A 72,089-nucleotide genomic window follows, 5' to 3' on the forward strand; every position below is an offset into this window, starting at 1 on the left:
TGTTTGGATAATATGGAACCGTATTGCCCAGTATACACACAAACATCTATGGTGCACACACACAGACACACATATTTACACACACATTTTTGGCATAACTTCATCTCCTGTCACAGGTCTCCTGGGATGCCAAACACTTTCATACGACCGTCTCACAGCTGAGCCCCTGTTCCAAACACATCCTCCGTCCCGTCACAACACGCCTTCTTCAATCAGCTCACATTTACCTCCCTCCTCTGCTCCTCAATGGGCCTTTATGGACCATTTTCACCACACAAAACCCACCTTTGTCCACCACCAGCCCCTTTCTTGAGGAGTCCACATACTTTTTTTTTTTTTTTGCAAACAAAGTGCTTGATGTGTGGATGTTTCCACTGGAATCAACTTAGTTCAGGGAAGCCAAACAACTCTTCATACGAACGGGGTCACAGGTCCTCCGCTGTTTTGTATATTATGTAATTCCGCCTGTCAGCTGGGGAAAATAGATGGGAGCAAAATCTTCAATAATAAATCAAAAGAAAAGTGAGGCGACATATGTTTATTCCCACCACTGGCACTTCCTTTTGGTCGAAGTTAAAATAGTCACACAGCTGGTCACAAGGTTCTTCTGATCTTTCACAACACCAGTTTTACTTCATGCATCGAGCAAATGACAAGAAAATTAAGGACTAGCCAAACATGGCTTTGAAGTTGCTTTTAATCAGCACCATTACCCACTGAATGTATGAACTGAAACAGCTTACCTCTGCTGTGGGACCCACCACAGTGAACAAGGGTAATCTTATATGTAAGAGAGTGTGGGGAGAGGCTCACTCAGGCTGCAGGGCTGGAGGTGAAGATGCCCAGAGGACACTCTCCGAGATAAAACTGTCTCACAAAGACACTGACTTCCACGACCTGGGCCATCAATCTTTACATACTTAGGCTATGGACAGCATGTACGTTGCCTTGGAAGGACAGGGCGTTAAAGTTTATGGTTACTTTACTGGGCCATGATTGATTCAGCATCTTTTTATAACTGGCTTGCAGGTAAAGCATTTCTCAGCTTTCATGCATGGACAGGAAGAAGACCTTCAATTTTGACAGAAAACAGCAGGATTGAGTTACTGTGGAGGTTAAAGCTGCACCTAAAGAATACAAAAGAAGCTCGTTGAAACACCACCCTGATTTGTCAAATCCTTACCAAGTTAAGTTAGCGAACGGTTGCCCATTTACACACGTAGACAATCAGCAACACCGGCATCCCATTAGAGCAGTTTTTATTCTCAGGATGATCAGACAAGACTTGTTTAATTTGGCTCCGTGCTGCTCAGGTATCAAACAGCCAGCTTTAGTGAACATGACTACATACTGTGAACTGACTAATTTAATTAGATACAAGCACCTAAAAGCTTCCTGTGAGCATTCTTTAGTTGAAAAGACGTTTGAAATACAGCTCCAGTCAACAGCCATACAAGTTCAAAACTGGTTCAAAAGTAAACGTTTTCTCACCGTCTATTTGAAGACATCGATTAAACGTTCACATTTAGGCCATATTTTATCAGGATTTGCAATTCTGGCATTATACTGAGAAATGTGGATGTTTTTCTTAGCCAGGTTCTGAAATGGCAACATATTTGCACATCGTGGAGAATAAAAGGTGTCTTTATAGAAAATCCTGCAATATCAAACTCACTAAATTCCTTACAAATTGTTTGGACTTTTGTCCGATTTTCAATATGATTTGAAGAGAAGTGGCACCAACATTTGCATCCAGTACATTTTAGCTGCCAGAATGTTGAGTAACCATTGAACTCTCAAAACATCTCCAGAGTCCTTAAAAATGTTTGTATCATTTGGCTGAAAAAAGGGGAAAGAAAGTTATATGAAGGCATCTAGTGTGCGTGCATGTTTGCTGTAAATCAGGTGGTCGAACAAATGAAGATAACCACAACAAAATGAGTGGCAAGTAAAGAAAAGTGAAAACCTCAAAGGAGATTTATTTCATCCTTTGTCTTTCATCTATACTGTAGATGACCCTTCATGTGCCATACTGTACATTTGAGACAGTGACAGATAGAGGGAGGCAGAGGAACTGAGATAAAGACAGACTGTACAAGTTAATTAAAAAGTCCATTCCAGGCATAACTGGATTTGGTGAATGGGCAGTGTCAGTGGCTAGTCTTATGTAAGATAGCACCTGGGGTCCCTGAAGCATGTGAGAAATGCAGCATGTGATCAGGTGCAGTGAGGGAACCGCCTCAGTCAAGTTACTGTTAAACACGGAGCCTGTATGACAAAGCAGGTTTAATTTAGTCAGGCTCTTTCGGGGTTATCTGGTTTCACTAAACTTAACACTGGTGATTCTGGTTACCTGGTGTCTGCAGGAGGCGATTTGTTCATTTTTAAACTTGGGACCTGTTTCACCCAACAAGGGGCTTTAGCAGACTGGGTTGTTTGCATGCAGCATGCTCACCTCTGCCTTTGGGTTGAGTTGCCAGGTATTACGACAAACATCCCACCCAGAAACTAAGAAACACCCATGTGATTTGTGTCACTTGGGGAGATTAGCATGAGATACTTACCACTCGGGAATGCAGTGGGAGAAAGGGTTGAAAATAGGGAGACTCCCACGAAAATATTGGCAGGCAAGTCCTATGTGAAGGTAAACTGGGAACTACTGTATTTTACAGGTTAAGAATATTGTTTCACTGCATTTTCTGACATTTTTGCGTTTATTAAAACATACTAAAAATACATTGTTCTTTGGTTGTGTGTGCATTTCCTTTATTTCTAGATCCCTTTTGGCTTTTATTATCCTGCATGACTGCTATTCCTCTCTTAGTCACCTCCTAGAGCTTCATATTATGTTCGAGAGAGAAGCTGTTTCTCGTTTGTTGCCTTTGACGTGGTGATGAGCCTCGCAGATAACTTACCCACAATAAATCAGGGAAAATGTTGGGAATTCTCTGTAAACATGTAAGAGAATCCCCCTGCCAACAAATGTTTGAATGGTTACATTTTCTCTTTGATTCTGCTCAAAATGTAATGGCCTCACCAGACTGAATCCGTGGACCACACCATGATGTCACTAAACAACAATTAGACAACAAATATTTGTCTTCTGTCAGGCTCTTCTGTAAACTGTAGGGGCTCCTGTGGCGAGCTAATTCGCCATAATAACAGAGAAAGAAATGGCTGAGCGACCACAGAAGAACATGGATACACACATTGTCCATCTGCAGCGCCCTTCTTCCCCTTTTTCTGTCATTCGTTGCAGAAATATGGACGTCTGCTACAGTCTCATCGATTCCAGCTTCAAGTTCTAAGATTACAGCTGAAGTACCACAGACCTCCAGGGCGGACAAAATATAACGTTTGGCTTGAAAGGTCTCGCCAGCTGTGAAAAATATGATGGCTCTGAGACAATAAACTTGCAGGCCAAATAATTATGTGTGTGGGGATTTTGAGCAAACAAAACTCTTCTATTTCTCTGTTCTTGCTTATGATTTTATCTTGAATCTGGATTACAGGAGAACAATGTCCCTTTTTTGTCCGTTTAAAAGGATAAAGCTGTGTTCTTTGTGTAACTCGGTGGACATCAAGCATAAAAGCTGCTCCCTTATAATCTCCCTATCAAAGCCCCTGGACGACAGAGGAGCCAGTCGACCTGCAGAGTGAGAGGTGTCGAGGGATTCTGAATGAGTGTGCGGGTGGCTGGGTATCGGTGTTGGTTTTGTTAATTGATAACTTGACCCCCCACAAAGACTCTAATTCTTTTCACACTCACGGTTACGCAACAGTGCCTCCGCTGCCACAACATTTTGTGATAAAGTTCACTTGCCTGTCAAGGTTGTTTTTAAACCCACGCAGTGATCCGAAGAAAACACTCGGCAGGCAGACAGAGTGGATGGTGGTGTGATAACTTGCCCCCTGGATTTCCTTTTACAGTCAGGTGAACTCTAAAATGTATTTTTGACCATTTATATATATAACATTGACACAAAAACTATTTCATGTCATCAATAGATAAAATGACTGTATGCAAGAAAAAAAGCTTCGCTTACATTAGTGTTAAGCTCTGCAGCTGCCTGAAGCTTTTTAGCCTCATTTAGCTTCTTGTTTTGGTTGCAAATTCAAACCTGACCAGCCCTGTTTCCAGTAGCAACAGGCAGTAACATATGCAAAGAAGCCCCAAAGCCTGACTTTATTCAACCTGTCCAGCCAACACAATCTCACTCCAAACTGTAGCTCTCAAGCTAATCATTAATACGTCAGCTAGCTGGGGCAGTACCTGTACCAGTCAGTCAATATCTCTTTGAGCTGAGCTGCTCCCTTATTAGCTTGCTAACTGCCAGATAGCATCCTCTGGTTTTGAACTTTCCATTCCCTCAAAGGTCAGAGCTGTCAGTTTACTTTTCCCAAATAGATTTGAAACAACTTTATTTAAACCCCTTAAATGTAGTCAAACTCACATACCCACTCAGATGGGGTGCGTGCTAATGCTTTTAGCCAGCAGCTACAGTGGAGATTTTGGCTTGAAATGGGTGTAAATAGGATCTTTACAAATCAATTTGGGCTCTGAAGGACTTGGATTATACCAGATGATTTTGTGTATCCTTTTTAGGGTTTTTTAGTTTTTTTTCCACATTTTATAACAACTCCCTGCATGCTTAAGTAGTAAAGGAGAATTCTGCAACGCTGTTGTCCTGTAACGCTTCAGAAATGTTTTCTGGACAACAAAACTTCACCCGATTTTCCATCGGCATGGTACAGAGCCCCTGAAAACGAGAAATATCTCATACTTGACATTAAAATTATACATGGCTTCACTTCACCACCAGAAATTTATCTGCTACAAATGGCTATTCCATTAAAACACAAAGACGTTGCAGCGAAATGTTGCCATTTTTGAATAGTGGTGTGAGCCGAATCTCCTGAAACATGACTCCAAATGAATCCCAACACAAATGTTCAGTATTGTGTAATGTATTACTCTTCAGAGGTATCCATCTGCACTTCATGCAAAGAAAGGCTGTAAAGGAAGTTTTGCAAAGACTCCTCTCAGCAGTATAATGTATGGAGGCAGGTGGTCATCTTGGCATCACCACAATAGAAATTAGTTAATCATGTGGGTGGTCAGAGGAATTAGCTGCTCCATGGCCTGATCCCATTATGATAATATTAGACCGAGGCATTTCATCATGCAGTCTGTAATGAAGTGACCTTTGTATGTTTTGTTACTTGTGAGCTTTCTCCTACTTCTCTCCCCGTCCTTCTGCTTTGTAGTGGCTGACAGGACCTCGCGGCCTCTTTAGAAGAATCCTAAAAAGGTTTAAAAGTGTTGAAAGAAAGAGGAAGTTGCCCTTTATCTCCCCTCCTCTCCGACATCGACTCTGTTTCTTCCTCGGCTCTGAAAAGTGATGGAGCCGCTGCCGTCGTCTCTAAGCACAACCTGTCATTGTGGTCCACATTTTCCCAAGGATTACTGTCACTGGCCTCTTCCTTTTGGACAATCATGGCATCACTCACACTGTCCGTGATTACAGTGGCTGGCAGGTCAACGTAGAGGTAATCGCTATTCACCCTCTAATCCCTATTCTCATATTTGAGAGAAAGACAGCTCAGTGGATCTTCTCACCACCAATCACTCCTCTCACTTCTCCTCACTTTCTTTTATTTCTGTCTGTTCTCTCTCCCATGCCGGTCAGCTGCACAACAGGACCATTCTCCTCCCTGTCCCTCTCCCAGTTAAGTGCTTGGATAGGCCATTAAGTGCTTTAATGACGCACGGAGGCGTGAATGATTTCAAAGAGAAGAAATGTCACCTTTGAGACCCGTGAATGTGTTTAATCACAGATTTAAAGTATTAAAATCCCTCTGATGATAATATTAAAGTTGAATCAAAGGTAAACTGTATTCTTACATAAAACTCTTAGCTGGATCAAAAGCGTGTGGCCGTGGGAGTAAAAATAAATGTATTATCAAGGCTCTGATCTCATTCCAGGGCTTCTGTTTCTGTGACTAAAACCGCATGAGACATGGAAAACAAACATATTAAGGAATTTAGTAAAGCGTGACCAGCAGGAAGAGAACATGAGTTACATGATGACGAGGACACAGGAACAAGAGTGAGTCAGAAGTAGCTGTGTGCAAATTACACTAACAAGTTACCACTTTGTGAAGTGCAACTGAGCAGTGACATGCAGTTCAACCCAACAGATCAGAAATCAACATTCAGTTAACATTAAGTTTCACTTAATAATTTTGCTTTTAGTAGGACCATTTAGTAGGTGCTCTAGAGCTTTTAATCACAACGCAGGATCTCCATGAGCACTGTCATGTCGCATTGAAACCCTTAAGCCACAACAGACTAGAAATCCTTTGCAATCAAGTGTTGAAAGAAAAAAGAAAAAAATCAATCAATTTCTCGATCTGCTGGCGAAGACTACGTCATTCAGTCTAAACCTCAAAAGATCAGTGAATGATTACTGTCACAGACGTACTGTGCAAGCAAAAATAATTCCTGAGCTTTTGGTGCACTTGTAAGTTCACCAACTGAATTGTGTCTGTACAACAAAGTAATGATTCACATCCAATGGGTGAGAGAGTAACTTGAATATAGACAGAAAGCGAGAGAGTGAGACTACGTCACCCCCGCGTCTTGTTCAAGTCACAGTGAGTCAGGGCAATGGTGAGCCGGAAGCGGTCGCATATGTGGTTACACTTTTCAGAACTCAACACAGACAACACTCAATGCAACTTCTGTAATGATAAATGCAAAGCTGAGCGGGGCAGCACATCTAACCTGAGGAAACAGGACACTGCACCATGTTTGATAGCCTGAAAGCCAAGGCCACCACAGCTAACGTTAGCACAGGCATCAGCCACCACTCAGCCACTGGCTGCATCCAAAAAGTTTAGAAATAAAGAAGTACAGTTCAGATGTGAACGGGACCAAATCCTAATATTTAAGAATGGATTCTTATATTTAGCCTTTATTTATCAAAATTCTTGTTAATAGTTGACCAGAAATTTTCCAGAGACGATTTATCAGATTCAACTATCCCATTTGGTTAATATGAGAGAGGTCTTAAGGATCTGTTCAGTCTCTGCTGATAGAAACAGCATGTTGCAGAGTGGGAACAATGTCATGTCTGCTTCTTTCAGTGGAGGACACACACACACACACACACATACATTACACAGACACTTGTAAAATAACTAATTTTAGGTCCGTGCTGCACCTCTGCTGTCTTACAGTTGACATAATGGAATTTTTGGATTATCTACACTACAAACATCTACACACACAGAGCTATCAGCGGAGACTCTCTACCATCAAGAGGTCAGGAAGTAAAGAGGCAGTGATTGGCCTGTCAGCTCCCCTCTTCTCTTCAAGGACCGACACATGAAGTGCACCCTAGAGACAAACCCCAGCCTGAGACAGATGAGACCGGTCCCTCTCCACACACAGACGCTGTAATGTCAAGTACTCAGCCTGTAGCACATGTTAAGCCTGTGGCACCTGTTAATAGCTTCCTCCAGTAGCTTCTAATAACCCTCCACTCAGCTGGAAAACACACACACACAAACACACGTGCTACACAGGCACACATAAGTGCATTCAGGCAAGCATGGAAAAAGCTGGCGGTTCAAAGACTGTTTATAATATATAAACAGTTCAGACTTGCATATAGACATTGTCGATCTAGTTTTTTTCTGGGTTATTATTGTGAAAATACGCAGGAGCAGATTAGTTTACACCAACTTTCACACAGATTTTATGGTTCTGCCAAACAGCTGTTTTGTTTCCTGGTGCAGGAAGACACCAATGTTTTATAGCAAACAAGGGAAAATGTTTAAGGGGTGTAGGAAATGAGGAGAAAATTTGTTAAAAAGCTGCTGATTACCCACGAGAGTACCTTTAAGTGAGTAAAAGAAAGCAGAAAGCAGCAAAAACTACAGTGTTTGCGATGCACGTGGTATTTTTCACAGGGGCAATATATCAGAATTTTAGTTCAAAATGTTCAAAAATGGATTTAAATTATCATCTACTGCAGTTATCTCCCATTCCGGACCTCTAGCTGCACTGCTAACTAAACTAACTAGATAACTGCAGTTAGCGGTTACTCTAGTGATAAGCTGCCCCCTATTTGTTTGGAGTATGGGTTTGTCAGGTAGTCAGTACTTACATATTACACATTTAAAATCAAAATGTCACAAAGATTTTTAATCAGATTTTCACACAGTTTTTAATTAACAACAGCGATATACACCGATCAGCCACAACATTAAAACCACTGACAGGTGACGTGAATAACATTGATCATCTCATCACAATGCGATGTTCTGCTGGGAAACCTTGGGTGCTGGCATTCATGTGAGTGCCATTTGACACGCACCACCCATCCAAACACTGTTGTGGACCAAGTACACCCCCTCATCACAACAACACTACCCGATGGCAGTGGCCCCCCAGCAGGACAATGTGCCCTGACACACCACAAACACTGCTCAGGAACAGCTCGAGGAACACAATAAAGGGCCCAAGGTGTTGACAGGGCCTCCAAATTCCCCAGATCCCAATCTGATCGAGCATCTGTAAGATGCGCTGAAGCAGGTCTGATCCATGGAGGCCCCACCCCCCAACATACGGGACCCAGAGGATCCACTATAAAACGCCCTGGTGCCAGACACCACAGGAAACCCTCGGAGGTCTTAAGTCCATGTCTTGACAGGTCAGAGCTGTTTTGGCTGCACAAGGGGAACCTTCACAATATTAGGCAGGTGGTCATAATGTTATGCCTGATCGGTGTATTCCAGTTCTATTTTTGGAAATTATTTAAAAAAAAATGGCACCTGATGAAACTGGCACCCCCAAAACATATTAACTGATAACCCAGATATCAAATCAGATCAACTGAATAGAATTAAGGAAAATAAATCCCAGTACCTGATGTTAACAGTTTAGTAATGTCCACAATCAGCCCCACATGTCCTTTGTTAGTCAGCTTCCTGTTTGACACGTCGGCCCTGTTCGCAGACACAAAGGCTTCACACTCTCTTTCAGCTCACTCACTCTTTGTGGTCTCTCTGTAGTGAATCGTCTCCCCGACTCTGCATGACAGCACAGGACGCCCGTCCTTAATGAGCTGCTTATCCTGCATTGTGTAATCAGCGTATAAAGACTTTAATGTGAGAAAAAGTGTAAACACTCTCATAATGGAGAGCAGACGTGGCAAAGACAACAAACCTTGAGGATTAAGCGGATGTTTGTGTGTGGGTAAATTTGGACCAGCAATAGTCAGAAAGGCCTCAGGTTGTGTTCATGGTTCTGTTTGAGAGTGTGTCTGAGTGTTATTGTTGTATTTGACTGTGATTCTGTTAACATGAAATCAATCGGAAAACAGCTTACAGCTAGTAGCATCTGTCTGCCTTCCAGATGTAATCCTCTGCTGCTCCTATTCAAAGTCTCTGTTTCCCACTGAAAACACATGTAGCTTTAACACCTTGCTGACATCAGATATATATTGACACATATTCTGCAACAAGGTTGATTGAGCCAAGAAGTTAGGAAGTTGAGTTTGATTTTTTGGTTGCACCTTATAGGTACAATAGTAAGATGTATAATAGTAAATATATATAATATGGTATAATATTAAAAACCATTAGTGCACTTAGGGGGTAACAATTTGTCTTTACTGTCAAATAAAGAACATATTCTTATTTTTTATCCAATTTTATAGAAAGTTCAGCTCGTTACATCTCATAAGTGTACATAGGGTACAACTGTGCTTGTTAACTGTCTAATTAATGCCTTATTACTTCTATTTTTTGCCTAATTTGATACTAGCTATGGCGTATATTGCATGCCGATTTGTTTCAGTGCTGTAATATTCAGAAGTTTTTTTACTTTGACCGTGAGCAAGACCTCTGTTAAATGCTTGCTGGGACCTCATGTAGTCCAGTCAGTCAGTTTCTGCTCTTCATTTTAATGGAAAACTTTCGGCAACTGATAAAATAGACAGTTACCGTTATGGAGCGTCATTGTCATTAATAAGGCTAGAAAAGAACATCACCATCATGATGGAAAAAAAAAACAATGTTAATTATTGGTAAGACACAAACTGTCAAACATATCGGAGCCACACCTTTTTTACACCCATCCATCTACTTTGACTTCCTCCAAAGAACAACAACAAGCAATCTTCTCTCATTGCCACTGAAAAGAGTCAGTAATTTGCATGATTAGAAGAGCGCCATTCTCAAGGAACATAAACAAAGAACATTTTAAAATTTTGACCAAACATCTAATGCTGTTGTGTTTCTGGTGAGCAGTACATCAGGAATTAATTTTGTGCAAGAAGTTAAGCCTTTTGTTGGGGTTACCAGAAGGAAATCTGTATTGCTCCTGCTGAATTTTAGGGTTAACAATGAGACTACATCTTTTTACTACCCTCACAGAGAGGCATTATATGCTCTTGTTGTCTCCTTTATTAAAATGGGTACCACCAACCCTTTTTGCTAATCCAAGAGGATATTTCCCCAAAAAAAACATTCAACAGGCATACAGTCAACAGAATTAAAAGTAGGGTTGGGGTTTAGTAGCATTTTAGGGAAAATCTGAATCATTTCAAAAGCCTTCAGACCTAATTAGTCATAGCTTTGAGCATCTGTCTGTCATGTAAGGCAAAATTTCATTCAGACTGTCACAGGCTAAATAAATCATCTGATGATGCCCCTATAGCCCTCAGTACTGGCATGTTAAACATTTCTTTACTTGTACCACTGAAAACAATAAAAACATTCATAATTGTCACCAGTCTTTATTTTCTCTGCACTAAATTACAGCTCGCTCTTTATGTTAGCTCGCGGTTAGCTGAAATTTGTTTGCGGGCCACAGTAACATTTCTTCAACGTTTGCAGAAGTACATGTAGCAATGTAGTTTTCCTTTACAGGCAGGGTGACAGTGTTGTTTAAAAAAGTTACAGCAGTTCCTCTGGTGTCCCCCTCAGGCGTTGTTCTTGAGAAAATCATTTCATGTAGTTGTCCCCTCCAAAGTTGATCTTAGACTTTCGCCCCTGCATCAGATTAAATCTGCCATCAGCGTCATTCGTCATTTCAAGCTATGAAAGTGACTGTCAGGGCTACTGAAAAATAAGAATAAAAACAAACAAACAAGGGAAGATAAATAGGTTAGTTTTCACTTACAATTAGGTATTTTGCGCACCGGGAACAAGTTCCAAAATGTAACTGGCCCAGCCCTAATCATCAGCCTGTGTTATATCAGGATTAATGTCATCCATCCTCAGCGTGGATGAGTGACCTCTGGTGCTTTTATCTTCTCAAATATTTCCTGTGTGGAGGATATGTCTGTCAAATTTCATCAAAGTTCTTGTTCCACATTCCGGCAATATCTGCAGATGAACTCGGTGTTTGCCTCCGCTTGTTAAGAACACCATATTCTGCTCTTTCTCCTCTTGTCCACAACCTGTGAGGCCATTCAAAATACAGCTTTCACTTCACTTTCATGGAAGTACAGCAGCTTCCAGTACGACTGCCCAGCCAAGACTCCCTCATTCCAACTAGGTTCAGAAGGTCTCTTTCTTCAGCATGGCAGTGGCTTGCCTCACAGCTGGAGCCCACCATCATGTTCTTGGGTCGCCGCCATGACAAGCAGTGACCACCCTCTGGCCGCAGATCCCTGCAGCTGTTTTCATGACAGTTTTGAGCGGGATCCACTCTGATGTCATGTCCCCAAGCTCGCTCTAAAACACGTTTGCTCAGAGGTGAAAACAGAGGCCTAAGTTGAAGAGATTAACACATTTGGGTCGACTGAGTCTGACAACATCCGACCCACCATCAGTCGGTGATCACTCATCAGCTCCACGGCTCTTTTCATTCGATTGTCTAGAACGTAAATTTTAGGCCCAGGGTTGCTATTGCAATCCCTCACAGGGGTCAGTGAGTCTATTTCTGTGAGCCAGTTATTGAGCTTTTTCATACACTTGTGCTGGCTCAGTTTGATAGAGTCCGTTTGACTCAGCACATCAGTGTAGGGGGCAGGGATTTGCATGTCCACGGCTTCCTGCTTGAAGGTGTGTCTTTAACTGATGATGCACTTGTCTTGTGTATTGGTCAAAGGAGGAGGGGACCATCACGGTTGACTCGAGATGTCCATCCTGTGCAAGGCTCAGTTCAACTCTACAGTCCATTCATTCATGAGTGGTGGACCACCACATTAAAGAACATAAAATGGAAAAATGTAGATTAAAATATAGATAACGAAACAAAATACAAACAAAACCAACACTGAATGTGTAGAAGTAGCCCTTTAATCATGATCGAGTATAAAATAAGAACGATATTCGTGCTGCAACCATTCATGGCACTAGAGCGCAAACTAAGATCAACAGTGATGGATGTGGAACAAATACCACTGCTAGAGAACAACTACAGAGGAAACATTTATGAGCATGACATTACAATTTCACCAAAACAAGATATACCTACACAATCTAATATAAAGATTATGAAACCCTGGGAATTATTTTAACACCAGCATCAACATCACCCTTCGAAGACCCATACGAATGGATCCCTCATGTATACAAATGTGTAAAATGCTTGTTTTTCAGAGATAAACTGTCTCACATGGTATCCATCATTGCATCCTGTACTGACTTGCCCTTCACTGGTCAAACCCTGTCCTTGGATCCATAAGCAGAGTGGAAGGCCCCATTTATGAAGTGGTATTAGGGTTTATTAAACCAGCACTGTGGTCTGGAAGCCCCCTCTGATATAAGATCAAGATTCAACATTCCAGCCTTTGATCTCGCCGCTAGTTTACCCCGAGAATACTATATGGGGAAAACAAGCCCGACGCAATTATGGGAGAACTCATTTCTCCTGGCTTCCTGTTATTGAGAACAAGCTGCAAATAGGCTGACGGCACGGTATCAGCGACATTAACAATGTTTCCTCTGACTGGGTGACTACGGCTTTGATCCGCTGAGAGAAGGTCACACACACTGCCAGTTCAGCACGGATTAAAGATAGAGAGGGATGTGTACAGAGTCAGAGAGAGGAAAATAACGGAGAGACGAAAAATGAGAGGAAGATGCAGAGACGAAAAACACTTGCATTGGACCTGAGAAGAGTCTAATGACACTGAAACTTTGCTGTTGACAGACTTTATTATCTTTAAATACAATGTGTACAGAACTCACAGTATATAAGAGCAACAGGCCGTGCCTTGTCCTCCAGCAAGGACATTTCTAAAATGCTGTGAAATTGGTCTTATTGTTCCCGTCTTAAATGAAGAGGTAGTGGTTGAAGAAGAAGACATGTCACTTGCTTTTGCTACTAGTGTGCTGCAATTGTCCTTCACAACCCCCCTCCTAAGTAAAACATGGTGACAACTAGCAACTAGCTGGATAATCATAACGCCAGAGCATCTGAAAAGTTGAATGTAACATGTATAAGGATTTACTACCACAGAGAGAATGGAAAAAAAATCATTGCTGTCAGTTTTTCAAACTATGTCTGCAAGCTAGTTCAGGCAGCTAACTCAAGCTGCACTGAGAGGTAGACGCTGACAACTGATTTGTGTGTTCAGCCATCTAGTGTGGCTGCAATTACTGCATTGTTATGGATCCCACTCATCTTTTGCAAGACACACCTTACTCAACCTCTGATTGGTTGGTTACTGTTAACTCATACAATAATTTTACCTTCTGGTTATTTCTGATGAGTGACCCTGACAGGAGCAGCAGAAGACCGGGAGAGAGGCCAAAGAGGTTGGTTTGTTTACCTGCAAAACTATAGCTTATAAACCAAGGGAAAAAAACAGAGGTCGGAGCCTAGACACCAAACTCTCTGAACTACGTTCTGTGGCTTTGGAGTTGTCAGACTTAACTTTTCATAACTATGCCTCTTTAATGGAGCAGTTTACACAGGAAAACCAAAGAAAGAGTTCGATGTCTTGGGTAATATGCTTCTCTTTTTTCTTGCTGAGAACTAGATAAATATGAAGCATGAATTCTTATGAAGCAACAACTTGTTAGTTTACAGTTATGTTAGCATAAAGACTGGATGCAGGAGTAAACAGCTAGGCTGGCTCATTCAAAGGTTTGCAACTCTAAAGCTCAGAGGTCAACAAAATTCTGTAACCTCCAGCTCTTTTTTATATTATGCAAAGTCACTTAATGCGTATAATGATCCTAAGCATGCATGAGCTTTAAATTCCCTACAATTATTAAACTAGAATTGTATGGGGGTTATTTTCTTGTGCTTGGTCACAGAGTAATGCGAATGAAATCTCTTGTTAATGGAAACAACTGTGCCATGGAGCAGCACTGAACTCCAGACAATGCAGCCAAAATGAGCTTATAGACTCAAACATTGACTGCAGCTGGTAATCTTTGGCTGACATCTTAAATGGAAAATGATAGATCCCACACGTGAATTAAGTGAAAATAAAAGGAAAAGGCGTATTCAAATATTTATATTTAATCCCAAATTGATATGTTTGTGTATAACATTTCCTCAGAACCTGTGGTTTCCCACTGCTCCCTGGAGCGAGTTAGAAATGATGATCCAATACTGTAGCGGCACGCAAGCTGTAATTTAAATGCAAACACAATTATAAAAGTGGGATCCTCCACTATGATTAGTGGTGAGGGCAGCAGCGGGTGCCGCACTGTACGTAGTTGACTTTACATTTCCCCAGAATGAGTTGTAGTGGGAGAGCTGGAGACTGTTTGGGGCTGCTAGGGTTTCAATAAGTCAATCATCCCCAACGTCCTGGAAGTCAAAGAAAGAATGAGCAAGAAAAATTTAAGAAAAAATGCAAGTCAAATTTGAAACCCTTATCCAGCCAAATTAAATAAGGCCTCACTAGCAAACCGAGTTCAAGAAAACACGGTGTAATGGTGCAGTTCAGCTTCTGACCATCTGGTAGATTTGTTCAGTTTATATCTTTGATTTGTGGCATCGTCAGGCATAACACACATTGTTATCATTTTTATGTCCTGGAAACAGAAAACAAACAAGGATGCCAGTAATCCAGAACTCATTAGAGGCTGCATGTTACTGGCAGGTACACAAACCTGCCAGGACTCACATTTGTAATTACATGAATAAAATGCTGAATTATTTATACCTGACAGAAAGTAAAAGTATCTGGGTGGTCTGGCAAACATGGAGGTCTGCTCAGTTTTTCAATTTACAGGATTTTTACAGACAAATATGATTCTTGATTTTTAATTACTTTTTAGCATGCAAGTTACCTAGTGCAACTTTAAATCTATGTGGCATGTTCTTCGTCCATCAGATTTATTTTTTCTGTATGGAGCGATTTTACATTGAAAGTCCCCATCCACTTCAGGTCAGAACGTGCCACACTGTTTTGCAGTGAAGCTCCAAAAATGTTTTGTGGACTGCAAAACTTCATCCGACAGAACATACCTTACACATGCAGAAAAAAGACAGTATAACATATTTGATAGAATGGATAACAACTATAGCATGTTTTTCTGTAATGCATACTCTGTAATTTAAAGTCCCCCTCCTCTTTACTTTATCAGTTTGGAAATCTTCAGAATTCCCCCGGAAACGAGCAAGAGGGTCATCTTCAGCAGGTAATATCGGGACTGAAGCTCTGGTCTTAGGATGGCCACTGATCTTTGATCCTGTCTGCCAGGCTATATTCACAGTAGTTACGCATACCACAAACAGGAGTCATCAACAGTGAGCCTCACTTCACTCCCTTCACATTTCCCCTCTTTTGCTCTCTCTTATCTCTCGTCTTCCAACTAAAGAGCTGTTGTCAGCAGAGTAATTTGCATAGCAACTGTGAGGGCATCTCCGGCCCAACTTTCTCAGGGATTCAATGCAATTCCAAATATATGACAAGCCTGAGAACCAACATCATTCAAATGAAGTGGGCGCAAAGCTGTTTGCATTCCAACTCCTGCTAAATTGACTGTACGCTTCAAAATAAGCTGCAAAACGCTTAGTCACAAGGCCGGCAACGTGACGGCCGTGCTTGTATGGGCAGGGTGCACTTAAAAGTAATGTTAGAGATCTCACCCAGTTAAAACAAGGTGAGTATTTAAATGGCATCTGCATTTAGAATGTGTCTGTTTTCATCAGAAATAAGAGAGTTAAATGATAAGTGCTGCTTGGCTCAAAAATAAATTTCCCGTTAACAATCCAAGTAAATAAACTCATTTTCTAAGTTTAGCTGTTCTAGAGAAATGTGACTCAAAGCCATAAACAAATGCTCTGAAAGGCCTCTGCTCAAAACAGTTAGTTCATTGATCCCACAAGTATGAGAAACAAAAACTTCTCACTCTTTTATCCTCTTTCTGCCATCGTTTTGGTCAAACAGTGTGTCCAGCACGGTGACGTCTTCTTTCTTGGATTGTTTTAGTTTATGAAGTGTGAGTTTTTGTTGGTGGGGCCCTTTGCTTTTTTCAGCCACTGTGGCTACCCCTGCTCATGTTAATTGTAGTTCTGGTCCTGTATATTTCAAACCACTGCTACTGTGGCTGGAAACATAAAATGCATCACTTTGTGCATGACAGAGCCCCCCTGTTTAGAGCCACAAATATGAAAGCTTTCAAGTAAAAAGAGAAAGGCCGACAATTATTGCCATGAAAATGCTTCAAATTATTGTTTAAATTGGCTGACGTAAAATACTTTACACTTCATTGTACTCAGAGAACTATGGGAAAAGCTGAGCCAAGCCAGACTTCAAACATTTAGACACTGGTTTAAGTTTGAGGTTCTGCTCACATCAGCATCTCTGTGCTGATTCACTGTTCCAAACATAACTGTGACTGTTTTCGTGGCATCGTTTAATTCGAACCACGCATGCCAGTTGCTAAACTATGAAAATATATGAATGAGGCCAACTTTATTTTGGAAAGCAAGATCTGCAGAGACTTGGCAAGTGTCACTGGTGCCATTATATTCTCCCTGCACCCTTTATGACTCTCAACAAATGGGGGTCAGTCTATGTTTAGGTTCAATGAGGTCATCTTTATATGAGCTTCATTTAACAGCTTGAGAGACGACCAATCCAGTGTGAAAGGGTGGAGTCTCACCACAGCCTTTACAGTGAAAATGTCACACTACTGGTTTTTGCACTTTTTGATACTGAGTGGCGACTAAATTTTAACCATCTCAACACCTTTTGCACTATTTGTCAGGATATGTCTTCGCCAGATTATGGAGAAGCCTTGAAACAAGTTTTCACACATAGAGGACTGAAAACTGGACACTTTGCAAGAGGTCAGATGCAAAATAAGGGTCTAAGGGCGGCAACTAGCAGTTTCGACTGTTCATTTACTGTCATTAATGACAAAGAAAAACAGCCAATCCTTTCATTAAAGCTGGAACTTGAAAATGTTTGAAAAGTTTGCTTGAAAAATGACTGAACGATTAGCTGATTATCCAAATAATTTTTTCTCGAGTGACTTATTGTTGCAGCTCTACAGTCTAGCTCTACAACTACTTTATTTAAAGTTTTTATCAACAAAACTCCTTGGTTAGGTTTAGGCAACAAAACTCATTGATTAGTTTTCACCAACAAAACTACTTGGTTAGGTTTAGGCAACAAAACTGTGTATGTTAGCATGTTAGCTTGCTAATATTAGCACAAAACACAAAGTACAGTTGAGACAAATGGGAATGTCATTAGTTTTGGGTGCGTTTTAAAGTAACTAAAGGATTCATCCTTTGGCCACCATGGATGCAGTGAGGTGCACCTCAGCTCCAAATGTATGGTGTTAAGCCTGTCTGTGTGGGACTTCTTGATTCCCATGCATTGTGTATTTTATTTCATTTAATCTGTAAAATGATATAGAAAGATGGGGATTCCCAGTATCCATCCCATGAAATGAAGACAGTTTCAAATGTTGCCTGGGACACATTTTATGAGCACCTTTCATTCAGGGACAAACTCAGACAGCAGACATTCTTTGCATTCCTGCTGCCTTCCAGTAAACACCAGTTGGGTGTTCAAAGTGGCATTTGATTTCTGCTCTGACTTTCTCTGACAGCAGCCTCACGCATCTAATGATTCATCCATCCATGGTTTGTCTGAGCTGCCGCATCTTTCATGTGCTGGAGCTGGGAGACACATGTGAGCCACATGCCCTCTGAATTTCATTCTACGCTCCATCTTCCTCTTTTTTTCCGCCTGTTTTCTGACCACAGTTTCTCAATTGGCTTCACATTTTATTTCTTCAGTGAAAAGCCACAGGAGTTTCCCAGATATTTGCTTTTCACAGTGTAGAGAGTTGATTCTTGTACTGCTCCATACACTTGCAGCACCTACTTGTGGTAAGCCATACCCTGCATTATTCAGAAGTCGGACCACATGTAAGTCATTCAACATCGGCACATTCCCCAGAATTGAGTCTTTACATGCTCCATCACTGTGACAAATGTCTTGCATACCTGTGGGGCTTATCCAGCTGGGGTGTAAACGGCAGGTTGGAGAGAAATAGGCTTACCTGCACTTGCAATAACGGCGCTGAAGGCATTGTAGTAAATCACTGGGGTTCAGTGGCTTAGCACAACCTCCCTGGTTACAGCAGCATACAAACCCCACTGACACAAAGCTCCTACTGTTGAGGGCAGGTCTTCATGTTTATTAGTAATACCCAAAACTCTGAATTTTATATTGCATTCCTCTGTGTCAAATGTCTCTTGTCTCTGTGACAATGAAAAAAATCATTAACATTTTAGAAAATTCCTCTCAAACATACAGCATGTCAGTAAATTTCTACCACATAGACTTTTGAATAATGGAAAAAGGCACATTGAAAGTGTCAAATAAGGTAAGTATTGCCTAGAAGCAGAAAGTGGTGTCAATATTTATTAGTAACAGGGTTTCTTTGAGTTGGGTTATTGTTAAATCTGACTGGCACAAAGATGTTTCTCACTTCAAGAACAACTTTCCTGCCAATTCTGTCATCTAAAACATCCAGCCCTTGGAATTTCAACCCTAGCCAAGTGTCTATTGCCAATATGTCTAAAATTCTCACTTTCTACAGTACAACCGCAGTAGGGATGTCCTGAGCTAATCCCTAGATCAATATCGGGGCCGATCTGGGTATATTCAAATAGCTTGCTTTTGGCTAAAGTAAAGCTGAAATCTGAAAATCTGATCCTGTCTTTATTGAACTCTACTGTGTTTTGTCCATCTCACCCTGCTAGTGTTGCTGCACTGCTCTCTTCAATGACAGCAGGGCTCCATAGCGAGCAGTCCACATGTGAGCAAAAATGAGTGTACAAAAGTTAGAAATCATTTGGTTGCACTGGTGATTGACTGTTCTGACACCGATGTTGGCAAAATACTCAAATTCACAAAGCTAATGTGCCAACAAAAGTGTTATCTCTTATTACCAAAGACCAGTGGACAAAGCACTCATTTTTATATGCATTTAGCTCATTTTTTTCTGAAAACCACTGATTTGTTCGCATTTGCACATGAAATCAGCCTATATACCATATTAACTTATCTACAATATGTGTGATATCGTGTTCACATGACATGTTTCAACCTGACTGTTACATCCAGAGGTGGAGGGGATGGTTGTGAAGATATGGACGAGAAGGCTGCCAAGCCAGTGGCTGCAGTTCCAGACTGTGTGTCATCACTGGAAAAGTTCTTCTCAAGTGTCACAGGAGGAAAAAGCACCAGAGTAAATAATCAAATTTAAGATAACTGGATTCCATTTAGCAACTGGGACACTTAATACACTGGAGCCATCGTTATTCATTGTTAAGGACCTTCACTTACACTGTTTTATTTATTTTTATTAATCTGTATTTAAACAGGAACTCCCTTGATATAAAAATGTCCTTTTCAAGGGAGACCTGGCCAAGACAGCACACCATAACTATGCCAAGTCAAAATATCTGCTAATAAAAAGGTCTTTTCTGGAGGTAGAGTTGCCTCTGCTCACCCATAAAGGCTGATAAGGGTCATTGATCCTGAAATGCCCCTTTGATTGTTGTCACGCCAACAGTCCCAATCAAAGATTTTCCTGGCCCTCAGTGTTATGTCCCTGCTTGGTCTTACACTTCAAAAACAGCCATAAAAGTTGCTCACAGGCTGAGAGGATCCTGGTAATACCTCATGTGCAGCAGCTCAGGATTGCTGCGGGAATTACTTGTGTCTTTGAGCGGATTCTTTTTTTGATGCTACTTGATGCTGAACAGATTCAAAGGCTTTATGACTCTTTGAACTGCGCTGATCACATCCTGGGTTAGTTAATTTGAACTCGGTTTATTGCACAATGCACCAATCTTTGCAAATTTTATTACTTACTTCGTGTTGATTTTTAAGGTGGTAAATTCTCGGTCAAAAATGAAGCACAATCCACAGCAAATTACTATAACCTGCCTGTAATCTGTTCTCATTAGTAATGGAATAAACATACTGAATTACAGGCCTTTCGGTATCCTCAGGTGCTTCGATAAAAAACATCAGTGGTGACTGATGACAAGGTACAAAAGGGGGAGGCCAGAGGAAATCGTATCTCTATTTAAAAACAAGCTGAACAGCTGGGCCACATGTGTGTTGGTTATGCAATACGGCATCTATCAGTAAAGGTATTGCTAGTGTGTGCGCTTCAAAGCCAAGTAGTGCAAAAGAGATGCTGATTCAAGATGTTGGACTTGGACCGAGGACAGTATTGAAGCCAAATGGCCCCGAACCTGTGACTGAGGACATGACCTGGCAGTTAGGACAAGGAGCAAGGTTTTCTTTAGATAGTCCAATAAAGAACATTGAACCCATATTGTGTTGTTGCCTCGTAGCAGCTCATAACAAAAGTACAGAGAAGAGAAAGTGAAACAAGTGAGAGGGAGATGAAATAAATGAGTAACCAAACCCCATTTGGTTGATCTTAATATAAAACACTGGAAGAAAATGTTTGGTTTGCTGCTGCAGTTACTTAAAGCAGCAATGTGAGAACAATGTGGCAAAAGCTGTAAAAACCTACTGTACACTACCTGCTCAGCACTAAACTGCAGGAAAACACAGTTAGCAACTAGCTGGTGAACATATTGGAGTGCTAGGCAGATAAAAGCCAAATATTTCCCTTTAGGACTTGGAGGAGACCAAAATCGGAGCTAAAAGTAGAGTGAATGTTGGATTTCTGTAACTGCTGGATATGTGGAAGTTCATCATGTCAACTTAATGTTATTGCAGGTTTATATAATAGTAGTTTGAGGCCTTTATGGAAATGGCAGGACCCACCAGTGACAATGAAAACTAAACCTGTACACCAATACAAATAAAAGAAAATGCGAGGTGTTTTTGTATGTTATAGGTAATAAATCTGTCAAATGAACAAGAGAAGATGTGCTTGTTAAGATGTCTAAAATAAGTCTCTATATCTCAAGGAAATGTTATTTGTTGACGGGGGAGTAAAGCGTCATATATTAAGTATATTGAGATATTTTGACTAGAAATAAGACAAATATACTTGAATTTTTTGCAGTGGGGTCGTTGCAGAAAAAAAAAAACAGGTCACACAAGCCACAATGCTGTCAACATGTTGATGTTTTGACCTACAAGTACTCTGTTGTCATTACTATATTAATACATTAGTACTCAGTACCCATGGGTTTGGCCACACCCATTTTTGAACTCAACTACACAAAATCTTGTGACTGCATCTTATACAGTTGATGCAGACAAAAATCTGCCTACAAATAGACAGACGTATAAACGGCTCAATACCCTGCAATAGGTGTCGCCAGTACATTTTGCCCTGATGAAACACACACACACACACACACACACACACACACACACACATACACAGACTCACGGCATGGCTGGTAATAGTCTTAAGGATTATCACTTCCAAAATCTAACAAATCCATCTCGCCAATATTTTGCTTTCAGTCTCTCTAAATGTCAACAATTAAAGGGATTCCAGAGCTTTGGTTGAAAACATGATGGCCTACGCACTGTAACTAAACACAGAATTGAATAATATGTTAGACAGATGGTAGTATACTACATATAAGCATGTGGAACCTAACCTAACCTATTGATGATCACATGAACTGATTACTTCTCCTCTTTGACTTGTACATATGTACACTGAGGTATAATACAGTTAGGTTGAGCAGCACACTTACACAAGAGGAAGGATATTTGTACCAAAATCAATATTTTTAAATGCTCAACCACAGTAATTTTATCACAAACAGAAGGGTGGAGAGTTGTAATTTTGACCGGGGTGGAGTAAAGAAAGCCCTTGTATTGACAGTGTTTGGGTATGTTTTGTAAGGGGCCACCTGTACCAAAAATTTACTAAAGTAAAACATTCACATGGTGGGAGATTTACAGCTCAAGTCAGACGTCTATCTGCAGGTCGTAGAGGTGGAAATTCAATCCTTCATATATACCTTGCTTTAAGCCTAATCCCTCCATACATGCTGGTGAAAAACATACTTTTTTAACCATGAAGTATTAACATTTGCTATCTTTTCCATCAGGGCTGGCGTAACCTGATATAATACCCTGGACTGTGTTAATAATCATATCTCAGCAGGTTTTCCTTTCCTCCGAGTCAACAAGCATTCCTTTGCCGTGACCGTGACAGACTTTCACAGAGATCAGGATGGCTCCCGGGGCCAAAACACAGTTCCATCCCCAAACAAACAATGGTTTTAACTGATGCGGGAAAGCTGATAGGAAGCCAGGACTGTGATAAGGGCTTTATCAGAGGTGTATCATAACAGCCGAAACACCTGCAGAAAGTATGATTTGGGGATTCAAATGACATTCCTCCAACTTTATACAGCAGGATGGCAGTGAAAGGAGGTTGATGGAGGTGAAAGTATTGACCTCGGGGGGAAGCAAATGTCATAACTATGTTTACTCTTTCTGCTTTACAAGAAATAGAACACCATTACTGACAACATAAGCTTCATCTCAGAACACTGCAGTTTTGACACTGAAATAAACAGAACAGATGACTCAGATGATAAACACTGAACTGAAAGCTGGACTTAAATTCAAACTAAACGGACGAGGGGATGAGGTCCAGGTGGACTCTATTTTGAATTGGTGCTTTATATTCCTCCAATGGTAGCTCTGCCTCAGCCTCCACCTATATTTTTTGGCATTTTTGGCTTTATCAGACAGCACAGTGGAGTAACAGGGGGAGTGGGGGAGTACTACTGCACCAGAGGAAGCTGCATATAATCTGATAAATTGCCTGGAGTGATGTTGCTAGTGGCGCCGTTGCATTGTGGGTAATGTAGGCACCAGGTTTTGAAAAGGAAGAAGAATGTGAGGATTTGAAAAAGTGATACTTCTGGTTCAGCTGTGTCAATTTTGAAACTGTTCATAATGAGTCGAACAGTGTTATAGGAATCCAGCACCTACATTACCCACAATGCATACACAATCCACAATTCATCAAGCAACTTCCTCTGGAGCCACAAAAGGCTTTATACTACTTTTTTCACATATGCAGTAGTACTCCCCAAGACCTGTAAACACACCTTAACGTGTAAAATTGGTGGACTTTAAGTAAGTGGTATGGATCTAGACCGCTAAAAGCGTAGGACAACCACCGATATAAGCATCTTAGAACAAGATGAATGCCTAAGATGTCTTCGTGTTATAAACTGGACACCATGCAGCAGAAAGTGTGATCATAGAACACTGCCGACCTCCGGGACATCTTGATATCTTGTCATATCACACTGCTACCTTGGATCACCCTGGATCATGTTATCGAAGGCACATGACTGTGATGTAACAGGAGTCGTCCTTGTCAAAGCTCAGGGTTACTTCATCTGAAGAATGTCATAGAAGAAAACATTTACCCATATTTGACAGTAGTTGGCTCAAAACCTCTCAAGAAGTACAAGAGTAATTCAGTAAAAGTGTCTGTTTTTATCTTTGTAGTTGCTAGAAGTGTCTGAACAGTTTGGGTCAGTAACTTTTGAATCTTACGTACATTTCTGACCTGTAATTTAAATATGTTTTATGCCCTTTGCATCTTCACATGAGAAATGTGTGATCAACAGACTGTTCTCTGTATCAGCCACCTCTGTTTCAACTCCGTCCGCCTCTGTATCACTGCAAGGTCAAGCTACTCCAGCTCTATTGTTTTTCCTCGGGGGAGATTATGGTTTGTTTATTTTGACATTTCCATGGAGAAACACAAAAATGAAGATTAGAGGAATGCAAATAGTACTTGAAGAGGGGAACTTTTCAGCCTTCAGTTTTTCCAAATGCGCCACAGTGGCGCAATGTCAGGGACACCGACTGCTCTTGAGATCTTTACTTTAAGAGTCTTATTCTAAAAAATCTTATTTGATTATTCACAGAACATGAACAAAAGTGTGGAATAAATAAAGGAAATTGAAAAACTTGAGTTGGGGATGCTGTGGAAAGAAATGCATGTTCTTGTTTGTTAAGTTTGATATCAATGTTTTGAAAACACAAACATGCTTACTGTATCAAGTCAGGTCATGTCACAAGCTGGCAGGAGCTCATATTGATAAAAACCTGGAACATTCAATCAGAGGACTTAACAACAACACATTTGCATAATGGGTTTTGTTTGCCAGTGGAAAACATGTTGCCTAATTTACCAGAGGGAGAGAGATTATTTCAAATAAAGGAGCTACCGTGCTCCTGGGTGTGATAAATCTGCTGCATTTGACAGATGACTCTCCAATAATGAAAAATAACAAACCCTAAATTACCTTTTCATTTGCACCGCTACTAAAAATAACTTCCTGCTCTGTTAAGGAGGCTTGACAAATAGCAACAGGGAGTCGTGACAGAAACAAATTCAACACGCACCCTGTGTCACACCCTCCGGATCAAAGCGGAAGACTTGACTGCTATTGTGCCGTAAATCCTGTTGATATCCACACAAACATGACCCCTGTGACTCCGGCAGCAGAGAGGCAGGGCCGTAAACCTCCCTGCAGACGTTTCCATTCAGGATTCTGCTGCCGCTGGGGCCGGGCCAGAGCACCATGAAGAGTGATTATTTTGGAGCTATTTCTCAGGAGACCCCCGCAGAGGAAGGTGAAATTGGTGGGACGCCAAAAAGGGGCTGCAGAAAGTGGTGCACAGTTGTTTTGTCAGGTCAGGTCACTCAGCAGAAAATATTAGACAAACAGTGAAGAGTGGATTTGTTCACAATGGGGATGATGTGCCAGACTTCTCGTCTTGTATTAAAAACTTAACACAGTTAATTAGTTACTGTAAACAATAAATACTGCAATGGAATGATGGCAATTTAGTAGAAACTTAAATTAGTTTTCTATTGCTGTATTTGCAATTTCGTTTTGCTTTACAGACTATGAACACTGTTGATTTCCCCCTCCCCCCCCTCCAGCCTGAACTGGATTAGTCCTTAATTAAGGGAGGTTATTTAACAGGATGAGTCTTTGTTTTGTTTGACTCTGATGAAGCATACAGTGACAAAACATTAGTTATTTAATAAAGTTTGTTTCCTGTCTGCTCCAGTATACTTGGAACTATATTTCTGAAGTTTCTTTTGCCCTACACTGAGAGCACCAGACAGGCTGTCAACTGCATGTGAAGCGGTTGAAGCGCATTAAACATCTTCCTCCAGATGATGGAAATTGTTGCATGTTGCATGTGAAAAGATGCTGGGAAGATTGAACTGCAAAAATTAGAACAACTGCACAGCCTTAGTGGGTGTATGTCTGTGGGGGGAGCAACCTAACCCTGACAAGAATCTGATGGTTTGGTAAAGTACATCTGTAATTGTTGCCATGTTCTAATGCTCACCACATATTTAGAGCCAAATAACTGCCTTTCTTATATCAATGTCCTTAATTACCCTAAGTTCTTTGTTTTTTCTCTCTCTCTTCCTTTTTAGTGTTTTGTATGAAATTCTAGAAAAGATTATGTTGTAAAACAAACAATTAAATATGACCTTAAAAACCATCCACCCTGCTCCAACAGTCATAAATCCAAGTATGCAACACTCACTTATGGTTTATGTTCAGCGCCAGTGACAGTTGGGGTGGTGGATGGGTGTGTCGTGTGAACAGTTATGACAATTGTTTTCAAACCTTACGCTTTTATCATCGTTTTTTTTTTTTTTGCCATAACCATTTTCCTAAAATTAACCACACTAGTTGAAATATGCAGATATCATAGAAAGCCAGAATTTTCCACCGACCACAGTTTGCAGAATTGTCCAGTATTTATGTTCTTGTCAGGCATTTTCATGATCATTACACGACGTCATGGTGTTTTTATCTGCTGCATTCTTTACTCTTCTTTCAATCACATCCAGTTCTGATATAACTGATGCTAGAGCAGCTACGTTAACCTCTTGAGGAACCACCATTGTTGTTTTCAAGCGAACAGCTGCTTCTCTCACTGGCTAGTTACACATGAACCTCGTCCGTGGCAGCCAGTAGTTCCTAACAGGACGCTGATTTGTTCCAACTGTGTTTCGGACACAAGCGCATCACTTGAAGTCTGGCAAGATGAATTCGCAAGATGACACGATCTCACAAATCCAGCTGCCTCGTAAGGTAGTGAATGCACAGAAAACTAATATAAAAGTTCTTTGACTTAAAATCAGGTTTTAAACTTTGATTTAAACCTGATTTCCAACTGTTGAAAGTCTCATCGTAGCATAATAAAGATAATGGGGAAACGTGTACCATATCACAATAACTCTCGGTATCTTAGTTGCATGATATCAGCCTTTTCTCTGCTGGTGTGCTGGCTGTGTGTTTGCCAGCCCAGTAGCACCAGTAGCATTCCCTTTTCAGGAGTTGTTACAGTGAGAAAAAAAAAAAGACTAATCAACCAGGACTGTAGCGTTGGGCCGAAGACATTCCACTGGGCCATTTCCAAGAGTGGGTTGAGTGAGAAAGGTTTGCAAAGTCTGAGTCTGAAAGGTCGAGCAGGCAAAAACAGTTACCAAATACATTCTGGTGACGCAGTGTCCTTTCGAAAGTCATTAGAGATCATCTGAGGGGAAAGACGCACTTGTGTGAAAAAAATCTGTTGCTCAAAACCACATCCACACCAGCAGCAATAATGAGTTTCTGATTGGTTGCATTTGTTTCTATGAGAAAGTTCAAAGTCGTATTAGTGCAGCTCCACCCTGTCATATTTACTAATGACTTTCCTCAGGAATGTAAGAGAGAGGAACCCGACAAGAGAAAAGAACAACACACTGACAACTTAATGGCACCAGACAAAGACGTTTACTTAGCTTAATGCATGTTTTTCTTGAACAACACTTTGTTTACAATTCGTAATCTTACTGAGGTCACATGCAACATTTTCTATCACATTTTTTAAATTGCCTTCAGGGCGTGCACTAGCAAGTAATTAGTTAAGATATCATGAAAAATAATCATTACAATGATGAAATGCCCAGACTTCTAAACAAACATTTGAGGCATAACTTCACACTTCAAACGTTCACAATGTAAATAAGAAAAAAAAATTATTTGGGAAGAACCGCACAGATAAGAAAATATCTGTGCGGGGCAAACAAGAGGAGTCACATCTCTGGCATCTATCATAGTCTTTTAACCCAGACATGCAAATGTTTTACAGACCAAAAAATACCACAGCTTTTAAAACTTGTGGATCGCGAGAAATAATAAAGTCTAATTCAGAATGTCCGGTTTGACTAATAGATCAATGAGATGGAAAGCTCGTCAGATGCCAGGATTTAACGACCCTGGAAGTTATTCAGTGATTTTCTTCTCCGTCTGAGCGACTTTAAAGTAAACAGTACAAATATAATTATCGTGTAATTTTCCAGGAATGCACATGTGCACAAATTTGTCAAACCAGATTACATTGAATTGCACTGGTGTTGCTGAGCGTAGTTCAATCTAATAACCATCGGGACTGTGTACTTGGCTTTGGTTGGCACCCCCACTATGCCATTGTAGTGGTTTGATTGACATAATTGAGAAAGCTTTGTTGTTTGACACTGATGTGAATCTGAGCACAATCTAACCAGTGCCTTTATTGGTTTTCTGACCCATTGAAATGTTTGTTTGTGGAAAGAGATTTGGGGGAAAAACAGCTTAAAAACTGAAACATGCCAGTCCAGAAGAGCCTTCACGTCAGCAAATCTTAAATTCATATTTTCCAAACTCGTTGACTGAGTGGGAAGAGGATCCTCTGGGTCTCTGCTGAACATCTGCTGGTGAATAAATGAAACCATCCAAAACAAAAGACATGACAGACCACTCTCTTCTGAGAAGTATTTACCCACATCCCCACTTTCCTCTGTCTTTACTCAGTGGTCTGTCCTGGACTGCTCTTCTCTGAGCAGCTGGGTACCAGTGGTGCTGCCAAGAGTTGTCCTGGGAGGGCCACGGCCACCCTGATACAGTTACTGGCCCCATTTGCATTTGCATAATGCTTCTGAGTGTGCATAATAGTATATAAAATGTTTTATATTTTTGTTAGCCAAGGAAGTTATGTATTCAGCCGTGTAGATTGGTGTTGTGTGTTTGTTTGCAGGAATACACAAAAACTACTGAACGGATTTCCACGAAACTTGGATGGAGGATAAGCTTTAACCCAGAATGGACAACGGGGCAAATCCAGGAACTTTTTTTTCACTTTCTTTGACATTGCGAGATAGGGTGTTCATTAAGATTTTTGTTAATTTCTCAGAGAATAATGCATGGATCTTGATGATAAAAAAAAAATCAAGCATATTAAGGTGGCTGGTATCTATGAGTGAGTACAATTTGATGCTGATCCTAGATCTGGTGAGATGGACTGTTGGGCCTTGGCGGAGTAATTCTCTCTACTGAGTGCCATTATAGTTTGTTTTGTTGTTCTTTTTTGGACATTTACTTAAAAACACAGCAACAGCCAAGTGAAGCTGTATTGAGAATAATCAGAGGCCTCTGTGTGGTGTTTGTACTCAGCTTGAGTCGGCTTGTTCTCAAGTTTTGCTCCTTCAAATTAAAGCTGTATATTTGTCTTTTTAACTAGCCTAGTCAAAGAACAATGAATGGCCTAACACATATACTATATACAGAGATACAACATCACACATTAAAACAGGATTTTTGTGAAACTGGAAATGTTAACAGTACTGTTATTAGTCTGTGGGCATCTGATAATTAGTAACATTAATTGTAAAATAAGAAACCAAAGTACCAGTACCAGTATGCGATCATTATTAATTGTCTTAATGACATAGTTTTTAATACTACAACAGCATAATAAAATTCCAGTGTCCCCATTTTTTCCAGTGTCCCCATTTAGGACACACAAAGAAGTCCTGGGTGCACACACTGAACTCCTGACCTCGAGAAAGGTTCTGCCGGCTTGAAGAAATGTCAAGATTGGTTGAAAGTCGGGGAATGCCACGGAGACAGGTGGTGTTGTTTGTGCTTCACACGAAAGGTCAGAGCGCTGCTTGTAGCCGTGTCAAGACTGACAAGCCACAGAGAGTGGACGAAAACCAAAAAGGATTTCAATTGTAGTCTTCACACATTTAAAAAAAAGAATATGCAACTGATCAGTTAAAAAACAAATTTATAAGATTTATGGCCTTTTTAAAGATGGATTTAGAAGACTCAGCATGTCTTTGATAAAACAAACTGCTGTCACATTAGTGCTTCATGGTCAGGTGAGCACATGCAAAAACAGAATGTGAACAGAAACATCCACTTTGGTGTCACAACATATCCTCAGGAGGGCTCATAGAAGATGAAAGTAAGGTGTCAGCCTGCTTGACATGTTCTCAGTGACCCAGATATGTTAAAGAGCTTAAAACTGGCCGATTGACAACAACTCTGAAGTTTGAGGAGTCACTCACGTGCTCAGGAAGGAAAATTAATGTCAAGAGTGAATATTGCCTGAAGGTTAGGGGTTCATCCTGTCCATCAGAGAAGGAAGTGTTTAAAATCTCAAAATTAATAATCAGAATCACAGGATTAAAATTGTAAATCATCTCTGTCATCTCAAATGAATGAGATCACATGTCATATTGTTGGGATTTCCTCCATTTTTTTCAATTAATTAGTATTTAGTACACAAGGTGACATCTTCAGATGGCTTGTTTTGTCTGAGCAACAATCTAAAATGAAGTTATTTGATTGCCTATGATAAAAATAGGTAAGTAGAAAGTAGTCAATTGTCACATTTGAGAAGCACGATCCATAGAACATTTTGCATTTTTCTTGATAAAGGAGCTAAACAGGTTTTTTAGCACTACAACCAGCGACTTTTTGTAAATCAAGTCTCACCAAAATGTTTGTATGTTAAGAAGACTTTGGGGAAAACTGCTTTAAAGACTGAAACAGATGAGCATAGGCTTCATGTCAGCAAATCTTAATTTTCTAAACAGAGAATATCAGTGAGAACTCAAATGGACTTTCCATGTTCAAACTTAAACTACAAAATAACCCTTGATTCAAGACAAGGTCAGACTGTGTACATGTCAACATCTCAACCTATCTCTGTGGGTTTGTGTCCTTATTCTCTGAGGTCACGACCCCGAAATGGCCTTGTGTTACACTGAAGTCTGCCCCACTTCCTCCTTGTTTCCTCGGCAACCTCATCAACAGAGCCGCTGATACGAGCCTGGTTTCTATCACGTCTGACTGAAGAGGGGAACTCAATGAGATATTTTGGGACTCATTTATCACATTTCCTGAAAATATTTAGGCTATTACGATGGAAAAAAATGTGACACTTTGCCAGAATAAGCAGCTTTATTGAGATACGTGGTTTAAAGAGAAGTTACAGTTAAGCATTCCCTGCTGATGAAGTATGTGAGTGGTCAATTATACAACTAGCTTAATGTTTCCTGTAGGGTTTTTTTATACAAACACTTTCCCACCAAGCTAAACATGAAGATGTGATATCAAACTTATCTGACCTATGATTAAGTGAGAGATAAACATCAATGAGTGATGTGGTTGAAAGTTTGAGAAAAAGCTTGAATATAGATCTAGGAGTTAGGATTGTTGGTAACACTTTAAGGTACACAAAAAGAGTAACTAATGATTAAGATATTGCTATTTAATGAGTCTATTCGGTAACCACTCAGTATAATGTATCACTTACCTTGGAAGTACACAAAAAGACTAACTAATGATTAAGTAATTAGTAACTAATGATTACGTAATTAGTATTCAATGAATTTATTGGGTAACTACTCTGCATGGACTCTCACTTTACTTGAAGGTACACAAAAAGAGTAACTAATGATTAAGTAATCAGTATTTAATGAGTCTATTGATGTCTCACTTTACTTGAAGGTCCACATCCAATATAATGTGTACATAAAACATTATTTAAAAAAAAAAAACTTTATGAAAATAATAAGTGGAACCTGAATGATCATTTAGCTATCGTTTAGTTCTGGCATTAAAAGAACTTTGAAGTAACACCTGACTCAGTGGACCATGGTGGGTATATGGACACCTGCAGTTGTACCTCTGGAAGTCACGGAGTGCAGTGATTTCAAAAACTGACTCACCAGCGAGAGGAGAAACTTCCTTTTCTTTAAAGCCAAGCATTTCTACATGACCTTAAGCTGTTTCTATACACTGCAGAGGCATTATGACAATCTACTACTCATAATCCATAGGCAATTTGGCGACTTCAGTAAGCTCACAAGCCATTAAAGTAACAGGTTGTGTGCAGGTTTCTCAAATTGTTATGGGAGTCTTCAGATTAATCCTTTCACCTTAAACCTGGATGTAAGCCGACATAACAGTTTTTGTTCGATTTTCAATGTTTTCACAGATGTGAAATAGAATAGCTGCTTCCAATGTCTGTCAAAATCTTTAAAAGTGACTTTACAGAGCCCTGCTTTTCCTTTTTGCACCTGAATAGGTCTAGTCGGGACAAAAACAACAACTTTGGGAACAGGTCGCCTATATCGAGCATTTTTTAATGCTAAATCCGGAGGTTAAAATAGCAAACATGGAACTACAAATGGGGAAGCTTTAAGTAAACACTTCAATGAATGTCTGCGTGACAGACATTTTAACATCTGTTTTGTCAGACGGATTTAGTAAACAAAGGATTTCTCCCTCTGAGACCAAACACACTGAGAGGTTCTCAGCGTCAGAAACCCGCCTCACATAAGCCTTTAGTCAAGACATTAGACTGCAGAACATGTACACATACCCTCTAATGTCCCACTGATAACATGAAGTAACATGACAGTCAGGATGTTGTCTGCAGCTAGCAAACATCTACATATTGAATGGAGGGTGACAGTTTGCACGTATGTTGACAAAGTATAAATGAATGACCATATAAAGCTTGTTTGGAATTAAATTAAACTTACAGTCATGGAAAAAATTATTAGACCACCCTTGTTTTCTTCAATTTCTTGTTCATTTTAATACCTGGTACCACTAAAGGTATAATACAATGAACACGACAAAAAATGCAGCTGATCACATAATACTTTATGTCCTATTTGACATTCTTAAGCTTAATTGTATTCCCAGGGTATATAAGAGGCCATTTCATGTCATAAGCAGCACTGCACATGCAAAGGCTTAGAGTGGTTTCCTGCTTACATTCAAGCCATAGCACAACTCAGAAGTTGTCAGCTCTCACATAATGCCTAAAACAAAAGAATTATGTGAAGCCACAAAGGCAGCCATCTTGGCACTGCTGGAAATTGGCATGAGTGAGAGACAGGTAGCAAAAAAACTAAAGATCTCCAAGACAGCTGTTCATTACAACAAGAAAAAACAAGCCGAACACGGCACTACCAAATTGCTACCTGGCCGCGGCAGGAAACGTCTCTCTACCCCACGAGATGACCGTGCACTTGTCCGTTCCTGTGTCAGGAATCGTCGTCAGACCTCCAGGGACCTTAAAAATGAGTGGGCACTGTCGAGAAATGTGACTTGTTCGGCAAGGACAGTTCGAAACCGACTTGTTGAAGCTGGTCTGAAGTCACACAGAGCACGGAAGAAGCCCTTCATCAACGAAAGGCACAGGAAGGCCCGGTTACTCTTTGCTAGGGATCACAAGGATTGGACTGTTGATGATTGGGCTAAGGTTCTCTTCAGTGATGAATCCAATTTTGAGTTGATGCCCACTCCAGCTAACTTACTGGTTAGGAGGAGGCCTGGAGAAGCCTACAAACCAGACTGTCTTGCCCCTACAGTAAAACATGGGGGTGGATCAGTGATGATCTGGGGTTGTTTCAGTATGAGTGGAACAGGGCAAATGCAATTGTGTGAAGGGCGAATGAACCAGGTCATGTACAGGGCTACTCTTGAAAACAGTCTTCTTCCATCAGCTGGAAAACTCTTTCCTGCCTCGAATGACTGGATTTTCCAACAAGACAATGCCCCTTGCCACACAGCAAGGTCAGTTAAAGCCTGGATGGAGAACCACAACATTCGCACCATGCCTTGGCCTGCTCAATCACCAGATCTGAATCCAGTTGAAAACCTATGGAAAATCATCAAACTCAAAATGGAGAACCACAAGCCCAAAAACAAAGCAAATTTGTTTGAATTTGTGCAACAGGAATGGGCTGCTGTGACAGCAGAACAATGTCAGAAGCTGGTGGAGAGCATGCCAAGACGCATGGCTTCAGTCATCAAAAACAATGGTTACGCAATCAAGTACTAACTCCTGTGTGTATCATGTGTTTAAAGCAAACAGAAAAGAAAACATGGAATGCTTAAAAGCAGTGTTTTTGGCAGTACAGTGCCATAGCTATTGATGTAAGAACTTAAGTGATTTTGGTTACTATCAAGAAAACCATGGAAAATGGCTAGATATCAGCTCTTAAATTAAACTCTTACGAGCTATTTTTGTTGTTATCATTATATTTGTCCAAACAAATGTACCTTTAGTTGAACCAGGCATTAAAATGAACAAGAAATTGAAGAAAACAAGGGTGGTCTAATAATTTTTTCCATGACTGTATATGTCATGTAAATAAGTTTTGATTTCATCTCTTATTGGACATTCATTACTCAACACTCACTTCAACCTGAATCATTTTCATTATCGTATTATAGAAGGTAAAAAGAAAACATCGAACACTTGAAAAAATAAGATATATGTAATAACAAACAAATAACAAATTATGTAGGTACCAGCTAGGGGTTGGACAATAAAACAATATCTCAGTTGAATTCACTAGAAATATACTATATTACAATTTATGTTGTATTGATATTACAATACAACAAATTCAGACTGGTTTAATGATAATATATTGTGTGAATTTCATTGAAGCTACTACAAAGAACGTTGATGTTTTGGGTTGGCTTCATGGACACCGCTCTAGACTGGTTTAAATCTTATTCTGAAGGACTACTAAATCCTCTTCTGTGGCCTATCTGACCTGTGGTGTTCCCCACGGCTCCATTCTTGGCCCCCTGTTATTCTGTATATACTGTACATGCTGCCACTGGGACATATGATACATGAACACAAAATTCAGTATCATTGTTATGCAGATGACATGCAAACACTGTATATGTCCTATCAAAAACCAGTAAAGATAGGAATTTTCATCAGTTATCATCGTGTCTATCAGAAAGAAAAACTTTTTTGGTCAAAGTTTTGTACTTTTTCAGCTAGTACAAAACTAAGCTGCTTGACTAATACTAAAAGACAAGAACATCTATCATGTCTTAGCCTCTCTTCACTGGTTGCTCAAAATTAATGGTGAGTGGGCTTTTGCAGCCCTGCCTGGGGATCTAAGGAGGCAGAATCAGTTGTTTTTTTAATCGCTCTGTAAATGAAGTTTGTTATTATTATTATAATGTTATGACTCAGACTGTCCTCACAAGCGTTTCAAGCAGCTTTAATCATTTGTTTAAATTCCTGAAATGACCTATGTTTACTGACACAGACATAGTAGTTTGGATTATAACCCTTGGCGGTCATGACCATAAAAACTACACGTACACAAACAGTTTGTGACTTTTCACATCCAATTTCCCATATGTTCATATGTTTTCGGAGGACCCTAATGTCTTTACAATGAGTGGCTCCTGAGTGAGCAGGTGGTAAGAGGATTCATTGAACCGTCAGTTGTTCAGTCATGCACTAAATTGTTGCTGAAAGATGTCTCACTCAGAGGTTCTTAACCTGGCGGCTGTGAACCTCAGGGGGAGGTCATATGAAAGTCAGAGGAAAGGTTGGCAAAGAGTTATGTTAGAAATTACAAAAGTTAGGAAAAACAGTGTGTCATAGATGTGTTAATCGGAAATCGTTTTTCTAGGGAAGCAGAATCAGGAAGATGATTGTAGAGATGTCTCAGAGATGATTCAGAACCACACCAGTTCTCCAATCAGTCCAGCTTGTTTTCTCAAGGAAGTCTTTTGCTGATTTTTGAGATCAGTAAAAAGCACTTTTGTCAGATTTAAAAGCAAAAGAAAATCTCTCAAATGTGAGTGAAGATAGAAAATAGCTCTAATTTGTCAAACAGGACGAGCACTACATGATTTGCACTTCTGTCTGCACATCATATCCGAGGGCTTGTTGCCACATAAATTATCCCAGTCAACCAGGTAGAACCAAACCAGCCCAGTCGCCAAGATATTATGTTAGCAGTTAACAGTTCTGCAAACCACAGACACGTCAAAAGTTGACGTTTGTATTCAACATATCATGTTCACATTATGTGTATATTAGCCACCTGTTGCAGCAAGAGGTGACGGTTATGGCATTAATACAAGCAAACATGGCTGCCACATGGGTGAGTTGGACCACTGGTTATTGTTAAGGACACCTGGGAATATTTTAAAGTGTGTTTTTTTAAGGAGCTGTGGAGACATTTCCAGCAGTTTTTGTGGCGACCGAAACCAGTTTTTTTTTTAACAGGAAGTCAGACCATCTCCATTCATGAGCATGGCGACCAAAATAGGTATTTTAAGCCAAACCATGATGCTTTCCTAACCTAAACCAAGTGTTGTTTGTGCTTAAACCTAACCAGAGCATGAACAGTGTTGTGAAAAGAGAGAAATACAAAATTCAATGTAAATAAATATGAACAAACTTGGCTAATATTTATTCTGACGACTGCTATGAACCAAACATTTCAGACTGGTTTCATTACACACTGTGGGACAGGAGCCACAGAATTTTGAATGCAAGACAATTGAGGTGTGGTGCCTATCCTTCAGTAAAACCATTACACCTGATGTAAACAAACCAAGGATGTTAGGATGAGATGATAGTACCTTGCCAGGTGCGGAGTGCCCGTACCTGCAAGCTGTATAATGTGCAAACAAGCCCTCACTGGGAGGATTTTTTTTGTCTTTGCATGTCACTGCCAGGTCCTGATCCACACCCGTTCCCCGTAACTGCTGGCATCTGAGACATTCATCTAATTGTATGTTGCTTGATTTTGGCTGTGCAGGTCTGGGCCCATCCTCCCTTTTGTTCATGCCCCCGTGTCTCTGCTTCAACACTGTGCTTTCTTTTTTTTTACTCTCTCTGGGAAAGAGCTTCAGGGACATGGCAACATTCACACTGCTCCAAATCGTGCAGGAAAACACAGTTAAAACTTGTTCCAAACTCATGCCAGTGTGCTGCTTCTGAACGTGACAGTCCATCAGAATCAGCTTTGTGAAAACATCCGTGATGAGCTCAGATTTGCTTTCACTGATGACGCAGGACAAGGAGGGCTCTTGTGGTGCCTCTTGTTGTGTTGAGTGAGCTGAGAGGCAATCAGAGTGATTTCTGTCCAGCTCTTAGACAGATTAAAAGGCAGGGCATATGGAACAAGGCTCCAAGGATATTTATGTACGCTAAAGAGGTATGCTGGGAATGTGGACGTGGCAGGTGACCTCTCTATATCTCCACATAGGGCCGGCTGACAATTGTTTATTGCTGCTTTTGCCCAGGGTCACCACAGTTTGTGTTTGTTTACTGGAGGAATGTGTGTGGAGCCGTAAAGGATGACCACTGTTTGAATTTCCCCCCAAAATTATGTCTGTGGTGACAGAAAATTGTGTTGTTAAACTGCTGAACATGAGACGTTTGTGTTTGTGTGCATGTCTGTAAGGGAGAGGAGGGCGGGGGATTCATTATATACACAAGTATTAAAGTAAATGTATACATTTACTTTAGATAGGCCATTTATTTATCTATAATAAAAATCATTACGGTCATTGTAAATGTTCTTGTACTAGCGTAGTGACAATTTGAGGTTTTTAGTGGAGTATGTCACCATATATTGGAGGGATTCAATTGATTGAAGCAGTGCCAGAGGAAAAACCTTAAAAACTCCAGTGGTCATGGTAGACAATGAACATAGGCTTTTCCATACAGATGCTGGCTCGGCTTGACTCAGTTTGACTCAGCCCAATGTGGCCGGAATATGCATTTCCATTACAAAACGACTACCTGCCGGGAGGTCTTTAATTAATGATGTGCTTGTCTTCAATAGTGCTCAAAGGAGTGGCTGTAAAGACTCTTCCTCCCTGCAGTATTATCAAAGAATTGCCAGAAACAAAGCTCTGCTAAATCAGTGATAAACATGTCTTATTTAGTATAAATTCTTCACAGTTATAGTCATTAATTAGTTATGTAATTGCTTTTATTGTGAAGGCGCAAAATCAAGAAATGTTTTTATCAGCAGACATCTGAAAGTACAAATAGGGAGAGAAACTGAATAGTTTAGTTTCAAATCTCCTCCACAGATATGAGTTAAGCAGAGCCCAATAGCACACATACGTCTTGCAGACATTGGCACGTGTTAGGGCGAGGTCTCTTCCCAATTAGCATACACTCCCCATGTCTTTCCAACTTAACTTAATTCATCAGGCCGACATCTGCAAGATGTATGTGTGCTATCTGGGGAGCAACACACGCTTGTATGGAGAGGAAACAAGGGACGTAGCGGGTGGTTGTGAGACCGCTCCGCGACCCATTGGAAGGTGGGGAGGGCATGCTTTGGAGATGGTCCACGTTGGGCACAGCTTGGCACAACTTGGTGCATTAAAACTGGTGATGCAAAGGAAAATCAGCCCGGCATGATTTGACTACGTGGCCAAAAGTGCCCATGGAAAAGCCCCTTAAGCCTGCCAGTGCCAACATGTTAGCTTTGTTATGGTGAGCCTGCTTGGATGCTGATTATAGCATTTAGCTCAATGCACAACAGTGTCTAAGCACAGCTTCACAAAGACTGCAGACGCTTAGATTTTTATCTTACCTACCTTGCCAACAGTCTGTGGTGTGTATCTAAAGAAAACTGTAAACTGATGTCTGCTCCTGTACAAAAGCATTGCCTCCATAGGGGAAGAATTATTATGGGAAATAATTCAGTTATGATTGAAATCAAGATTATGGATTCATAGCATCACTGTTCTTGATTAAAATAGCATGTGCACCTAATAATGAATTCAGTGAAATGTGAAACAACCTGACAGGCAGACTTGATGAAGCCATGCACTGTTATGACAATCTTTTTTTAACTGTAAACAGCTGGTCAACAGCTGCGACGTCGCTAATGGTCAAGACAGGCCTGTGTATTAATTCGGCAAATTTGGGGAAAACATTTCACTGGAGACCCCGTTAGAATTAAATAGGATCGGCAGTTACGCTCTCAGCAGCAATTATATCAGATGATTCAGAACACCCAAATGTCTTTTTTCCCCAACCCGCTGAGCTCTGGAATGCAAATTACATTGTCCATGGAAGCCCATGAAAAGAAGCTGGCACACCGTGACGTCCTAATAGGCTGGAGATGGAACTGGATCAAATGTACATTCCTAGACACTATTAGATATTTAGAAATCACAGAGTTGCTGAGCCTGTGGCAACCGATGTGCTTTCTCGTGCGCAGGAGCCGGCTAATGGTCCTGGCTCCAGCACAGCAATGTCATGGGTGAACACTCCAATGAGTAGTATATTAGGAATTAGTCAGAGCAGGGAGGGGGGCCCAGTGAAAGAGACGCTCAGGTGGTCATCTGTGGGTCTGCAGCTCCGGAAAATGGATTTTGAGCTCAAAAGAATGCACCAGATCTAATTGCATCTGTGCCGTACGGACCAAAAGTGCAAACGGTCACTTCATTGTTCAGAATCATAAACCAAAACGTTCTCATTATTTTAAGCCAAAAAGTGATATAAATTAGTAAAGCCTTGCAAGTTTTTGCATGAAAATCTACCGATGCTGATGATTGACAAGCTCTTTGTTTGTGTGCTTTGTGTTGTTTAATTACCGTAAAGAAGCGAGGGGGTTGGTGTTGTGTGTGTCTGTCTGTCTGTCTGTCTGTCTGTCTGTCTGGGTGCTGTGCATGGAGCAATAACAGCAGTAATCTCCCATGGGAGTGTGTGACCTCAGGCAGAGTCTCACCCAGCTGAACAACAAACACACACTTCAGCACCTGTGTTCAGCTGCATGTGTGGAGTCACTCCACTGAAGGGCTGCAAAATAATTATCAATTTATCTGTAGATCTCTATAAAATGGTTTTCTTGAACCAGTCCAAGAATATATAAGAATATACCCAAAAATAGACGATTTACAGTCGTATGAAACAGAGAAACCCAGTAAATGCAAACATTTGACAGACTACAAACATCAAATGTTTTGCATTTTTGCTTGATAAATACATTGTGCTGAAACAAAAAAAGTGGCCCTCTACTAATATAAAAAGAAGAAATAGAAAATATAGAAAATAGTCCATTTCTCTGTTGCTCTGCCCTGACACAGAATCTCCGCTCTCTGATGGTGATGATGATGATGATGATGATGATGATGATGGAGCAGAGAAGAGCAACTGCAGAGTTCATGCGATATTTGATTTACTGTAAATATGAGCTGCTGACAGGAAGGTACTCCTCATGTCAGCTTCTTAGTCATGGCTGCAAGAAGGTCGTGGGAATAATTTAAGTAGGCTACGATCCCTTCCAGTTGGACTTCAGATTGTAGAAGTGTGACAAGACAAGCAGTAAATGTGACTCGGGGGAGTAAATTAAAGGATAAGTTCACCCTAAAATGAAAATCCAGTCATTATCTACTCACCCTCGTGCGGATAGAAGTCGAGTAAAGTTACGCAGTTCGCAAACGTTTTTGGAGCTTCAGAGCAAAGCAGCATTTCAGCATTCAGCATAATTTTTTCTTTTCTTTTCTTTTTCTTCATTTGTTTGCTCATTTGTTTTTTGTTATTTATTAATTTTATTGTATAAATAGTATCAAAAATGTGTAATGACTCGGAAGTCAATAATTGTATGGAAGATGACAAAGGACATATTATAAAAAGTATTAACAAAAAACAAACATAAGATAAGAGAAGATAATGACTGAATTTTCATTTTTGGGTGAACTGTTCCTTTAAGACCTCTAAATTACACAAATTTGATGTAATTCAGATCTTTTATTTTAAATTTGATGTTACCCAGTAAAATAATGTCCAAGAACATTATTGTCACAAATGAGTGACCCTGTGGATAAGGACCACACTCAGCTTACTACATATCTCATAAACCAATGAGCGTCAATCGTTAAATATCTGTCATCATAACAAAATTACCAAGCTAACCTCAACACAGTGAATCATTTGTGCTTTTCGAAGGAAGTATGGCACAATTTCAAGTGTGCATCAACCCCAGCTGACTGGAAATCTGTTGCATTGGAGCATCTTTCTGTCAACTCCAACAATAAAACCATCACCTCTCATCAGCTCTCACCCCTGACTCGTGACTCATCAGCCTCCTGTTGCCACATCAAGAGGAAGTCTTGGATGACGCAGCACAGGGCAGGAGAGAAGACGTCGGTCAGGACCTGCCGTGAAGCTGAGCAACAAGAGGACAGATAGACGGACGGATGGATGGACGGAGGGTTGTGGAAAGTTTTGTCAGGTGTCATAGAATATTACTCAGTGACTGGATATTCAGAGGAAACACAGTGCATTTAATACTCATTATTCAGCGATTGGGATGTGAAACGACATGTTTGTGCAAGTTTATACCGTATTTCTCCTCTTCTTGTTTATACATTCTTCTCCTCATGACTCCTTTTGTTTCCCCCCCTCTGTCCTCCTCTTGTTTCACCTACACTTGCTCCTCATTCATCTTCCTTATCATTTTTCTCCATCCTTTCCTTTTTGTCATCACTCCTCTCCATGTTGTGTCCTTTCCCCTCTTCTCTTTTCTATTCCCTTGTTCATTCTCCTCTGTCCTCTTCTACTTGATTGTTCCTCTTATCCTGCCCTTGTCTCGCTCTCCTTCCCTCTGTTTTGTTTCTCCTCTGTCCTCTCCATGTTTCATCTCTTCTTCTTTCTTCCTCCTCTCATTCCTTTTCCTTGTTTCTTGTTTGCTTCCTCTTCCTTCCCCTTCTGATTACTCCTCTTCTTTCCTTGTTTCCGAGATCATCTGGCTCCACTTATTTCTTTATCTATCCTCTCATCTCCTTGATCCTCCTGTCCTCTCCTCTCCTTGTTTCTTCATTCCTTGTTTTCAATCTCCTCGTCTTGATCCTCCTTTCCTGTCATTTCTCCTCTCCTCCCCGTCCCTCGTATCTTTCTTCCTCGTCCCCATCTCCTTTCCTCGTTTTCCTTTCCTCTTACTATCATTGCTCCTCTTCTTCCCTTGTTTGCCTCAACTCTTTTTCTTCCTCTTCGTCTCATGTCCTCTCACATTTCCTTGTTTCCCCTTGCTTTTCCTGTCCTCTCCTTATCCTTCTTCATTTCTTGTTTTTAATTTCCTCCTCTTTTTCCTCATCTCCTTTTCTTGTTCCTTCTTTCCTTTCAGTTATCCCCCTTCCCTTCCCTTACTTCTTCCTTCCTTGTTCATCATCTCCTTTCCTTGTTCCTCCTCTCCTCTTCTCATTGCTCCTCTTCTTTCCATGTTTCTCATTTCTTCCTCTCTCCTCCTTTCAGCCTTGTAGCAAAAACTGGAAATGTAGAGAAAAGAGAAGATAATGCTTTGTGTTCATGCTCACATCGACACAACAACAAAGTGACTGTGTGTGGCAGCATGTTTGTATCCAGACAAATTACTCCTCGATGCTTTTATTTATATTTTCTCCTGCCAAAAGCAGCAGCACAACAACCAAACACTAACATGAGTCTTAAACAAGCTCCATAGTCACTCAAACACATGCACTCGCTCACGTTAACGCCCTACCAAACTCTTTGCATATTACACTGTAGACAAATCAACTGTGCTGCCACCTGAGGCTCCGACAGTGTGTCCACCACAGGCTGAAACAAGCTAAAGTCTCCATCAAGGGTCCTGATCTGAAGCAGAGACTCGCAGGCACCAGAGGAGTCAGCTCGGCTCTGACCTCAGGACCCCTCAGGGTAGAGCTCCCATCCCCAGACGTCTCAATCGGCTTCAGCTGCCTCAGTGTACACATGTCTGTTAAACTCATAGCTCTGAAACCTGCCACATTACATATAAAAGCATGTGTGGTATGCATCAAGTAGAAAAATTACGTTGATGCGTAGAGCCAGGAGAGCTTGAGTTTCTCTGTGTCAGTGAACGGCAACAGGTACGATTACTTATCTGTCAGAGGTGGCTCTGTCTTCCATCACCAGGTAGTCAAAACACTGCCTGGTTTTACACAGAGGAGAACAGTTGCTGTAACTTTACTGCACTTCTTGCTCTGCCTTTATTGTGTCCTAATATGACTCTTTTGGAATTGTATATTTCTGAATTTTCTATGTATGTTGTGACAATGTTGTACTGAAAGGTCTGGTTAGGTTTTGGCACAAAGACCACATGGTTACGGGGAGGAAAAGGATAAAAGTATCCCGTTTTGTTGCAATAAAAAACGGCTGAAAAATGTTCCGATGTACCATTTTTTGTCAGATGAAACAGGAAGCGAACAGCATTCTTGAAGTGGTCTCAAACAGTGGTGCGTTCATGAGCTGTCGGAATTATCAGAAATTCACGTGAATGCCCCCTCAAGTTGGAACAACAACTCATAAAGTCAGAAACATGGCCGAGGAAAGTAAACATTGAGTTGATGGTAAGAAACTTTTACCCAAGTCATGTACTGTACAGTCATTGTATCATTCCCTTGTATCTCTAATACTGGAAACAGCCGTCAACATGTTGTTTAAACGTTCTGAGTGATAAAATGCAAAACAACTTCTTTTTGGCGTCCATGTTGCTCCCACATTCCAACATGATGCACATGAACACACCGAAGTCGGAAGAACGACCATCGGAGGAGCACGTGAATGCAGCATCAGCTCACACATCCCAATGTAATATGATGTATTGTAGAAGTGTTGATAATATACTATATGTATGAAAAAACATTCACATTTAACGTATCTGTGGTTTGCAGAAATGTACAATGCAGACATTTTGTAGGTCTGGGGTTTATTATGATTCGGGCATATGAAGAATGAAGGGATGAAATATCTTTGTATCCCCGACACAGAGCAGCATCCACGGACACTGAGGGTACTAAGTCAAAACAAAAAAATAAATGCAACACTTTTGTTTGAGCACAAATGTGTTAAGATCTGAGTTTGTGAGCACTTCACAAACTGCTGATTAAACAGCATGATGATGCAGGATTGCAGGAGAAGGAGACAACACTGGAGATGGCTTATGGTAGTGAAATGAATGATCATTTAATGGGCAACAGCTCTGTCGAACATTGCCAAGTGAACTGTAGCATTGTGCTGTGTGATAAAACTGCACATTTTAGAAACAAAGCACACCTGTGCACCAATCATGCTGTTTAATCAGCACCTTGACATGCCACACCTGTCAGGTGGACGGATAGAGAAGAGCTCACTAACATGAAGAAATCTGTCAGGAATAATCCTTTTGTGTGCATATAGGAAGTCTTATAAAAACAGGAGCATGAACAAAAGTGTTGCGTTTATATTTTCAAGGGTTAGAAACTGAAAACAGAGAATAAAGTGACACAAATGGCTCAATGTTGTGTGAGCTGGATTACATTTGACAGGCTGGTATTTTTCCACTGCTTCACTGCTTTAAATAGAAATAAACTGGGATTAAATCTGTGTGACAGTGAATACATTCATGTCACCTTCTGGTAAACAAGAAGGAAATCCCCCCCTATAAACTATAAACAGATATTTTTCTCATTCAGTTTAAACAGCTTAGTGAGTGATTGATTTAGATGATCCTGCTACATTACATTTAAAACAACAGCTACTGAAATGTATGAATTGCTGTTGCACTGCTTACATCAACATTACGTAATTATCACCTCAAAATAGCAGCTTCAAAATCATGTTGATGGTTCAGTGTCTTGTAACAGGGTGAATGGTGTCACTGTCTCAGCCACTCCGCCCCCCATCACTTGTTTCTGCACTATGTAGCTTCAGTGAGAGGGTAGGATCACAGTGTCACATGCATGTTTAAGTTTTCAGACATGACGCAATGAGTTTTGTTTGGACAGGAGACAGAGGTAACATCTGAGCAGGCATATATTGTATTCTCTGTATGACTGAATTTGTTTGTGAGTTTTGTTTACCGGGATATTTATGATTTTTGTGTATTGCAGTGCCACACTCCTCAGTTCCACTACATGTTTTTATTTCCTCTTCCTGTATGTAAATAGTTTTCTTCTTCCCCTACCTCTTCTTCTTCTATGGCAGAAAACGAGTGCCTTGCTCAATGACACAACCGTCCCATAATCAGGAATAATGCTTGCTTCTGGAAGATGTCCTGCCACTTACAATGTTTGTAAAAGACTAAATGGGTTGGTGCAAAACATTATCACCAGCTTGATTATTTTTTGAAAGTTTTTTTTTTTTTTTTTTTTTTGCACAAAAACTCAACAAAAACACTGAGACTGAATGTGAGCTCAGGTGTGCTGCAGCATTCCCTTCAACTGCCTCAGGCTGCTCTCCAGTGAACTCACGTCGACTCCTAGCGGCCGGTGCTGGAACTGCAACAAGCTGAGGATGATACAGAAACTCACTGCTGTTCAGACCTGATATAATACCTATTAGACATTTTTTTTTTTTTTTTTTTAAAGGGGGGGGGGAATGCTGTTATTTAAACAGTCTCAGCAAAAAGGAGAAGAATAAATTGTGCAGTATATTTAAGTATACATAACAAAACTGTAAACTATATGTGGGGCTGATTTTGTGTCTCTTTGAGGAGCATTTTAGACATAAAGTTGCACCATATGCAATGAGCTAAAACAAAATGTGACTTTATTTGAGTGTAGAGAAAAAAGTTAGACCTAAAATAAGCTGCAGAGGTGCATTTTTTTGTCCCCAGGCTGTGTGCACGACTGGAATACAGGAGGAATATTTCAGTTGTAGGTGGAAGTGTGTGTGAGGACTGATGGATGAGACGCAGCGAGAGGAAACACTGGTCCATTAAAAGTCTGAGCGCAACACACTCAGGGGTTGGTCCCTCGTCCCAACCCAGTGGAGACCTCTCTCCCCCTCTCCCTCTCTCCCTGCTCTAAGAGGATAAGCTCGTCCCTTTTTCTCCCCTCACCGTGATTGGACGAGGCCACTTCTTAGGAATGGCATCAAACTATTTAAATAGCACTTTGTCCCCCCTCGGCTTAAAAGGGAGTTTTTTAGCGGCCGATACCAGCAGGGACAAGTTTTCCATCAAGGACAGAAAACACTTTGCAAGATTTTTTTATCATTATTATTATTTCCCCTCTTTTTCACGTTGGAAGTTTTTTTCTTTTAAATAAATTCTTTCCTGAGGATTATTTCTGCGTCTCTGGATATTTTTGCGGGATTTTATTGTGTTATTTTGATCAGCTGTTCTCGTAAAGCAGGTGAGTGACAGATATTCTGAGGAATGCGTTTGTTTCTGCAGCTGCACTCACAGACTTTAATATTTTTTTGCATGTTTTCAACCTGTTGCACGCTGATTTTTGTATGATTTTTGTGTCATAAATGGTTAGAATGTTGTTTTTTCTTGTCGTTATGTGTCACAGGCAGCAGGTCGGTGTTGCACCATGAAGCTGACAGGGATATTTTTGCTATTGATGCTTTGGACCTGTGAGGGTGCGAGAGTCGCAGGTGAGTTTGTCTGGTCCAGCTTGAACTTAAAGAAAGTTTTCTTTTCAGATAGGAAACAAGTGATGATTTATTGTGAGGATGTGACATCCAGTGTGCTGCCACACAAAGCCTGACTGCTTCTTGTTATTCACCCGCAGAGAGTCGAGACGACAACAGCGTGTATGACTTGTTCGAGCTCGTCCAAGTCCCCAGGAAGAACCACGGGGTCACCCTGGTGAAAGGAGACGACCCGTACAGCCCCGCATACAAGATCCTCAACCCGGACCTGATCCCCCCTGTCCCCGAGAGCTCCTTTAGGGACCTGATCGATTCCATCCATGCCGAGAGGGGATTCCTCCTCCTGCTCAACTTCAAGCAGTTCAAACGCACCAGGGGAAGCCTCCTGACCGTGGAGAAGCAGGACGGCTCCGGACCCGTGTTCGAGGTCGTCTCCAACGGCAAGGCGAACACCTTGGACATAGTTTTCTCCACCGAGAACAAGCAGCAGGTGGTCTCCATTGAAGATGTGGATCTGGCGACGGGCCACTGGAAGAATATCACGCTGTTCGTGCAGGAGGACCGGGCGCAGCTGTACGCGGGATGCGAGGAGGTGAACACCGCCGAGCTGGACTCGCCCATCCAGAGCATCCTGACGCTGGAGACGCCGGCCAGCGCGCGGCTCAGGATTGGCAAGGGAGCAGTGAAGGACAGGTTCATGGTGAGAGCATGGCCATTATACACGGGAGATGAATCCTTACTGTTTTTAATGTTGTCAGAGGAGAGTTTTGTTAAAAAATGTAAATGCGTAATTGTGTCCGAATGCGTAAAAACGCACAAGTTGCAGGACTAAATGATTATTCCAGTGCTTTTGGTGTAATGTCTTATTCACTTTACACACAATTGTATCCTAAACTGAACTCTGATACCTGCAGGGAGTCCTCCAAAACGTGCGGTTTGTGTTTGGAACAACACTGGATGCCATCCTGCGCAACAAAGGCTGCCAGAGCTGTGAGTAATCAGACAGCTCGTGTGTTTACTCATCACTCATCTGCTTCATGCGCTGCCAAGTCCTGGCAAATCCTTATCAAAGAAATGTGTATGCACTCAAAATGCTTGCTGATTTCTACATAAAAGCCTGACTGTGAGGCTGCTTACCACTTGTCACACAGGAATGCCAGTTTACAAATATCTCAGGGCACTGTGGTCTCAAAGTATGCTCTCTGGGCTGCACAGTATTACTTTTCCTACTGATTTATAGCAGTGTGGGATGTGCAATATTTAAAGAACAATATTCCACCTCATTAATAAACCAACCATAAAGATGATGTGCAGATATGTGATTTGATTGCTTTTCTTTCAGCCATGACGACTGACACCATGATCCTGGAGAACCTCAACGGCTCCTCAGCCATCAGAACAGAGTACACAGGACACAAGACTAAAGGTAAACACTGCTGTGTGACTCAGACATGTCGTGGACTTCCTCACATTATGACTGATGATTAGACTGACCACTAGACTTAATTAATGACCTCTCTCCCTGTGTTTTTGTCCTGTTGAAGATCTGCAGATGGTGTGTGGCTTCTCCTGTGAGGACCTGGTCAGCATGTTTAAGGAGCTGAAGGGCCTCGGTGTCGTGGTCAAGGAGCTGTCCAATGAACTCCGCCAGCTGGTAAGGAGGAAACCCACCAGACCGTCTGGTGGCAGAGTGCAAGAGAGTGTCTGCTTGTCTGCTGCCTGTCTGCCTTTGTCTGTGTTTGTGTTGTCTGGTCACATCACCACCTGTGTGCAGCTGTCCAGCAAAATAACATTAGATGCGTACTGTGTGTTCAGTGTATCCATCTCTTTTAAAGGTGCAATATATAAGAATTTTTCTCTAAAACATTCAAAAAATGACTACAATGATAGACAGAATGTGAAGAAATTACTGTTTTGTAATCATGTAAAAGACCTCTATGTGTTACGTTGCAAAGATATCTATTCAAGTTAGCGTGACAACCAATTGGCCCCTCGCCACTTTGTAAGGTGATAGTCCGAGAGTAAACAACACCAACACTCCACCGGTGCTCCGAGCCAGGCAAAGTCAGCTAATACGTCTGCTAGCTGCACAGTTAACTGAGCACAGCTAGAGTTAGCAGCAGTGAGCAGCGACTCTGATGATATGCTGCCCCCCATTTGTATGGAGTATGAATTTGACAGATTGCCAATTCTTACATATTGCCTCTTTAATGATTTTCTGAATATAAGCACATAAACAAAACTGAACTCATTAGGGCTGCAACCAAAAATTATATTTATTGTCGATTAATCTGTCGAACATTTTTTTGATTAATCGATACATTTTTTGATCTGGAGCTGCATGGCTAACTGAGATAACTAGCTAACGGCAGCTACAGTTAGCAGCAGGTACTGGTTACTTTGATAAGCTGCCCCCTATTTGTATTGAGTATGAATTCAGCAGGTGGCCGATTCTTACATATTGCATCTTTAAAAAATGGCTAAAAACAATTAATCGATTGTCAAAATAGTTGGCGATTAATTTAATAGTTGGCGACTAATAGAATAATTGACTTATTGCAGCTCTTAAACTCATACGTTATACAGTAAATTATAATACAGACCGCAAAGTTTTTGCCAAGGTAAAAACCGATCATTTGGGATCCAAATAATTGATTAACAATATCTCTGTTTTGTCTGTTTCTTCTACCCCTCCCTCTCAGACGGATGAGAACAATCTGATTAAGACCCGCTTTGGCATTCACAGCGGCGTCTGCATCCACAACGGCATCGTGCACAAGAATAGAGATGAGTGGACCGTTGATGACTGCACCGAGTGCACTTGTCAGGTGAGAGCTCAAGTGCATATACAACGTGTGAGGGGATGCACTCTTTGATCAGACTTGTTTGTACACGCACTCGTATGAAGGGAAACACACACACACACACACACACACACTTAGCAGCACTCAACTGATCTGGTCAGTAATTAGTAGTTTGAAGGGCTGGCAGCAGGCCAACAGCCTTTACTGTTGTAATGAGAGGTCTGCTGTCAGAGTTCAACTCGAGTGTAGCCTGGAGGGACTTGACCTGACTTTAAGTGATGCAGTAATTAAGAACATGACCTTGGCCTTGAGAAGTGGAAAGAAGGGATGTTTCTGGGTGCAAACTTGGCTGAGAAGATTCCTGCATCTCATAGGTAGACTTTATTTCCTGTTTTTCTCTCCTGCTTGTCCTATACCCTCTTGGTCCTGGATCCGAACCAAGAGGGAGAACATTAGCAGAATAGTTAGGGGCAGTTGTTACCCCTGAGTCACTCACACAGGTTGTGCTGGCAGGCTGGCTTTCCTTGTTTGAGGCTCAGTGCCCAGTCTGGCTCCACAGTGAAACCGACATCCATTATTTGGACTTTGGCTTCATTCCCATACTCCCCTGACCCAGTGGGCAGGTGGGTGTCAGCAGGGGTCTCTGTTCTCAGCCAGAACTCTGCTTTTTAGTTTTTCTGGGCAAACTCAACAAAAGATGTAGAGCAGATGACTGAATGGGTTGGTTGCACGAACATGGAGTAAGACTCGAAAATTACCCCGTTACACGCACTTAGTAAAGTTTACACAATAATCAACTCTAGTGAAACCGTACCTTAATCCAGCACCTGGACACAAATCATAAGAAAATTGCAGCAACATTTGGGTGATATCCATATATTCGAACACATGTGTAACCATACATTTGATCTCTGTGACTTCGCAGAACTCTGCTACCGTGTGCCGCAAGATCTCCTGCCCCCTGATCCCCTGTGCTAATGCTACTGTTCCTGATGGGGAGTGCTGCCCGCGCTGTGGAACACGTAAGCATTTATTTTCATTGTTTGCATTACATAGTTAAAGAAAGTACACTGTATTTACAGCCATGTAAACGTGCATCATAAGCTTCTGCACAAATGTAAGCTAGAATTTATACGTTTCAACTAACAGACACAGCCCTTAAACACAGACCCATTTACTGAAAGAGCTGTTTTATTACGTTATTCGCCAAATAAGAAAAGCCACAAATATTTCCCCCAGATGTAAAGGTTTCTATTCAAGAGAAAGCATGTTAATTTTAGAGATGATTTAGCTGCAATAACATCCGAGGAAATGAAAGGGTGCTTATGTGTTTGCAACATAGGTGCTTTGTGCTCCCAAACATCTTTGAATCTTCAAGTTGAAATGGCTGTAATTTGCCAAATTGGCTTAAGCGGAATGGAAAATTGGTCGGCTGTTTAGTGAAGCCATCTTCTGCGTGAGGAAAAGTGACATGTTCTTCATACCTAAGCAGGCTTGGCTGCAATTCTTCGCTATAACCTAAATAAACAGAGGGGGAGTCGCATTCATCCAGGCCTCAGCCACTTGTTGAAGTCATTACACACCCAGGGCCATGTTTGCAAAATCAGTTTCCTCTTTGGGAAAACATAAGCCAGTGGGGCATCCCTATGCATCCTGAGGACAGTGGCTCTTTCTATTCCTCCAGCTTCTCCCAGTGTGTTAGTCTCTGCCCTCTCGCTCAACAGACGGCCTTTTCTCTGTCTAAGTCGCAGCTAAATCCACACTATTAGCCCTCCGCTTTAAGAGCTTTCCCTCCTCATTTAGGCTTTGGGGTGTTTCTGAGGGGGTGCTGCCTCACTGGAATAGCTCTTTTATTGTGTCCCTCTTCCCCTCTCCCTCATATTCTCTCCCTCTCCCTCCTGCTCAGCGAGCGACTATGCAGAGGACGGCTGGTCGCCATGGTCTGAATGGACCCATTGTTCTGTGTCATGTGGGCGGGGCATCCAGCAGCGTGGGCGCTCTTGCGACCGTATCAATAACAACTGTGAGGGCACCTCTGTGCAGACCCGCGACTGCTACCTCCAGGAGTGTGACAAGCGCTGTGAGTTAACACAACACACTCTCACACACAAACACAAACTCATGATCAGATCCTGTTGAGCTGCCAGCTTTATTTACATGTAGTTTACATGTCATCGTCTATATGACATAAAGGTCCAATGCTTTTGCCTCCTGATAACTGACCTCTGACCTTTCTTTGTGACCTTTAGTCAAGCAGGATGGCAACTGGAGCCATTGGTCACCCTGGTCATCCTGCTCTGTCACCTGCGGTGCTGGTGTCATCACCCGTATCCGCCTCTGCAACTCCCCCACCCCTCAGCTCGGAGGAAAGGACTGTGAGGGTGAGGGACGGCAAACCGAGAAGTGTCAGAAGTCTCCGTGCCCGAGTGAGTCCCACCATCTGATATTCAGTTCCTGGTTGTGTTTTGTATATATTAAAGACAAAAATGAATCATGATTTCTTCTTTAGTCAATGGCAACTGGGGACCCTGGTCACCATGGGACACATGCACTCTTACCTGTGGAAGTGGTTCCCAGATTCGTAAACGCCTGTGCAATGACCCTGCACCAAAATACGGTGGCAAAGAGTGTATTGGGGATGCCAAAGAGACCCAGTTTTGCAACAAGAAAGCCTGCCCAATTGGTGAGGCATTTTAATCACTTACAGAGCTTCTATAATTGAGTGCCATGCATCTGTATTATTTTAAACATGACATTTTTACTGTTCTTCATTTTACTTTATTACTGTTGTTTTATGGCATCATTTGTTTAAGTATTTTGTTATATATTTATATCCCGAGATTTCCCTTTGCAGTGAGATCATTTCTAGTAAAAAGGTTACATCTGCATGAAACCTTTCATCCTTTAGTTGATGGCTTGATAATGAGCCAACATTGTTGTTCTCAGATGGGTGCTTGTCTAACCCCTGCTTTGCTGGAGCCAAGTGCACCAGTTTCCCTGATGGTTCCTGGAAGTGTGGAAAGTGCCCAGCTGGCTACACTGGCAATGGCATCAAATGTAAAGATATTGATGAGGTAAGAATTCCTTAGACCTTTTAATATTGTTTGATGTCTGTCGAGACATCTACCAAGTCATCTTAATAATCACAATGGTTGTTCCTTTCATCCTTAAAAAACAGTGCAAGGAAGTCCCGGATGCTTGCTTTGAGTTTAATGGTGTGCACCGCTGTGAGAACACAGATCCTGGCTACAACTGTCTGCCCTGCCCCCCTCGCTACTCAGGACCACAGCCATTTGGCAAAGGTCTGGAGCAGGCGGCTGCAAAGAAACAGGCAAGTACATCCTTGTCTCTGTGTTAAGCAGTTAATAATACAAGATGATGAAACTTATGATGAATAAACCCTAACCCTAACCCTGAAAGTGTAAGGTGGTGTAAGGCACATGAATACTTGCGGGACGTTGCTCATTTATTGGGATGAATGTCATGAATGTGATCTATTCACTCTCTAGGTGTGTACGCCCCGTAATCCCTGCGTCGATGGAAGCCACGACTGCAACAAGAACGCCCGCTGTAACTACCTGGGACACTTCGCCGACCCCATGTACCGCTGCGAGTGCAAACCGGGCTACGCTGGCAACGGCCATATCTGCGGAGAGGACACAGATCTGGATGGATGGCCCAACGCTGACTTGGTTTGTGTGGAGAACGCTACTTATCACTGCAAAAAGGTATGGAGCACTGAAGCAGCAAGGATCTAATTACTTTCTTGTCTGTTTGCTGTAATTTCTGAATGTCTAACTGTGTTGACTGTTTCTCAGGACAACTGCCCCAACCTCCCCAACTCTGGACAGGAAGATTACGATAAGGACGGGATTGGAGATGCTTGCGACAATGATGATGACAACGATAGCATTCCTGATGATAGAGTGAGTGAAACTCTCCAGATGAGGCCATAACAGAACACAGAACAAGTGTGTGTGTGTGACTGTGATTGTGTCTATGCATTCATCATTCATGCTGTGTAATAAGAAGGCAGGTGGAGAGGGTGGAGGGGAGAGAAGGGGAGGGGAGTGGTGGCTCTGCAGGAAAGCAAATGTTTTTCCTCAGCCTGTGCCAAAACCTCAAATTCCAACGGTGAGGTACAGCCCTGAAGGAGCAGCACTGTGTGTTTGTGAATCCGAACGTTAGATTTTGGAAAGGACCTAAAAATAAAAGCACCTTTTCATCCCACATCACTCCCTCCCTGTAAATAAATCCAGTCAGGCTCATGCACTGCACCTGAAAACCTATCCTCATCTCTTTCGCTTCCCCTTTGTATTTCTCTAATTCAAACAGGACAACTGTCCATTCGTGTACAACCCCAGGCAGTATGACTATGACCGTGATGATGTGGGTGATCGTTGTGACAACTGCCCCTACAACAGTAACCCAGACCAAACAGACACAGACAACAACGGAGAGGGAGATGCCTGCGCTGTGGACATCGATGGAGATGGTGAGGACTGGAGACGCAAGACATCTTTACATCTTTATTTCTGTGCTGAAGTGAGATCTTGTTTTTGAGCAATATAATTTGTACTTATGTTTTGTGCTTGATTCCACAGGCATACTGAATGAGAAGGACAACTGCCCCTATGTGTACAATGTTGACCAGAGAGACTCAGATCTGGACGGAGTGGGAGACATGTGTGACAACTGCCCTCTGGAACATAATCCTGATCAGGTGTGTGGACACACCGCCCATCCCCATTTCCTTCCACCTCACCCACCAACAATAATCCACATTCATCTCCCTGCCTTTCTCTATAGCTCAGCATATATCTGTCTTTCAATTGAGACAGAGCCTCTGTGATTAGCCCTGTGTAGCTGTCCGAGCTTTATCACGCCATGTAAAAGTTGAGTAAATCCTGTCTGCAGCTCAAGGGCACATCAGTTCAATAAGGCGTGGTGGGGGGCGAGGGGTCTTTTCAATGGCCCATTGACGTTAGCTAGCTAATGTGAGAGAAGAGGCCCCAGGCTGGATATTACTGAGGAATGGGCTGGCCCTGGGCTGTGTGCAGCATGGGCCGGCTCAGTCCACCTGTGCCATGCTACACTGAGAAATAGGAATGTGTTGAACAACGGGACTGAGGAAAAGGATGGGGGAAGGAGGGGGGAGTCTAAATCTACACTGATTTGGTCTGTAAAGATCGAATTGTACACTGCAATTAAAGGCCAAATGAGACAAGTCCAGACATGGAAAGCAGCAATGTTACCTGCTGTTCTAAAGACTACAAAACCACCCTCAAAAGTTGCAGTCTTATTGAGATCTTTGAAAGAAGAATTTTTGATTCTACACATCCCATTCCTGCTCCCACCCTCCGTCTCCTCCCATTCATCCCCCTTGTTCTTATTCTTTTCAGTGCCGCAGGGTGTGTCTAGTCCTGCCGAGTAGGGCTAGCATGACTTCTCCCTTCACTGCAGATGCTGGAGGCACTCAAGGAGCAAATTGGAGTAGGAGGAGTGACAGTCTTGTGGAGTGATGTTTGATTTTCAGTAGCTGCAACCTGCTGACAGATCTCGGACAAATTGAGCTTGGCAGGTTTAAGGAGGCAGAGTGATTTCAGCCTAAGGAAAGTCTTTGATGAAAGTAGGAGAGGAGAAATGAAAGACCAAAGGTAGCAGGGTACATTGCAGTGAAAGGAACTACACATGATGGAATGTAATCGCCTATGTCAGCGTGCTAATACTACATTGTGTCCTTAAGCCGTACATTAAGTGATATCTCTGTTGCAGGTGGACTCAGATGATGACCGTGTGGGAGACAAGTGTGACAGCAACCAGGATATCGATGAAGACGGACACCAGAACAATCTGGACAACTGCCCATACATCCCCAATGCCAACCAGGCTGACCATGACAAGGATGGCAAGGGAGACGCCTGCGACCATGATGACGACAATGATGGCATCCCTGATGACAAGGACAACTGCAGACTGGCCTTCAACCCTGACCAACTGGACTCTGATGGTGAGCAAAATGGGTCATGTTTCAAGTCTAAAGGAATTGTCCTCAATGGTTAACAGCATGTCTGAGATCTTCCATGGGTATTGATGATCGATTGATCATTGATGAATATGTATATCTTTCAGGTGATGGTCGTGGAGACGCTTGCAAAGATGACTTTGACCAAGACAACGTGCCTGACATCTATGACGTGTGTCCAGAGAACTTTGACATCAGTGAGACAGACTTCCGCAAGTTCCAAATGGTTCCTCTGGACCCCAAAGGCACCTCACAGATTGATCCCAACTGGGTCGTCCGCCATCAGGGCAAAGAGCTGGTTCAGACTGTCAACTGTGACCCTGGCATTGCTGTCGGTAAGTGAAAAATAAGTGTTGTGATTGCTTCTAAAATGCACCCAATTCCATTAATTGTTATTCAGTTGAATGACCACTAACTTGCATTTGTCCTTCAGGTTACCATGAGTTCAATTCAGTGGACTTCAGTGGGACTTTCTTCATCAACACAGAGAGGGATGACGATTACGCTGGATTCGTGTTTGGTTACCAGTCCAGTTCCAGGTTCTACGTCGTGATGTGGAAGCAGATCACGCAGACGTACTGGTCGAATAAACCCACCAAGGCCCAGGGCTACTCTGGCTTGTCCATTAAAGTGGTCAACTCCACCACTGGCCCAGGAGAACACCTCAGGAATGCCCTCTGGCACACAGGGAATACCGCAGGACAGGTAAGAAAGATTGTGGACTTCTTTCAGGAGGAAAGGATGTTTTATCACCCAAAGGCTGATTTTGTAATAAGATAAACTGATGGCTTTTCTCAATGCTCTAGGTCCGCACTCTCTGGCATGACCCGAAGAATGTTGGATGGAAGGACTTCACTGCCTACAGATGGCATCTGATCCACAGACCAAGAACAGGACTTATTAGGTAGGAAGATGATAGAGGTTTACTCTTTACAGGGGTTTTGGACATCAAAGTCCCAAGCTTTGGACCTTACCAACTTTCATTTTGTCTTTATTTCCACAGAGTTGTGATGTACGAGGGCAAGAAGATCATGGCAGATTCTGGTAGCATTTATGACAAGACATATGCAGGCGGCAGGCTAGGTCTTTTTGTCTTCTCACAAGAGATGGTATACTTCTCAGACCTCAAGTATGAATGCAGAGGTAAGGACTTCAGCATCCCAGAAAGTATTTGCTGTTCAGCTCTTACAATGCATGTCCCTGAGGAGATCATATCCAACTAATTTTGTTATGTTTCTTTCTTTTAACAGATGTCTAAATGCACGGCGCAGGAAGCTCTGAGGAACGCACCTTTTTTGTATAAAGTATGAACTTATGTATTCTGATGCAAAGTCCAGGGACCGATTTATCTCCGCAACTCTTTCTTCTGCGGCACGCACACTCGGACGGGCCGAAGGGTATGTGGTCGGCCTCAGGGTAGCTTGAAGCTGGTTTGGGCAGAGCACCAACCTGTTGATTGCCAGTTGAGGATCAGAGAGCTCCTTCTCCTCCACCGTTAGCATCCACGAGAGCAGGGTGAGCTGGAAAAAAAAAGAGAAAACAAACCCTCTAGATCTGCCAGTAGGACACAAACACCTTTCTATCCCAGCTCTGCCTGCTTTCTCACTCTCTGAAAGACCTCATTCATCTCTGTGCGGGAACGGCTCCCCATAGACAACTATGCACTTCCAAGCCTTTACATCTCTCTCTCTCTTTCTGTCTCACTTCTTCAGCCTGTGTGCCTTTTCTACCTTACCTTCTGGATGGACATCCCAAAGAAAAAACTGAAGATATATTCCCGTTGCTTTACTAGATCTGCCAGGATGTAGATTCTGAATGATACAACTTTTGAGGACTCGGAGGATGAAGACAGCAGTAACATTTTTTTAAGGAATCTTTGTTGTTGAGGACTTGTGATTTAAGAAGACGGTTGGGAGTGGCACGAGTGAGAAATAACAGGAACATGATGTTGTGGTGTATTCATGCATGAACTGTATGTGAAAGACTGGCCATGAATGAAAAAAGAAAGTGCTTTTACATATCGACCTAAGAATCTCTGTGGAAAGGAGAAAAACAAAATTAAATTTAGGTTAGCTGTCTTTTGAACTTATAGCATCATGGGCTTTGTTGATTTTGTCTGGTTAATTAAACAACTCTCAGGGTGAGATGGAAGTGACGACCTTCCCGTGTCAAACCAGTAAGAAAAAATATGATTATATTTTACAAAATATTGCTTGAGCCAGTGATCTCAAAGCCAGTATTGCTTCCAAAATGCCCCCCATCTTTCAGCACAACCTTGGTCAATGAAGAGATTTATCTCCCTCAGCTTTTGAGGATTTCAATTTGAAATTGTGTAAATACATGTAATTTATGGACTTTTGCCTACAATGTAGGCAGCAAAGGAAATTTAAATGCTAGTTTACTTTTTCAAAAGTAAAAATCCATCCAATATCCCAATGAAAACTGACCCAAAATCAGGTACAGCTTGGTGTCAGACGCAGGATTGCTCGCTCTTGTCGGTGTCTATCATCTCCAGTCGTACGAAGTGAAATTAGGTGTGCTTCAGATAGGGCTGTTTAGCATGAAGTGTATGTGACTTGTGTGCCTTTTCTTCAGAGAGAGATGATTAACAAAGGAAATCTTTGATGTACAAATATTACCTCATTGCTGTTGTATAATTTGATCAAACAAAAACACAACCTAAGTACTTTTTTCATATTCCTTTGAAATGATGGACATCTTAGTGCTACTGTAGCATGAGCTGTAAATAGTATGACATTTCATATCTAAAAACACATCGAGCTCCCAGTCCCGTGATCTACCCCGGTGAAAATGACCATAAAATGGGAGATTCCTTTTTTATAAATAATTTTGCCTTATTATGTAAGTCCAATGCTGTTTTTAGCAGATAAATTATTGTTCTGTTTTGTCTTAGCTGTTTGTGAGAGGTTGATTTGTGTGTGTGCGTGTGTGTAGATAAATGCTATTTAAATAATTTATCAGGATCTGTTGCCTTACCAAAGGGCGCATGTCCATCTGTATAAACGGTTTGCACACTGACGTGAGGATGTTCTGTTCTTTATCGTTTTTACCTTCTTTGTTATTGTGTATCATTGTTACCATTATTTTTGTACAATTAGTTTTGCTTGTCTGTAAACATTTTCTTAGTTGTACAAAGCAAAAAAAATGCTGTTTTTATTCATAGCAATTATTTTGTTACATACTTCAAGACAATAAATAGTTGTTAAAATTCTCAAGCATGTCTCTGCTTTTGTTTTGTTCGCCAAATTTGAGCTATTTTACCATTTTTCAGCCAGATTTATGTCCATGGTGATCAAGTCTCGATGACTTGGAAATATGACTCTGATTATCTCTAGTTTAGCCCCAACACTCAACACTTCAACATACTCAAAGTCAAAATGATTGCCCAGTTCCCCCGAGGCACAAACAGAGTTGTACTCTCAGTCCTTTCTCTGCTGCAGACAGGCACACATCGCCTCTGTGATAAAGGACACATGAGGAATGTGACACAGACGTCTGCTCCTCAGCTTGATCTGCCTGACCTCTCTGATCTGCGCTGACTTCTGCAGAAGGTTAAACAACACATAGAGCAAATATTAGGCTGACACAAACCTTGACATTGGCTGACTGGCTGAAAAAAATCCACTGGTGGACAAAAACGCAGGAACACAACACAGCAAAACCACAATTGTTGACCTCATATATCACTGTGACGTATGAACACCACTGTGATGAGTCTCAGTGAAATTTGAACATGGTGGTCGTGCTGAGTTTATTGCACAGGGTGGTCCTGAGCTGTCAGTGTTGTGTTGTTTCAAAATTTTCCCAGCAACATATTTGCCCGTGACAACCCCAGTGTTACCCGGTACACCGGGCTCTTTACAAGAAAAGATGCTCAATATCGTATAGTATTTTTGTACAGTCTGTGAGAGTAATGAAACAAGAAGGAGTTGTTAGATGAAGAGCTGCAGGCGATAGGCTGCACCCTTCCAACTTCTCAGTGAAGTAACCAACTCCTCTTTCCATCATTACATTATCAGGTTCCCTATTTGTACTGAGTTTCAATTGCAAATATTGCCAAATAGACGCATTTGCTTTTCACTTTGACAACAAATTCACCCCCATCATCTTGTCGGTCAGCTCTCCTTACTCCTGTCATGTTATAGTGAAATGTGACTCCTGCTACTCCGGTGCTGCGATTCTGCTGCCACATCCATCGTCCAACTGAGTATTGATTAAAAAAGCAAAGAACTGAAATCAGTGTATACAGTACACCTTGTAACACTGGTAACACCGCAGCAAGCCTACCTAGTACAAAGTAGTATCTTAACTCCTCTAGTCAAACGATACCTGCATTCAATCCTGTTTGTACCCAGATCTGGGGAAAAAATTACTATTTGTATGGTTTTGCTTGCAGCCAATCACCACAAGCCATACAGTCTGTGGTGTGTGAATAAAAACAAATGCATAAAAAGTAAGATTTTTTCAGGAGAAACTGGAAGTATGAGTAACATGATAAAACACCTCACCAAGCATAAATAAAACTTCCGAGTGGACAGCTGCACCATGTTCACAAGGTCAATGGCTTCTTGGAATACAGTGTCATCTTCTCAAGAGGACATGCTGCAACTGTTAATCACATCAGAGAAGATAAATGGTTAATAGGTTAAGTAACTAATCTTATGTGTATATAATTTTATGTGTTAAAAGCTCTGAAGAGGCTCTTATAGGCAGGTTTGTGTGCTAGATTTTTGTTCTACTGAATACATCCATACCCTTAATGGGTATAAAATGGTGAGGTAGAAAAAGGAAGGTTTGAAGTCCTCTGTTGGTACATGTATCATTTTAAGGGTACTGGTACTGGTACTGGTATTGTGATGTTTTAAATGACACCGAGACTTACAGAAGTACAAGGTCAATTTATTATATTTTTGAGTCCTTGAGTCCTGCTACATCTATTTTAGACAATGTAGTGTTGAGGATGAGTTCAGGAGTCTCACGGCCTGGGGAATGGAGCTGCTCCGTAGTCTGGTGGTATGGCAGCGGGGTGAACAGACTGTGGCTTGGGTGGATGTCATCTTTAGAGAAAGAGACCAGATCAGAACAAAGTCAAGGACCCAATCAAAATAGCCTCATGTTCCACCATTTAATGAGCATTATGTTCCAAAAGAATAACAATACATCTAAGTCTTCTCTGTACTTCACAGACACCCAGGCAAAACAATGGCACTTGGCCCAGACCAAGTTAACTGAACATAAATAAGAGACAGCCCGACTCGTGTCCTAGGTCAGGACTCACTGGTCAGTGGTCAAACTGTGTTTCCTACACAGTGGTGCCTTCTAACATAGACTTCCTGTTGATGTGATTTTCTTTGTCTGTTTAGCTGTTGTGGCTTCATCTCTGGTCATTCACAAAACCAAACTCTTCTTCAGTTTATTCTAAAAAAAAAAAGGAAAGCAAACAATTTTCTGTGGCCAGTTTTTTTTGTTTTGTTTTGGGTTTTTTTGCTGAAGAAAGACCAACCAGCCAGTGTGTTGAGACATGCTCAGTAAGAGCGTTTAATGACCTTTGGAGCTGAGAATGACTCACTGTCATTCCTTAGCAATAGAATGGAGAAAAACACTTATGGGCTACAATATGAAATTTGGTCTTTGTAATCCACTAAATCAAGTACAAACTCATTCTTATTGATAATGAGTTATTATGGATCACTGCACTGTGGCAACACTGAAGACATCCTAATACCAGCTGCAGTTGTCACACGCCTTTGCCGGCTGTCTACAAACACCCACATGTTTACTCTCAGGATGTGAGTGTTTCCACATTCAGAATCCCCACTGGTTTAAAGAAAACTCACTTGGGCTATTTTCATACATTAATTTTGTCTTTCGATGTCCAATAATGTCAATAATAATTTTTATATATATCTTTCTTATATTTGTTAAATTAAAATATTTAATATTTTGAGCAATTATTTAATCATGCACATGAATTGAGCTCTTGTAGGACTGCAAATAGTGACTGTTATGATTAGTTATAATAATAACCTGATTGTTTACTCAATCATTTAATCAGTCATTATTTTGTCTATAAAAAATACCCATCAAAATCTTCCCCATAGGCTTTGGTAAGATTGAAATTTGTCACACAATGATAATCCAAAACCCAAAAATATTTTTACATGTTTACAAAGAATAGAATAGAATAGATGTTTATTGTCATTGTTTCAAAAACAACGAAACATAGATATCAGCTCTTAGTTTGACAAATAAATATCAAATATATCGGCTCTGCTGTACTGTGCATAAGTGGCCACTAATGTACAAGCAAAAGCACACAAAAAGAACACAACAAAAACAAAGTATTTGTCAAAACTGGAAGCGCGCAGGGCCGCTGCGTCTGGACACACTGCCATCAAGCAGCATAAATGCTGAAATCTATTACATTTGTGTAGCAGAAGCCCACAAATGTTTTTGTTTGAAAAATGACTGAAACAATTCACCGATTATCAAAACAGAGATTTTTTGTCCATTAGCTGATCTTCACAATTGTTTCAGCTCTAAATTGAGGGCACAATCTCAAGGAGACAACACATTTTGCATTAGTTTTATCTTAATTAGAGCTGAAGGCATTCTTGTAAGACATCCTGATGGTGAATATTTATGGAAACCGCAGTGTGTCATGTTGCCCACTCTTAGATTTTCCCAGGAAGACCGGGACTTCAAACTGGCAGTCTTCCGGTCGCAAGTCATGACCGTGATTACTTGCCACACACACTCTTCAAATAATGACAGACCTGAGCTGAAAAAGACCCACCAAATTACCTCCAGCACCTTTAATGGGCCTACAAAAAGCACCTTTTACAGTAAAAGGATAATACATTTGCCTTGAAGTGTAGTGACTAATGCAAAGTGCTGACGAACAGAACAAAAGCTCATCCACCCTGGAGTTACAACGGCTTTATTTAGCTCCTGTAATCCACCTGGGGAAGTGGGGAGACTGCGCTCCATTTGCAGAACCCGCCGCCACAATCAGCCTCAAACCTCAAACTTCAAACCTGAAACGCTACATTTGGTCTGGCCTCCATCCTCCTCTAGTCTGTCATTCAACACCTTTGTGCTTTGTGCTGCTGTGTATTGAGGTGTTGAAGTGTTATGTTAAGATGGAGGACCCCCCACTGCATACTGCCGCATTTACCCACTGTGCACATTTATATGTACAGGAGCTGTAGGACACCACCTGTACATACAGTGTTTGAGACTCAAATATGAATAAAATAACATTTTCTTCAACAATAATGACTAAGTCTGGAATGTGGTTTAGACAAGGCAATTTCTTTCAACTATAGTATTAGGTGGGTGCGTAGAGAGGGATCAAAATAAAACCTCAATGACACCTGTACTCTACTGAAAAAACAGCTGCAGGCTCCAGAATTGTTAAAATCATCACTTTAATCACCCGGCGGTTATGTAACATCTGGAGTCATTGGGCTTTTTGGTTTCACACATGCTTGGCTTTGCTGTTGCTGGAGATCTCTCCTTATTGCAGGCTTCAAACGATGAGGAAACCATGGAGCCAGTTCTGTTGAAAATAAGAGGTTAAAGATCAGAACTGCTTGCTGCATCCGCGCTTGCTACAAAGCTCAGAGGGAATTTAATTAACCATGATGTAAAACAGAGACGTGGAGCTAATCCTCACACGTGAGATGCTAGATCTAGGAAATATTCTTAATTTATGCTTGATAATATTAATAATAAACTTTATTTGTATTGCACCTTTCATACAAGACATAGAATGAACATAAAAATAGGGATAGCACGCCATAACTAATATATTAATAAGTAACACTCGTCCCATCATCCCTGGGATGATAGGTGATGTGTTTGGGATGAACGGATATCTTCCCCAGGATGCCTCTAATTTTATATATGTTTAACTATCACATAGCAAACTAAACTGAACAGTCAACTTAGCACAAGACCTACAGAAAGTGTATTAAAATCTGAAAGAAGCAGTAAACTCACCAGCGACAGTGTATGCATCCTATTTTTTCCCTGATAATGCTACATCGGTGTTAGCAGCCAGGGCAGCAATGTCCTGAAGTTTGTTGAGTTAGAGCTAACTTTCGCGATGCTTTACATATATTTCAGCAAGGTTAAAATTGTTTTTCAGGACAGTTCGGGGACGACGTCTGGAGTCTGGAGTCAGCTTTACGTTGTTATTCTAACAGCAGTCAGTATATAATGACACACTTTCTGACCCTTTAGGACAGTGTAATGAGTTCTACAACAATCATGGCATCAGTGGAACAAAGTTATTGTCATTATGTCAGACGTAGTGACATAACTGTGTTATAATCACTTAAAACACTTTGCCTACTTTTCTGTAATTCCCTTTCGTAAGCCATCATAGAATAATTCCCCATAGAGAACAATGTGTATGCTGTGATTGTTGGCAGTAGCAATGGGATTCCTGACAAGGATGTGCTTTGACCCGTGCCCCCTGAGCTGGCTGCACCTGGTGAACTCAAACAGTCAGTGAATATTTTGATGGAAAACGCCGACCTTTGTCACCTTTGACGCATAGCAATATGTAAAAACCCCATCTCCAAACATCATTGTAAGGATGTCATTAATCTTTACTCTCAAGTTGGCATGCCTCCTGGGTAAAGAAATGAGTTATGAAAAGACAGTTCACATTTTAAAAACAACGAGGTGAAAAATTGTTTATCATATCAGGTGCCTGGTATGAGAACCACGCATTGAAATCTATTCACCGACATGTTTTTGAGGTTTTGACGGAGACGTGTCGTACCTGATTGCGCGCCTCTTGAACCTTGTCACATCTGCTCAGTGGGCTCTCTGTCCATTACCACTGTTTGTTTTTCCTACGTCTTCTTCAGGACACAAGTGAGGCCGAGCAAGTGTTTGAATAGTGAAAAGATGAATGTTCCAAAACAACCCAAAGAGGACACATTATTGGCATCCCTGTGTGTGTGACCAGAATTCCATTATGGATGAAATTCGTTCTTGTTCCCTATTTTATTGCTTTGAGATGAACGCCAAATGCCTGCTTTTGCTCCACAGTGTGGAAATACCCAGCACATGCTCTCCTTGACATTACAAGTCTTCCACAAGGTTAACCGCAATGAGATAGAATCACTTTTTCATGTGTGGTGAATTATTAAAAACTGTTTTAGTGTACCCAAAAGAGCAGTCATGCAGCTATCTATGGAGAGCAACCTGCATAAAATGAAGGTTCAGAATTCAGAACAGCTTTTCTTGTCTCTTTACTGAATCTTTTTCTTTTCCTCACAAAAACTTTGTTTACATTACCAAAGAGTGTGGTTGGGGTCTGATTATTTCTTTCTTCCTCATCCTCCTCCTCCTGATCTAACAACATGGGTGAGGGAGGTGGCGGTGGAAGCCAACAGTCCTCTGCAACTCCCTATCTCAATCCAATCAAATCTCAAGGATTTGTTTTAAATCCTGCTTGTAACACGAACATATATGCTGTTAGATAAAGAGGCTCTAACTGCTTCTACATTGTGGCTTTAAGGTATCTTTTCACATTTAGGCATTTATATTGTGCAGATGTGTGCTAAATATTAATGCCAAAAATTGTACCCTAACTTTGATAGAAAATGACAATTGTTCATCTTTGGGGAAATGTTGAAATCAAAGGAGGTTTTTCTTCCTTCTGGTTCTCAGAATTTGTGATCGCTGATTAAGAGACAGAAAACAGACTCGTAATAATATAAAAAACATGATATAAGACAGCTGTGTTTTCAATTTACAGAATACATTTTGAAAATGCGCCTTACTACAGCAAATATTTTCTTTTGTCCTCATATAACAGTGGAAGTATGAGGGTGAATGTCTTATAGACAACAGCAGAAAGGAAAGACCCCAGACACTATTAGTGTGCTATTCATTAACCGGACTGGCAGCAGATGAGAGAGGATAGGGAGACTGAAGGAAGAAGCAATGGCTTTTAATTTCCTGAAGGGAGCACGCCCTGCTACTCCTCTACAGCTTCTGTTTATCCGACAGCCTGTAATTCCTTCTAGCCTTGTGTCGAGTTACAGACACAGCTTCAAACACACAGATCCCCTGCCACAGCAAAGACAGTGTGTGCCCATACAGTATACCTCTACTATCAGTACCAGTGTGAGTCAGCTGCACATTAACGTCACTGTAGAATCAGAGCCTCTGATGACCATAACATCCACGGGCCCAGCTGTGAAGGTTTAACAGCACTCCAAAAGGCTAAGAACTGAACAGATGCAAACAATTATTAAATACTCTCATGGGCACGGCCACCACCAAATGTGTTACACAGATAACAACCAAAATAAATGTACGAGACCAAAATGAATCCTTAGCTGTCATGAAATCCCAATTCAGATCCTTTTTTGTCACTTTTAATTTCGCAAAATCATTCACTGACTTGCATTTTAAGCCACAATAGCGGTCAGTCAGTCGATCGGTCAGTCCTCAACTTTAGTCCAGTCTGAAATATCTCAAAGATTGGAATTTTGTATGAATATTCATTGTCTTTAGTACTATATTTGATTTTACAAAAATATTACAGTAACTGCTAAACTAATGTCATTCCCTTCAGCTTTAGCTGTACTTGTCTAAGTAGCTAATGTTAGCTTGCTAACTTTTCACACTAAAGGCGTAGACTCTACGTGGATCCATGCTCTAGTCGTTGAAATGACTGTAATCGGTTTGCTTGGTAGCATCGCATTTTCTGGCTTCTCCTACCTTCTAAGTGCTGGTGCTTGGGGATTGTGGCCTGTAGTTTTCCCAGTAAACACACTGACCCCTTTGGCTTTTGCATCCCAACAGAAAGAGCCATAATTGACCTTGTTTGCAGTTCAAGGTGTCCTGTCAACAGTTTTACAGACGTCTCTTTTATAATGGTGCCATATTGGGAGAAAAAAAAATTGGTTTACAGGGGATTTCTTTCTGCAATGCCACGAGTGTCCACTGAGCAAAATGGGAAGTTAGGCTGTGTGGTGACAACATATCTAGGACTTATTGTACATCCATGGCAACGTGTTATCTGTGCCAACAAAACCGCATGCTTTTGACAAGAACTTGGGACATCTCCTGCCATGTTTGTGGTGACATGAAAAGGTATTTTAAGTGTTTTTTGTGCCTAAACCTAACCAGATCATAAGCACAGTGTTGTCACAACATAAATTTCAAAATTTTACCCAAAGAAATGTTGAAACATAAATAAATGTGAAGTTTCAACATATCAATGGTTTGCAGAATTGTACATACACATACAAACATTTATTCTGATGATTGGATCAGTGTTCATGAACCCAGACAGCTCTAAAGTTGGCTTCAGGACACAGAGCTTGGCCTGAAAATGGACATGATGTCTTCTATTTGAACACTCACGGCAATGACTGACTACCTAGAGGAAGTCAAGTATTCTCTGTGTTGTTGACCACAAATCGTCCACCCCCACTCTCCACATAGAGGTGTGAAATATTAGAGATAGCTGTGGAAGACAGATTTCCACACAGACACTAGACTTCCCTACAGGCCGGCGTTGCGTGAGAGACAGAGATGTAAACAGTCGAGATAGAGACACCTGTGTTTCCTTTATGTGTTGCTTCAAGGATGAAGTATGATAGTAGTTACAACTTATTTGAATTGACATCATGTCCATTCAAATAAAATAAAATATATTACTTATTTATCAAATATATATATATATAAATAAGTAATATATATATTATAAAGGTGCAATTTGGCTGAAGCGCACTGCCCCATATACTAAGTAGATCGTGAAAGTCAGGAATAACCCAGTAACCCAGTTTAGAAGCAGTTATCTAGGCCATTTACATTGCGTTCAGGTGTTTGTTTTTGTCAGCATCTGGGCTTTATAACAGCGTGAAACTCTAAACTCTGTATTTTTCTCTATTCTTAAAGCATGGAACTAGTGGTTAAGCCCTGCAGAAGCGCGCAGGAAAATAAGTGCATTACACCTTTTTTTGTTTGTCCAAATCTGTCATATTATGGTCCCCTTAATGTAGTCCCTTTTGCACTTCTTGTCAATCAAGTCTTGGCAAGTGGCTTTCTTTTCACATAAAATGTATTTGCATGTAGACTGACATATCACTCTTTCTGATCTTTCTCACCCATGCTTTAAATGCTGCCTTTTCAAACATTTGACAAGCGATAAAAGTTTGGCTTAGGTCTGTTTTTCTCTGCTGCTTGGCCCCTCAGAGCAGGAGCTCCTTTGGCAAAGCTGAGCCAGGAAAGAACAAACTGAGAAGAAACAGAGAGACGGGCAAACCTCCAGTCGCGAGCTGCTGCCGATGCTATGACAAGGTTTACAGAAGTGACTAATGTGGGCCACAGGGCCAGGACAGACCCTTGGTTTCCATTCAGGTTGCAATAGGCATGTGCCAGGCTGTGTGGCAGTTGGAAATGGGGAAAACAAATCTAAATGAAGCTGACTGACATGTGGGTGCCAATATGCCAGTGGGCATCAGTAGGGGGAAAAACACTCAACTGAGACATGCTTTATGGAGCCATCGGGTCAAGTAACTATCTACAGTATGCAGTATTCATATTCGTAGTCAAGGAGACTGATAGTCTCTGCAGTAAAAGTGAAAATCTTAGCGTCAAAATTTAGAAAAAGCAGTGATGGAATTAACTCAGGTAATGTGCTAGATTATAATTATGAGGTACTTGAGTATTTCCGGACTTTCGGACTGGACAGTTTGCTCTACACCAAAATTATAGGTGTGAAACATGGTCCCAAAATCTGTTTATTTGGCTGTTTTTTTTTTCTATTCGCACCAGCTGCCCAAAACAAACAGAGTCTTCACTTGTCCACTAGAAGTTAACTGCCTTGAACAAGGGGCGATTATTGACAGTTTCTAAAGACAGCTGAACATCTGTCTCTTCATGGAAATAAAAAGATACCGGCTTGAAATGACTTTTGGAACTGGAGGTAATGTGAGGTTGAGTGAGTCTGAAGCAACAGCTCCTGTATATCATGTATAAAGGCCTGTATAGTCCTTGGATAAAAATAGCACATTGCCCTTCTAGAAGACTTAAAGTTCAAGAATATAGGACTATATAAACAAAAATTCTAGGTGTATTTTTCAGTCACATTTTATGATGAAACTACAATAACAAACACAGGCAGTCACACTTGTAAATACGCAGATACACACAAACACTGATCCTTTCTACTGCCGTATGATCTCACACAGGTACCGCATCCCTTTGATAGTGAAGGTCAGATTTGGTACCACACATATCTAATGGCTGATCTGTGTTTACCGGCAACATTCCTTCACCAAAAAGCTCCACTTACGAGCCTCCGCTGTGATTGGCCTCTGCAAAATTCAGGTCCAGTTCTTGCCGAGCGGAGCTGCTCACAGGAAGGCATTCTGCTCACATTACTGGGTCAGTGGCATTGCTTTACTGGGCAGCCCACCTGGGATAGTTTCAAGTGTGAGCGGGAAATTCCTATTTAAAGGTTACGGGCAGATGGCAGCGCTGTATCTCATATCAGGTTAAAGGTGATGGATGTAAAAGCTGAGTAGGTATGTTAATGAAAACAACATTTTAGTTATACAGATCGACTTTGTTTTATGAAAAATAAGCTGATACAATTGCAAATGTTTTCATGAAAACTCCTTCTCTTTTTTCATTCTTGTGACTGCAGCTTCCAAACAGGCGATGAGAAACGTGAGGGCGCGGTGTTGGGTTCCCTCCAGGCCCATTTTGTGTCCTCGATCGGTGGCGCGAGACAAAAGGAGCACAGAAACCAGAGCTCGAGGTAGTGCTGCACTTTTGCCGTGAGTCAGGACGGGGAGAAGAATAGAGTCCTTTCACTGTCCGGCCTGCCTGGCTGTACTGTACACCTTGGAGAAGCACTCAGTGCTGAGGGGAGATGGGTTGCCTTGATAATGGACACACACACACACACACACACACACACACACAGGATTCCCTCTGCCTGCCAGAGCCTGAGAGAGAGAAAGAGGCAGGGGAGGGTTTGAGGCATTTTGTGTTGGTGTGAATTCACCCGCTCGCTGAGTCACTACACTCACATTTGTGTGAAAGCATCTTCCTCGTCTCATCTGACACTGGAAAAAACAGACTGTTCATCACTGCTTTTTTAATGTGAGTGGGAGTTCTGGCACAAATACAGCCCTCTGAGTCCATGTAGGTATTCTTTCACACACATACAGGATAATAAAAGCGCTGAGATGCTTTGAGACAGAATCTGGCACATGTATTGTACTCAAAACCCAGAATAAGGTTCTGCAGAGTATCGTGATGATCCCATGAGGACAGCGTGCTCTAAAAAACGGCCCTTACATCAAAGAAGTCTGTACCACAAATCAATCAAAGTAAAAATGAGAAATTGCTTCGTGAGTCTTCGGCCAGGCGAGAGGAAGCCAAGTGTTCAATCAAAAAGAAAAACATAGAATCTCCCTCGGAGGGTTTCAGTATGACTCGTTCTGTCGGAGCTGATAGACGTCTCTCAGTTTCTGCCTCGTCTATCAAGACTGTTGTAGAACTTTACATTTTTATCAAACACACCTGCCGCATTCCTGTTTCTGTCTACCTGAACATAAAAGAGACGTAAGCTGAAAGATTTCCTGGATCAGGAGATCCATATGCGAAGACATAAGTGTGCTGCTTACATAATTGAGAATGTGAGGAATGTTCAAATGTCAAGCTAGATTTACCTACCTGTTGAAAGAAGACATGAGCAAAGAACAACAAAGTTCTTATCTAATCATCTTCTGCTCACTTGTCTGTTTTTTTTTTTAGATTACATTTGATCAGCTCGTTACCAGCTCTGCTTAAGCCTTATAATAGCTTTCATTTGACTCAGGTGTGTTGGGGCAGGGAAACATCTAAAACATGAAGGGCAGGGGGCCTTCAGGAACTGGACTGAAACACACTGCTGCAGATTATAGCATCTGCTAAATGTCTCAAATTGTAGCTGTTTCAGGCCTGGTCATAAACTTTGGTTTTCCTTTTTAAATACACTGAGAATATAAGCTTTTTGTTCAGTATTAATTTGAGAAAACCCAAATTAAAGAGGAAAAACTCTGATCTGATGTCTTATGCAGGCCTGAATTAATAAAAAATACAATTTAAAGGGGTGTATGGCCTTAATATCTACTTTATGATCTGGTTACCACACAGTTTAGCAGCAAGTTTATGTTGCATTTTAATGCCGAATCTTTTATCCGGCTTCTACAGTAGTAAAACTCCCGGACCAACCCGACATACTGTACTGCATCCTGCTGATATGTTGCGTGCTTTGACGTCACAATAAAACGAGCCTTTAAGAAAGCCATACCGGTGCAGACAGAAGACTTTCACACAGCGATAAAGTCTGTTTTCCTGCAGATTTCCTAAAGCTTGTGATTACTGAGCTAATTACTAACATTCCTCTGAGAACTTACAGGCTACTGCTCAGAACGTGGCAGCTTACGAGAACAGTGGGCTCCTTATACAGTACTGTAGCCAGACATATGCACACAGACAATATGCTGTTCTGTCTCATAAGACGTCCCTTAATGAGAAATGTTTGGTTTATGAAAGAAAGAATGTAGCAGACAGGAACTCATTTCAGGCACAACGAAAGCTCTCTGGACTTTTAAAGCTGCATAAAGCAGGATTTTTATGCAAAAATGCACCTGTCGTGACCCAAATCATCGCGTGAGGTCGCATAAGAAAAAAGTCATCCTTTCCCCAATGATCCTTTCCTGTCTTTGTGCTTCTGTAATGATGAATGGATAATGGAAAAAGTCAGAAATATGGCCTACATCAATACACAGATACACACATAAAGCTATACCATGTTTACATAGGTGTGAATCCCAGGGGGGGGCGAGGGGGACACAACCCCCTCATCCAGGAAAACATGATTCAAGTCACATCATCTTCATTTTTTAGATCTTGGTCATGTTTATCTATATCTTTTAAAAGGATGAAGGATTTTAGTTATCGGACATCTTGATTTTGAGCACCTCAGCTTGCAGCCCCCATCTGAAGGTCCTTTATCTGCCAAAGAGCATTAAAGAAACATTGATTTTAAACATGAAACTGCTTCATTTAATGATTTGATAATATTCACTTACCAGGTCCATTTGTTTTGGAAAGACTCAACCTCTGCAGATAATTTGGCTCCAGGTAATAACACTGTAAAAGATGAACACTGAAAGAAACCTGACCTGAACTGAAAAAAAAATAAGCTGAGCACCTAGAAACACGCTAAGCTAACTTCAGCAGCAGCTCAGCTCCCAGTCCCCAACTGGAGGTCCTTTGTCCGCCGAGCAGCATAGAAGAGACACTGATTTTTAGCATGAAACTACTTTATTCAGTGATTTTTATCATTTTTTAATTACCAGGTTGTGATCGATGAACACTAAAAGAAACCTTACCTGAAGAAAAAAGCTGAACTACCCTGAAACAATTCACAACATAATGAAAATGTGGTTATTGTTCTGATTGCGTGACCCCCAGCAGAAGAAAATTATGTATGATGGACAACTTTCCATTGCAATATAACCAGCTTAATCCAGACATGCTGGGTTACCAAACACGGCCGTGCTATGTGTACTTGACCTGATTTCTCAATATTTAAGTTCAAAATGTTTGGTTGACCTCTTGCTACAGATTGTGAAGTCACTTGGTGCAGCTTTAAATGTCCTGAAAGGATCCTGATGCATGCAAAATTGTTTTTGTCTCACTGGTCGCAGCCATTAGCGAGGCAATTTGAAGGGACGCTATTCCATAAACATTATTTATAGCGTTGTAAATCACCAAACCAACCCCAGATTTAGGTCACCGGTTTGCAATGAGCCAGCACCTCTTTCACTGGAAGTAGGTTATAGTGCTCTTGATAACCAATAATAATCTGATACAAATTGCTGCCAAAATCACACAGAAGCATCACTGTGGCTGATTAACTCTTAGGCTTTCTGTCTGTCAACAGGCAGTTTCCTGGATTAAGGCACATAAGTGATGACTATGACTTCAGCTAAGGGGTTTTGGAAATAAAAATGTTTATGACAAGAAAATGAAACTATTGTAAAAACATTACCTAATCGTCTCCATCGAGTACGAATGCAGAACGGTTAGATTTCCCATTTGAGAGACATCTGCAGTTATGTTATGTGATCTAAGTTTGTGGTAAAAAAAAAAAAAAACCCTCTGCAACTGATCCAGTACTACACAATTCAAAACATTGGCTGCTTCCCGTTCGCAGGCGACAGACGTTGTGACCTA

At 41.3% G+C, this 72,089-nt stretch overlaps 1 protein-coding gene across 1 annotated transcript; it reads left to right on the forward strand.

The window, feature by feature from the left end:
- Positions 1-45,572: 45,572 nt before the first annotated feature.
- On the forward strand, positions 45,573-58,027 carry thbs1b (thrombospondin 1b). Its single transcript, XM_073492978.1, has 23 exons — positions 45,573-45,718; positions 45,881-45,965; positions 46,103-46,662; positions 46,877-46,952; positions 47,305-47,388; positions 47,507-47,616; positions 48,665-48,790; positions 49,692-49,788; positions 50,673-50,846; positions 51,016-51,192; positions 51,276-51,449; positions 51,713-51,840; positions 51,945-52,097; positions 52,276-52,494; positions 52,585-52,692; positions 53,102-53,261; positions 53,371-53,489; positions 54,542-54,776; positions 54,899-55,126; positions 55,225-55,496; positions 55,598-55,695; positions 55,795-55,934; positions 56,042-58,027. The coding sequence occupies exons 2-23, from the start codon at positions 45,902-45,904 to the stop codon at positions 56,047-56,049; spliced, it is 3,510 nt and encodes a 1,169-aa protein (XP_073349079.1). The 5' UTR covers positions 45,573-45,718; positions 45,881-45,901; the 3' UTR covers positions 56,050-58,027.
- Positions 58,028-72,089: the final 14,062 nt, after the last annotated feature.

The sequence above is a fragment of the Pagrus major genome, chromosome 22 (genome assembly GCF_040436345.1).
Source record: "Pagrus major chromosome 22, Pma_NU_1.0".
Lineage (NCBI taxonomy): Eukaryota > Metazoa > Chordata > Actinopteri > Spariformes > Sparidae > Pagrus > Pagrus major.

Bases quoted from the DNA above. Each gene is read 5' to 3' on its own strand.
- thbs1b (XM_073492978.1), top strand. From the start codon at position 45,902: ATGAAGCTGACAGGGATATTTTTGCTATTGATGCTTTGGACCTGTGAG. The intron at 47,389-47,506 runs GTAAACACTGCT...GTCCTGTTGAAG, and splicing joins CACAGGACACAAGACTAAAG to ATCTGCAGATGGTGTGTGGC. The intron at 48,791-49,691 runs GTGAGAGCTCAA...GTGACTTCGCAG, and splicing joins GCACCGAGTGCACTTGTCAG to AACTCTGCTACCGTGTGCCG.